We start from the raw sequence: 70,958 nt of genomic DNA, 5'->3' as shown, positions 1-70,958 counted from the left end.
AGAATATCCTTTACGAAAGCCTGCCTGATCATTTGGTTGATTAAAGTCTAACGTTGCCCTGACTCTATTAGCGATTACCTTAGTAAATACTTTGTAGGCAACGTATTTAGTAAGGTAATCGCTAATAGAGTCAGGGCAGCGATGCAGCGATGGCGTAGAGGTAGAGCCGCCACGTAACCGCATACAAACCACGCCACACGCGTAGCGCGCAGTCTGCGCTATTCCAGGGGTTCCTCTCTATGCGCCTTTTTGCTGTTTACAAACAAGCGCGCCTGGCGTTCATTGGCTGCTCCCAGGCAACTTCCGGCGAAGGACTTCCGGTAGGGTTTCACGCAGTATTTTCCAGGCATCCGGCGGCACGGAGAGAAAACACGGCTTGGATACCCACAGAATTCGTGTTTGCTTTCGTTGCGTGCCGTGACGGTACACTTGTAGTACCAAATTATGCCCAGCAGTTACTTTAAGAAGCTTGATGCCGAGGCGCAAGGCCGATATCGGGCGAAGCTTTCTTTTGGAGGCGTGCAGCTGCCCGATCCGCTTGACGACGACGTTGTGCGGTTCGCCTTCACGTCAGGAACAAGGAATCTGCCCCCTGTGACAGCAGGAGATATTTACCGGTACCTCGTGGAAGGAGTGTGCTTTTACACACGGCAACAGTTTAAATGTTATAAAATAGGAGACGCATACAACATGTTCATCAGCGGCAAGGTGAAACAGCTAAAGTCCTTCAAGGGAGGAAAGCGCAGCAGCGGCAGCGTTCTCGTTGCGGCGACGGTAGAGGCCAGCCAAGCACTGTCCAAGCAGTACCAAGCATGGTGCGTCGTGAAGGACGACGGAACTGTCGAAAGTGCTCACTGCACTTGCATGGCCGCGTAAGTCATGCGAAGCGCGACGCCATAGTCCCTACCTGCTATTTTGTGTGTTTGCGCACGCGCGTGTAATCCGATCGTAGTTTCAAAAATTCTGTATAAATCCCGACAGAAACCAGATAAGCGCGACTGCTTGCACAGCCACGCTTGTGTAATAAAACATTTTCGGACTAGTATGTGAATTGTGGGGTTTTAAAGTCCGGAAGCGACTCTGGCTATGCGGGAAGTCGTAGTGGAGGGCGCCGATTAATTAATTCGATTAATTTATACTACCTGAAGTTCTTCAACGAGCACTCAGGTATTTTTGTAGTTCGCCTCAAAAACACAGCCGCCTTGGCCGGGATCAAACCCGCGACCACGGGGTCATCCACCGAACGGCAAAGCAGCCGGTGGGAGCTCGGGGAATTCGTTTTGCAAACGGTCGGATCATTTACTGTCCTTGGCTGCGTGAAAACAGTGCATTCATTCTAAGTGAAGCATGTTGTGGGTAGAAATATCATGGTCGTATGCTGTAATATTCTGTTGTACAAAACTCTTCCACTTATTTTGATTGCCACATTTCTCACCATTGTTTGGGTACTTTATGCTTAAAGCCATTTTGTCCCGCCGCACAGCTGCGATCCAGGCATTTCTGCGCTCCGTGTCCGTAGGGAACCTAAAAGCGCGCACTTCTGACAGGAGGTTGGTGCCAGGCCGCAAGCTGCAGCCTCGTACACAACAACACGGTCCACGTCGCGATGGTGTCACAGGAGACATTTTGGCTGCTGAAAACATGCTGCAACGAGCATGACTGGTACCCGCACGACGCAAGCAACACACGGGCCGAGAAAAACCATCCGCGCGCGCTCGCCTTACGGGGAAACCGGAAGTTTCTCGGGTGCATATCCGGTTTGTGGCGCGTCGGCGCGCTCTGGAAAGCATAGAGAGTTTTAGTTTCACGTACGTAGAGCTCTTACGGGTGACCAGTGCGCATGCGCAGAACGCAAAGGGTCTGCGTGAGACTTACGGACGTACGTGAGATTCGGATTCTTACGTTACGGTCTTTGCGTTGCTTGCGTACGTAGCGTTGACAAACATGGCAGCGCCCTGCCCGCCCGCTTCACAGCGATAACAACTTCGTCGCTAATCCCTCGAGACGATATCGTGTTCTAAACTGCTGCATTCGCCATCGATTTGCCCATTCTTACCCTCGCATAAAGTTTCAAGCGACAAATAGCTTTTGTTTCTCAGATATAAGGGCGATTTCCCAGCTCCTAAGCCTGACGAAGCAGCGCTCCGACGCAGTTCGACTGGCTTGGCTTTGACTCGTCTTGTCTTATGGTGAATTCCAATCGCAGGCCCGGAGCGGTCTGCACGCTCTGTGACAGAGCGCCTAAATCAGGCGCAGAGCGCGCGACTTGAAATTGCCGTTGGAGTACACTTGCTCTGGCCAGAGCATTCAGGCCAGGGCATGTAGGGCGCCTCTAGCGCCGCTGAAAAAGAACGTCACGCAAACTTCCGGCCGGATCCGCCGATTTCGGCGGAGCAGTCCCGACTGCTCCACGGAGCAATCTCGGCGCGGTAACCGCTCCTTGTCTACGATTGGAAGACGCGATCCGTGCCTCAGATCTGCGTTTGGAATACAGTTGCTCCGAAAAGAGCAGGAAACGTTGCTCCAGAAGTGCTCCAACTCTGCGATTGGAAGTCACCATTAGAGTGGCTACAGCAGCGTCTTCATCTGTCAGTAGAAGAACGCGCGGCGTCTGTCGCGTACGTGCAACTAAAAGGGTTTGAAACTACATGCGCGTATGCTACGTAGACTTCTCACGTTTGCGTACGTGAACTCTGTACGTACGTGAAACAAAAACTCTCAAGACGGCGAGGAGTCCCCGAAAAGATCTATACGCCCAGCGCGGCAGCTGCGGCGGAGCAGCCTGTGACGTCACGTGTGAGGCAAGCGCTCTCTGACTGGCTGCGCCGCAGGTGACGTCACGTATGGCGCGCCTCTGATTGCATCCTACGGGCCGCAGCTGTGCTCCTCCACCTATTCTACTCCCCGTGGGCGCGCGCAAAGGTGCAAGTGGCTTCAGGTACGTATACACGTGTGCCTGAAATCGGTAAAGTGCGGCTAGTGCACTAAAAGCGAGCAGCAGATATCTAAATCAGCACCCATGGGACTCGGAGCAGCCTCGAGGAGTGGCCGCCTGGGCGGGGTGAAGTGAAAACAGCGACGAGTATTGGTCAGTTCGGACAGGGAGGCATCGTGTCGTTGTTATGGGACCATAAAGTCCCTAGATCAGCTTAGAAGCTTTATGTGACCAGAGGACGGGCTGTCACTCTGTGGGTTGCGTGCCGCCGCCACGTACGTCCGTCGAGCATCGGCGTTGGCGAAGTGTGCCAAAGCTAAATATAACGCATAAACAGCGTTGGCATACGTGGTATGCCGGCTGAGATCAGGCCCCACGCTTGGTTTCAGAACTCGGTTTCGTTTTGGCTTTTCTCAGCATATCCAAGCACTGACCAAGTTTTCCAGCTTTTCGAAAGGCGCTCGTATGCACAGCATGTGCACGAGAGCAGACGACGGAGCAAGCTGTGCGCCACAACTTCCAGAGTTGCTGCTCTCCCCTGGACCCCTTTAAGCAGCCGCACGGCATGTGTGCGACTACCTTCTGATTTCTGCTTGTCCCGTGCTTTGCTTACTCATGTAAATGTGTAGAATAAACCATATGTATGCTCCTCTCCTCGAGCCCATTTCTCCTTGTCGCGACACAACAGCAGCATTCCAAGCCGGGACCCGGTCGGCCCACCTCTATCAGCGTGCGACATTTTTTTCCGAAAGGCGATATTTTTATCGCTTTTTGTCGGGCGGGTCTGAGAACCCCCCGTGCTAGAATGTAGGGACTGCATGAATCCGAAGCAGGCAACCATTTCTTGCTCTTCTTGTCAGTTGCGGACGGAACATATCTTCTCGATCGTTTCGCAAATTTCGCCGTGATTTTTAGTAAGACTGCTAACATGTTTCCTTAATTCGGGACAGAGAAAAATAAAGAAGTCGGCAGCACTGGAAGAAAAAGCGAAACCCGTGCCCTCGCACCACTAGTCAGTCCGGAGCTGGTCACATCAGCTCCAAGTCCACACAACACGCAGTACCAGCGAGCACACTGGCAGAGCGTGGGTATCCCTTGTTTCAGGCCTATGCCGTAAACTGAGAAAGCAACCAACTTTTTATATGTGAAACAGGCCGTCAACCGCTTTCTCTCTCTCCCTCCTTATTTCCCTCGTCACCTGTCCTCGAAGACCCCCTTCGATGGCGCCAGACTTCGATGGAGGCCAATAACCCGTGCATTACCGTTTCCAGGCGTCCAAGTCTTTCAGCTGGAGAGAGTTTGTGTTCAGAGGTTCGCGAAGTGAAACTAAAAAAGTCGTCTCCTTGTGCCACGGATGCAGGCTGGTTCACCCGAGGGAGTATTTTTGCAGGTCATAAAGGAACAGTCACGTGACACTTCAGTGACGCAGCTTCAAGGTCATGTTCACGTAGTCAGTGCCACCTCGCCGGGGCTGACATGTTTTTAATGCGCAACCATTACTTGTCTCATTACGAGGATAGCCGGCGGCGTGTGCGTGTACTCGCAGACGGTACAAAAAATCCCAGCGATGGCAATAGGGTGGCGTCATGAAGCGGTCCCATGACGCACACAGCAAGCCGAGCACCGCCACTTCAAACAATCCTATGCAAGTCTTTCTTCTATACCTATACTCGCCATTGACCAGCATTTATGTGGCGCCAGTTTTCCCGATCTTACCAAAATTGTGGCGCAACCGTTTGTCACACAGCGTTCCAGGTGGTGTCATACGATTTATCGTTACATATAGCTTACATGTGCTAGTCAAGTTGGAGGCAGCTTGCGACAGGGATTCGAATCGACGACATATGCACCTGCGATTGTATGCCTTCTCTGATTTTCGTATAAAAATTCTGATGCAACCGTTCCTTGTACAGCGTTCCCGGTGGTGTCATGCACGTGTGTGTGTGTGTGGGTGGTGCGTCAACCCCTCACGTAAGCAGGACAGCAGGAGGGGGAAGGAAATGCAGTGCACAGGGCTGGCTGGGTTAGTACCCTCCCCTGCAGTCACTCCAGGCAAGCCATCGCCACAGGCCGTTCAGCGTCATGAGCGTTTGAGGACATGAACGTTTGAGTGCAGTGGGGCCGTGCGGGTGCCCAAGGACCTGCGCGTCCTAAACTCTCCTGTGTCTAATAAAGTTTCCACCACCCCCACCGGGCGCAAGAAAAGAAGCCCCCCTCCCCACACACACACACACACACACACACACACACACACACACACACACACACACACACACACACACCTTTTTTTTTCTCCGTCGTTAGGTGCACGTGTCTTGCGCCCCGAAAAGCGCCCGCTGCCAAGGAACTGAGAGCGGATGACGGTTTTATTTCATTTGGCAATATACCAGACGTTACAGGTAAACGAGTCTCCGATGAGTTTAGTGTTTGCATTGGGCGCGGGATATACGGTAAGCGAATATGCATCTGTTGCGCTCAAGTAGCACCACTGTTGTGTATTTGGATTTCTCGCTCTATCTTTTAGATCTTGAAGAAAAAATGACTCGGACGGTACCTTGCTACGAAAAAGAAGGTAATTTTTAAAAAGCTAGCTAGTCAGTCTAAACTAATTAATCGACTGTGCAGTGCGAAAAAGAAATTCAGGCAGGGTTTAATCATGGTTATACCAGAGGTCGAGCGAAAGCATTTTGGCAATGACCCGGGCCAGATTTGGAGGTCGTCATCGTGTCGGGCACGCTCACTTATGGTTGCTCGCTCAATATGGTTGGACGCTCGTTATGGTTGGTCCAAATCGGCCGAGGTCAAATTTCCGGGCTGGCCCGGGTCAAATTTAGAGACTACCATCGTATCGAGCACATTGAAATTAGCCTGAAAATAGATTTTGGTCAAAATCAATGAAGGTCAAATTTCGGGTGTTGGATGGGCAACATTTCGCCAACGACCCGGGTCTAATTTGGAGACACCATCGCATTGGCCATAGTCAAAATATGCTTGTCATCTGACTTAAAGCTGTTGCTCTGAGAGCAGAAAGTTGGGCTAGTTGGTCGATACGCATACTGAAGAAGTTGGCGCGGAAAAACGATGTCCTCGTTTTTCCGCGCCAACTTCTTCAGTCTGTTGCTCTGAGATCGCCAAGTGCGAAGGTCACTTCAATGTCATATGCGCACACCGGACTCAAACTCAAGTTTTGCCTTGAATAGATACTGCAGAGCAGGTTACACGACCCTCAGCAGTACTGAACCCATTTTACGCGCATAGGGCAGTCTTTCAATTGATAAAAACGTGGTTACATTTAGCTGGACAGCTGTTCTATTTACATGGAGGGAGAGAGAGAGAAACGTAGGGCAAAAATTCATCTTTTTACTCAACAAAACATTGGCTAGTTCGAGCACATACAGTGAACACACAACTGTAAACTACAAGCATTTGCGATAGACATGGTTGTACACACAGATGCATATCAGAATAAAATGCATTTAAGCAGACAGGAATGTCAGCAAAACTATCCGGCATGGAATGTTACTAGCAAGACGGATTTCTCTCTTCCAGACACTCATCGAGTTCTGCTATAGAGAAAAATCTGAAAATATGCATAGTATTAGGCGATACTGGTAAAATATTCTCCAAACTGTTTTGCTAGCATAATTCTCGAACGTTGGTATAAACACCAATCTAGCAAGCCCCGGCAAACCATTCCTGTATTGATAACAGAGTTCATTACCCCCTACATATGCTCGATTTTGTTCATATTGGCCACAATAATGTGACTGCAGTGCGCGCAGCGCTTTAATAGTAGCTTGCTATATTCGCCGAAATATGTTTTGGTGCTGTACGGGTGGTATTTCGCTGTAAAAACTGTGGAGTTGCGCAAAGTTATTCAACTAACTTCAAACTTTTTCCACCGCTTGCGAGATCGCATTGTTTTTTCTGTGATAATAGTCAAGCAAAGCAACGCAAGCAGACGACAGACGACTTTCTCGGCGCGTTCGGCATCTCCTTCGGATCCCGCCGCCGCTGTTTCTTTTTATGCGTTGCATATTGCAGTCACTCAGTTCAGCCCTTGGGCGAGGCCGGGCAGCCACCAAACCACGTGACGTGACGTCACGACAGCCGGAGGAAAAGCTGGGCCCCAACTGGCGCGGTCGCGCGCGGCCGCAGCCATCACCTGACTCCCGCTCCTCCCGCTAAGGGCGCTGCGCTATGATTGACGTCACGGCATATGTATAAAAGAGCTGCGCTCCTTCATCGGGACAGTCTTATACCCCTGTCACACGGGCATTTCGAGGGCCCTCGAACCGATAGTCTATCGACTCAAAGGCGATCGAGCGCTGCTACACGGGCAGTTTCAATGGCGATCGAGTCAATAGCCTATCGAGTCAACGGAGCAGCACGGAACTCCATCGAGATATGCAACGCATTCTTGGCTTAACCAAGCTAAGCCTGGCTATTTTTTTTCTCGCGGGAGAAAAAAAAGGCACTGGCGTACACTCACGTAGGAGAAGCGAGCGCCCGCCACAACGGATTTGCCGGTGGCCGGCGCCTCTTTTGATTAGAACACCACGCCGCGACGTTGCTGCCGCGGTTTTCGGCTCTGTCGCCGCGGGAGATCGCCGCTAGGGGCCCGAGTGAGCGGACGCGTCTCGCATCGACTCCGCCAATTTCTGGCTCCTATGCCCAGCTAAATCTTCCCAATGACCCATCAAGACCCTCAACGGATCCAGGAAGGTACACGGGCCCTAACCGTTATCATCTTTTGGATGTGCCCGATGATTCACAAGAACTGCATGGCAAGTGAAAACGTCTCCGCCTGCTGTGCCGCTGCGCTAAGACTCGCCTCATCGAGGCGAGCCTCGCCGGCGCGCTGCGTTCCTCACTCACCGGCAGCGCACCTACCCCCAGCAGCCATGGAGGTGCAAGCGCAGAGGGAAGACCTTCGTCCCAGTGAGTGGACCCCGATACTCCGCGCTTACAAGGGTGAAATCTCAAGCGCGGAAACGCTGGCCATATCCCATCAAGCAGCGTCTGTTCCATCTACGCCTACGGCGTCCGCGTCCGCTACCCCTGCGACTTTCAAGCCTACATACAGGCCTCAACAGGAACAGCTGCGCGCGACGCACGCAGTCGCACACCGAAGCAAACAACTTGCTTCACTCCCTCCCGGCACTATACGGGTCGTTTACCGACCAAGAGGAGGCCTCGCTTTGAAAGGCACCATGGCGCAGCCACTCCTGCAAGCCCTGCAAGTCAGCGCTGCTGGCCGTGACCTCGGGGATATTCACCTGAGGATCCACCCTACGAATAACACCTTCATGGTCGCTACCCCGCACGAGGCAACCGCCCTTCACCTCGTCCAGCTCAGGGAAGTGGTCCTCCAAGAGACCGCTTAACCTGTTGCAGCCTACATTGCACCGCCGGCGGCTGCTGTGCGTGGAGTCATCTCGCAAGCCTACTGGGAGGAGACGCCGGAGCAGATGCTACGGGACCTCCAGACCCGTAACCCGTACGCTGATATCATTGCAGCCCGCAGAATGGGAAGGACTCATTCTGTACTGATCACCTTTGCGCATGGACCAGTCACCCATACCATACGCTACATGAGTGTAGTGTACAGATGCACGCCGTACAAGGGAAGTCCAGACGCGCGTACGAACTGTCGTCGGCCGGGCCATAGGTATGACGTGTGCCCGCACCCCAAGACTGGTCTCTGCCCGCGGTGCGGAGACAAGCATGAACCGCAAGATATGCCCTCCTGCATCCCGACCTGCATTATCTGCGGAGGCCAGCACCTCACGGGCACCGGCTCGTGCATGGCTAGAAATCGCACCGCCCAACCACGCAGCCCATCGCCCCAGAAGGCAAAGCCCCCTAACAAGGATGACTTTACTCCGCTGCAAACGAACAAGAACGACTTTCCTCCGCTGAAAACGACCCTCCCGTCTACTGCAACATGGGCCTCCAAGGCTGCCGGGACGAACACCAGGACCTCCCAGGACCCGGACGTGAAGGCTCTGCGAGAGGAGGTAAAGCAGCTCAGGGCAGCCCTCTCTACCGCCACCTCTGCTGTATCTCCCCATCCACCAACCCCCTCCCCTTCACCCACCCAACCCGCCCAACCTCCCCCTAAAAAAAGGCCTGATGAGAGCCCAGTCGAACCAATAGACCTAGACGCCAAATTTCAGGCCTTCGCCCAAATCTTGGAAGCCAGGCTCACAGAGCAAATTACTGCGCAGCTGAATACACAGTGCCAGCTTATGATTGAATCTACCATTACCCGTCTAATGGATAATGTCATATGTAGCATCATGACCAAGGTAGAGGAGCGCTTAACTCGCCTCACACCTGGACTCTCAACGGACTATCCTCCCACAGTCCCACTCTCCACACCCCTCCTTCCCCTCACTACCCAACAACATGGCTCCTCTGACGGGCCTTAATTCTTTACAGATTATTCAGTGGAATTGCAGGGGCTTTCGGCGAAAGCGCGATCCTCTGCAGCAAATTATCGCAAGTTCGTCGTCCCCGCCAGACATTATCGCCATTCAGGACGGCAATCTTTGCAGGCAGCTGCCAGGATACGCTTTTATCCCCTCACACTCCACTGATCTTCCTCGGGTGGTCACATATGTCAGTAAACCCTTGCATTACGTGGAACACGTAATTACCTCCCCTATCGCTAACAGCCTTATTGAAGTATTAACGCCCACCCCTGCAAAATCAAGCCTGTTCTTTGTTAGCTGCTACCTTTTCCCACGTCAGCCAATTAACTTACTCCCCTCACTTCTCAAATTCTCAACCCAGTTGGCCGGATCAAACCCCCTACTTATTGCCGGAGATTTTAATTGCGCTCACGTGGACTGGGGCTATCGGCGCACCAACCACAGAGGCACAGTTTTATACAATGAGACGCTGGTGCTCCACCTGACTATCTTTAATGATTTCAGCTTACCTACGCGGATTGGTAACAGTGTTACTACCGATACTTGCCCAGACCTCACGCTTGGTAGAAACTTGGACCACCTGCAGTGGGAAAGAATGCTTTCCACACTAGGCAGCGATCATCACCTGATTCGAATAACGCTAAACTATCGCCGATCTCAGCGCAAATTTACAGTTAAGCACACTAATTGGGACGCGCTCCGCAAATTAAGACAAGCGCAGCCAACACAGGCCCCCTGCGACCTAGAAACCTGGATTATTCAGTTGCAAAAAGACATTCGCCAACACACTCAAACGCTCGACTCTACGCCAGACACCCCTGTTATTGACAGAAAGCTCGCCCACCTCCTCCAAGCACAGGACAACATAACGCAAAGGTGGAAGACTCAGAAGCACAATAGAAGACTAAAACTCAAACTTGCCCAGATTCAATCCCAAATAGAACAATGTAGTGCCACTCTTTGCAAAGCTAACTGGGCCCAGGTTTGTGACGGTCTCCGCGGCAATCTCTCCACAACCCGCGCTTGGCATCTGTTACGGCACATGCTAGGCCCCACGCAATCCAAATCTCAGACGCGCCTTAGCATTCGCCGCCTCGCTCACAACCATCGACAGGACACCGACGCCTTCCTCGCCCAGGGGAAATGCACCTATACAAGTCTCCCTTGCAAGTATCCTGATTATGCAGGCCCATCCCAGCCCGAGCTTGACGCCCTTTATCCAGAATCAGAATTTCAAGCCGCCCTATTGAAATTACGGAATACCGCTCCCGGAGATGATAAATTTACCAATGCAGCTATCAGAAATATTGACGATGCTTCCATGTCTGACTTAGTCAACTACTTTAACGAATGTTGGGAGGCAGGTACTCTCCCTGCCTCGTGGAAGCATGGAAAAATTATTTTTATTCCAAAACCCCACAAGCCTATCACCCTAGACAACATCCGCCCCATTTCTCTTACATCCTGTCTAGGCAAGATCTTCGAGCACATAATTCTTGCTCGGCTAACAACGTACATGGAAGAGTACCACCTTTTCCCCCACAGTATGCTCGGCTTTCTGCGCAGGACGCCCTACTTCAAATTACGCATGACGTGCTTGATGATACCATCCCCCACCACACTCAAGTTATCCTGGCAGTTGACCTCACCAAGGCATTTGACAGAATTCGACACGATGCCATCTTACGGGAACTGCAGGCTCTACAGGTAGGCCCTAAAACCTACAACTACGCTCGCGTGTTTCTCTCGGGCCGCACTGCCACCCTGCACGTAGGTCAGATTACCACATCCCCTTATACACTCGGAGAGCTCGGAACCCCTCAAGGGGCGGTCCTTTCTCCCCTTTTCTTTAACGTTGCTCTCATCCCCCTAGCTCACAAACTGGCTCTTATCCCACACCTAAAGCATACCCTGTACGCTGATGATATTACCACATGGACCACTCATGGCTCTGACGGGGAAATTGAGGAAACTCTCAGTTAGCAGAAGACACCATCCCCTCTCACGCGTCATCCATCGGGCTTGAATGTTCCCCATCTAAGTCCGCGCTCTTCCTAATTAGGCCAAAATCTGGCACTAACTCGCCCATCCAAATTAATTTAAAAGGATCACCTAACCCCATCACACCCGCCCTCCGCATTCTTGGCCTCCACTTGCAGGATTCTGGGCGAAATGAACACACCCTTCAAAGACTCAAGGCCTCCACACAATCCACGTTGCACCTTCTACGCCGAGTGTCCTCCCTTAACAAGGGTTTATACGAAGCGGACAACATGAAAGTAGTGCACGCATTTACGCTTGCCGCATTCTATACGCAACCCCAAATCTCAAATTGAACCGCACAGAAACCGAACGCGTGAACGCAATGATCCGCCTTTCGACTAAGGCAGCCCTAAACCTACCTCGTAGCACTAGCACAGCCAAACTTCTTGCACTAGGCATGCATAACACCATTCAGGAACTAGTTGACGCGCACCTTCAGACACAGTACCTTAGACTTGCCACGAGCGCCACTGGCCGCCATATACTCTCCTCCCTTCGCATCAACATACCCGCTAACCAGACAACCCTTATAGCCATCCCTCGACACATCCATACACCTCTCGTTGTGAAACCCCTTCCTCGAAACGTCCATCCCCAAAATCACATCCCTCGCCGCGTAGCTCGCGCTAATGCCCTCCATAAGTATTATGGGCAAGCCCACAATGCCGTCTGGGTTGACGCCGCATGTACAGCGCATGGAGCGGTAGCAGTTGCCTACAATACAACCCTACCTCACTCCCTAACTCACCGTCTTCCCTCGGACTCTACGCCTGAGGAGGCAGAGGAGACCGCCATCGCCCTAGCCCTTGCACATTAGGACGCACAATATATCTTCAGCGACTCCAAAACGGCTCTGTCCAACTTTGCCAGGGGCAAGATTCACGCCCCTGCCTGGCAATTGTTGAACACCCCTACCCAAAATTTACCGCGCAGGGTAGAGCTTCAGTGAGTGCCGGCTCACTCAGGGAACCCTGGAAACGAGGCTGCCGATAAATTGGCCCGAGGTTTGATTTGACGGGCTCAGGACAGTCTCGATCCAGGATTCTCGAGGGAGCGGGCGCACAACTTTGCGGAGCTCACGCGAATACCCCGTTTGGACCGTCGGACTTACCCTCCTCCTCACCCCTCTCTTACGCACTCCCAACAGATCCTCTTCAGACGCCTCCAGACCCGCTCTCTGCAGGTCATCCCCTCAGCTTTTATCCCACTATTGCGGCACATCTCCTGCATGCTCCCTATGCGGTGACCCCCACGCCACACTCTCATATATCCTTTTCGGCTGCCCTGCTGACCCTCCCCCGCTGGGACAGCACGCCATCTCGAGCTGGGAGAACTGGGAGGTCCTGATTATGTCTGCAGACCCGATATCGCAGCTTGCTGCGGTGACTCGGGCTGCCGACGTCATGTCCCGGTATGACCTACTTGATGCAGTGCGGGACCGCGCAGTGGCCCAGGGACCCAGCTGGGTCTAAAACTCACTTGCTCAATAAAGTTTTTCTGTCTGTCTGTCCGTCGCCGACGCGCCATAGAGGAGGCCGGGTGTGAGAATGTGGCTTTAGATGGGTCATCGACGCGAAAACCCGGCGTCACCTAAACAGAAACGTCACAAAACTCAAGAGTTTTCGGAGCGGTGTGACGTCATCAAAGGCGGGAAAATACGAAGTGTTAACCTGTAATAGTACTTACAATTGCACTAACTAGAAAGGAATAGAATACATCTGGAAGAATCATCGGTGCAAAATGTAAAAAACGGCACAGCTTGAAACAGTGAGACAAGACGAGCGCCGCAACCACCTACGCAGACAGTATATATACTATGGTGGTTGCTGTAGGAGACAAATATACCGGACCCCCTCATTTTGCTCGTTTCAGGCAGCGCGCATTGCGGGATTTGTGAAAATCGGTGAACAGCCTTTTCTCAAGTGAGGCGTTCCTTGGTAAAAAAAATTGCGGGCCACGGAATTGGCGCACAGGTGCGTGGCTGATTGCGTTCGAATGTGGCTTTAAGGCATACCACGAAACGGCTATTTGCAACATGGCAGTCGAACCGTCCGCCAGCACATGCATGGACGTCTATGGGGGCTGGTCGGGGCATCCACGACTGTTTCCATGAGAACGGGTGCGCACTCCTCTATATGTGCGGGCCACGCGCCTTTTGTGGCTGGAGCGTTCCTTTTTGAAACAATGAGAGAAGCACGTTGCAACGGGTTGTTCTCAGCGGGAGCAGCAAACGCGGGAGAGATCGAACGGCGCCTGCAAGCGGGTAAGGGTTGCGCCACTCGGCGCCGCTGAACAGCGCTCGTTTAGTACGATAGTGTGGATGCCGTGTGCGACAAAGTGGCAGTGCTTCGCATTGGAGTAGCTTGAGCGTCGCCCAATTTTTTTTCTATTGATTATGTGAGGGCTCCAAATGCCATCACAGGGAGGGGAAGTGGTACGTTCTGATACTAACACATCGAAAACATAAAGAGTTTTGTTTTACGGCGCAGAGAGCACTTGAAACATCAATAATAAATAATACATAAAAACTAACATAAGAAAAATATTTCAAGAATCGAGAGAAAGCCAGCGCTTAGGGCGCGTCCTCGCAACGCGCGAGAGCTTCGCTGGCGGCGCTTTGTTTTAGAAGTCTGACTTGAGGCCATTTTGAATGGCAGGCGAGAAACAAAGAAGCAAGCGTGCATTGCTGCATCCTGCTTTTCTCGCAGGCTCCCCACAAGCGAGCGCCGAGGGCAGCCGTCGTTGGGAATGAGTTTTGTACGGGATCTGTGGATGCCCGCGGCTTTGTGGGAACCACCCGTCCTTTTGCTGCTGGCCCGGCGCTCTCCTCGCTAATCCCCGTCGGTGCGACGGCAAGGAGCGGGAAAGGCGAGGCAGATGGACAGTGACCCTGTCGAAAGCGCCATACGCCGCCCCCCCCCCCCCCCCTCTTCCTCGTCTTAACAAAGACTGTCTAGGTTTGGACGGTCATCACCGCCTTGCGAGAGGGGTCCGGACGCTCGCGCTTGACCGGGAGTAATTAAGCGTAGCGTACGGTCAGGTGTGGACGCAACTAGGAATTCCACCGCGACTCCGACGCGCCAGGACGGTGTATGCCAAGAGATTTTGGGGGAATGGTCCGCCTTAACGAAACGTAGCCGACCAAAGGGAGTGCTGCCGCACGTTCAAAGGAAGTAACGATATGTTGGCGCCACTTTATAGATTTTGGGGGACGCCTGTGAACAGTCGTCACGAAGACGAGTAGTTTGTTACCTGCGGTGGAGGCGGGTCGGGTGAAATCGATAATTGCCCTAACGCTGGGAACCGCCAGGGTCACGGGCTCCCAGGAAGCCTGCGACACGTGAGGGGGGTGTTTTTGATGCATTTTCGTGTGTTTCTCTTTTACTTTGTAAGGTAGACAGTTTGAGTAATACTGTGGAAGTATGGGGCATGGCACCTAAACCTATATAGTGGGCCAATCATTTTGAGGGTCCATTCCCGCAATGCCATTTTCTTAAAGCAACTTTGATGCTCTTTTCGTGTTGTGTATTTTAGGGAGAGAGTTTTGAACGTTGCAGAACTGACTGGAAGACGTGCCATACAGTTTGTTAATCAATCATGTTAATAGTTTGATATGACTGCACGCTACCGAATGTGGGCCGGGCATTTCTGTTGTTAAAAGCAGGGCCCGGAGCCATGGAAAGTTGTTCTGGGCTACGGTCAGCTCACCTCTTTCATTTCATTTCTTCATTCTGCCTGCTATCCTTTATTTCCGCTGCCCCACCTCAGGTGCTTGAGTATCGATGGCAGATGCTGGGGCTAGCGAAAAACTTTTCCTTCCTTTTTATTATCATTTTAATAAAACAGCTTACTAATACTACGGACAGATTTGCGTAATGCATCTTCGGCTATGCCAAGTAGGGGTCTCCCCAAGTGTTAGCCAGTACCACCTTTCTTTTTTAACCTTTTTGCCGCTCAATTTGTCTCTTGTGCATCAACAAGCTTGAATGATGTAAATTTTTGTATATAAAACTACAAGTCGTACTCCCTTAACACCTGCATCCTAATTCGTTCAAAACCGTCGCTGACGGAGCACCCCTGGTGCGAAGAAAGCCTTCAGTCAGTCGAATCAACCGACCGTCTCTGGCGGTGGGCACCCCTGGTGCAAGGAATATAAACAACGCAAGCGGACCAACAAATTTACTAGTTTCAAACCCGTTTGCTGAACGCGCCCAGACGAAGTAACCCACCCGTCGACATAGCGCGAGGCGCCATTCTTTCATTTTTCCCACGGGTTGGACCGGAGAGAGACCCCTGACTGCGCAGTACCCACCTACCCTCCAAAAAAGAAAAACAACACCCCGCAATACACGTAGGCCTGAATTAACTGCTACGTCACCGAAGTGTCACTTGAGCTCGTTAATGACCTGCAGAAATACCCTCGCCGTTCGCCTTCGATCCACTAGACCTGGCCCGCTCGTGTTTACCCGGCCGGCAACTGTGATTTCGACGATGGTACTCAAACCTTTGTCAACCCTATAAAATGTGCTATTGATTGCCGTTCTGATGATGATTAATTTGTATGGCCAAAGAGCGCCATGGCACACGGTTTTTTTTGTCTCACTCAAGCTTTGACCCACTTTGCCGTTCTGTTAAAAAATAAGACCAGGAGGCAAATCTCTGTGCATCAATCATGACATCGACGCAAGTAAATCGAGTCAGAAGCTGCGTCGAGCCCCACCTGACCGCGCGCGTTTCCACGGCTCACGAGAACGCAGAGCGCCCAGCGATATCTTTACACGGCAAGCAGATTCCGACTTGACAACTGATTTTACGGTTTGCTTATTGTTCACAGTCTGATGCTTCGATAGTGTATCGCTTGCCGTAGCCCACCTGTGCACCATATCGCCATTTCAGGTGAAATGATTTTATTCAGACCACAAGAGTTGCCCAGGAAGCAGATAAAAAGGCACTAATACACGTGTCTGCCCCCGTACACACAGCAGTGAAATGACACAGATTATTCGCGTACCCTTAGTTGGTACAGAGCTCGTGGGGTGCCATGAGGGGCAGCACGCGGAGCAGTTCGTCGACACCCTGCTCGAGGGTGACCGAGGCGCGGAAGCCCAGCTGCCGAATGCGCTCGTGCGACACGCGGTAGTCGCGGCGGTCCTGGTCGCTTCCTGGGCCACCCAGAACCAGTCGGGCGCCGCCGGCCCGCTCGCAGATGAGCCGCGCCAGCTGCTCCTTGGTTGCGTTGAGCGCGTCGTCGCCCACGTTGAAGGCCTGGCCGCGCATCTCGTCGTAGCGCTCCAGCGCCAGCGCGAAGGCACGCGCGGCGTCGCGGACGTGCAGCAGGCTGCGCCAGAAGCCCGGCTCGTACACCTCGAGCGCACCGTCGCGGAGTGCGCGGCGAGACAGGTCGTTGACGAGCAGGTCGACACGCATGCGGGGAGCCACGCCGAACACGGTGGCCAGCCGCAGCGCCACGCCGCGCCTCTCCAGCACCAGGGCCTCGGCCTCGGCCTTGGTGCGACCGTAGACGGAGAGCGGCGAGAGCGGCGTCTCCTCGGTGCAAGCCACCGCGGGCCCCACGGCGCCGTAGCACGAGCCGGTCGAGGCGAACACGAGCTGCTGCTCGGGCGACAGCTGCTCCAACAGCGCCCGCGTACCGCCCACGTTGACGTCTTCGGCGAGCGCTGGGTCGCGGCTGCAGGCCGGGTAGCCCACCACGGCCGCCAGGTGCACCACCGAGTGGACTCCGCGCAGGGCTGCCGCCAGCGCCGCTCCGTCGCGCACGTCGCCGCGCACCAGCCGCACGCGGTCGACCACCGGCAGCAGCGGGCCCAGGCCCCGCGCGAACGTGTCGAACACTGCTACGCGCCAGCCGCGCTCCAGCAGTAGGGGCACCAGGCACGAACCCAGGTAGCCCGCGCCGCCTGTCACCAGCACCTCGGGGAGAGACATGGATGCTGCTTCGAGCGGTCCGTACCTTGCGGAAGTCAGGTCAAGAGTGCGCGCTCGACCGCGCTTATCGCTATCGGCAATTGTTCGCCACCACTATTGTGCACTACGTCAGTGCTGCTGTTGTATTTCCGATAAAAGCCGCGATTCTGCATAATCTCACGTCGGGTCCCCCCCTGACGGGCACCCAAGGACGCCACTCCAGCCCAATCGCGCTGTATAATAGCAACGTTCCTCGACAATAAGCAGGCCCCGGGCGTGTCACAAGCGCTCCTCCGATTCTATCGTCTATTGAACCATCACCGGCTGAGGCTTCTTGATGTCGCGTAGTAGTAGTGGCTATATAGAGAGGTTGGGGGCCAGAAATTAGTCATCGTGATTCGTGAAGCCTGTTTCACGTGCAAGCGAAAACGCTCTTGCGGCCGCGACACAAAAACCAGTTTCGAGCCGTCGCAGTGGCTCGAGCGGCCAGAGCGACGAGGATACAAGTTGAAAAATTTTCGCCGCGGCGGCGCCGCTCAATCGCTCAATTTGCTCAGTCGCTTGCAGATGATCCAACCTTGACTTGTCGATCGCCGTGCTATCTTCGCGCTGTCGGCAAGAATGGGTAAACAAAAAACTTGGCCGTGGTTCAACCCGGCTGAACCTTGTAAGACGAGCGGAAAGCTCGGCTACGCTTTCTCCGTAAAGCGCTTTCTCTCCTCACGTTCACGCACTTTTTGACGAATTTTCTCCATTCTCTGCTGTCGTTCTGCACCCGTCTCTCTATCGTACGCCACACGCTTGCGCTGTAACGCTGCTTGCCTCCGAGCTATATATCAGCTGGGTGACCCGACCGTGCTTGCCTCCGATTGCAAATCGTTTGCCGCGAGGGCACGGCACGCTGTTCAGCCATGGTGTTGTCTAGCGAGGCTTCGCCATACAGCCGCTTTTTATTTTGTCCCTCTCGATTTACTCTGAGCACGTGATTCGGCGAGCGGTGGCACAGGTGTTACTCAAGGCGAGCGAGGCACGTGATCTGACGTCACAGCCACACATCCACCCCTCCTCCTGGTTGAAGGTCATGGTCAAGCGGTTTTGACCTTGAGCTTTGCATATGGAAAGCAGAGCTACACCGCGCTTCGCGCTAGCCGGCGTATGTCGGAGCGCGAGTAACTTCACGCACGGCGCAGGCGGTGGCTGGTGAGTTATGCGCATGCGCGAAAACGAGTGACGTCACGCGCCGCGCAGGTGGTCTCTCCTCGCCGCTGCCGCCGCCGACTCTGTCGCCTGACCTTTCGGCGCAGCCGCGCGCTACTGAACATGTGCGTCATGTGCATGCGCAAGGAGGCGATATAATGGGCTTGCCAGAGAATAGGCGTACGCACTAGACATGGAAGTGAAGGAGAGTGCTGCTGCTGCTAGACTACGCAGAAAAGCTGAGAAACTAAATTCGTCCAATCCAGAAGTACTCGCTTGGGAGTTGGCTGCACAACAAAGAAACCATAGAGACAGCCGCTTGCTACTACTCGGATCACCAGGCTGTCTTTATGGCTGTAGAGAAACTGCAAGACAATGTGTCCAACAATAATCAATAAAGAAGTTTAATACTGTTGCTTCTGTGTCTAACTCGCAAACATATGCCATTGAGTAAACAAGTCTACGCCTATGGACCTCCTTCACCCCGCGACGTCACGAAGATGCGGTGGCGCTGTTGTTAGCAGCGACTTTCGCATGGTAGGCAAAACAGGTTCCGCTTGCCCGTGCCTACCGCAGCTGCCGCAGCTACCGGCGGCTGCTTCAAGCCTGTGCACTGCAGAAGCAGCATGTATTGACCAGCTGCGTCACTGCTGGGTCCGCATAGTAGCATAAAAAATATTAAATTAGCCTCGATAGGTTTCTCGCGCATAAATGCCGCATTCGAAAACTGGCTAACAGGCATTGGGCCACGGTAGTAAAGCGCGAAGTCTGGGAGTCGATAGGCACTACCACTCAATGCACTTAATAGCATGCAAGTTACTGCGTTCATTCACCTGAACTTCAGGATAGTAGGCTGATAATTGCTCAAGGAAAAACAAAGACTTATGCAGCTGCACACGTACTTATCACCTTGAGCCGGAGTGCGCGGGGCGCCGACAGGTTCACTCGCCCCCAAGGAATGCGTTTTTTTGTTAATAGCACACCATGTTTTAATGGCGCATTTTATGACATTTAATATTTACTTGAAACTGTTTCTTGATATGACGACGTAATTATTTCATTCGAGTAGAAAGAAGTCTGGTAAGTTGTGTCAATCTTGCGCGGTCGCGTTGGTGTGCTTAGAATAGCGTACCTTAAGTGTGCTAAACGCCATATGCTTTTTCATTGCATCATGCATGTGTCATGTTTCATGAGGTAGTACATGATCGCGAAGCTTGTTTGGAAAGAAGCAGCCGCAGGCGTGATACTAACAGACACGTGGCGAGACTGAGAGGGGACGCGGCAATGAAAAATGTTTTCGTTATTCATGCATGCGATATGTAACTAAACTTGGTGCAAATATGAAATTCCTACGCTAGTTTCAGTAATTCATTTTATTTATAGCTATACCTGGTGCAGTTCTGGGTAATTATAATTAACACCGTCGTCAAGTCCCCCCAAGGTCTCAAATAATTGAGTAGATAGTGCGCAGTTTTTTTATGCCAGCATGCACATAAAGCCCTGTTCTGTACGATGACGCGATTAGTTCTTTTTCTATATTGTCACGGGTGGTACAGCTCGGTTGGATACGTCAAAGTAGGTGACTGCAGCGGACGTCAGTAGCAGTCCCAAAAGCGGAGCATTCGCAGCCAGACACTTCGGCTTCTTTTTCTAAGGCCAGCTCGCGCGCGCATTCCGCGCTCTCGTGGTTCTAGTAGAACGACGGCGATGAATGGGCGGTGTCATTACTCCCCGGCAAAAAGAAGCATCGTCCCGATGCTGGGAGTGAGTGGAGAGGTCGGAAGGACTGAACGGGGTTAGTGGGCGAGGCTACCGATCGTGATAAGGCTTCAGGCGGACCACGTGAACCACTTCAGGGCACGGGGACCGTCGGGACTTCTGAAATCCATCGGGAATGACCTCGTAGTTGAGGTCGCCCAATGACCTGACCACGCGGTATGGTCCGAAGTAGCGATGGAGGAGTTTTTTGCTCAGTCCTCGTCGCCGAATGGGGAACCACACCCACACACGGTCGCCAGGCGCATAATGGACGTCGTGACGGCGCCGATTGTAGCGTTCTGCATCTCGAAGTTGTTGGTCCTGAATTCAAACTTTGGCCAGTTGGCGAGCAGCTTCGGCGCGTTCCAGGAACGTGTAGGTATCAGTGTGAAGGCTAGAGTCGTCCAGATGTGGTAACATTGCGTCGAGCATCGTCGTCACTGCACGGCCGTAGACGAGTTGGAATGGGGACATCTGCGTTGTTTCTTGCATGGCCGTATTGTAGGCGAAGGTGACATAAGGAAGCACTTCGTCCCACGTTTTGTGTTCAATATCGACGTACATAGAAATCATGTCAGAAAGGGTTCGGTTCAGTCTTTCAGTCAACCCGTTCGTTTGAGGGTGGTACGACGTTGTTCGGCGGTGGTCGGTATGACTGTAAACCAAGATCTCCTGCAGCAGCTCAGCCATGAACGCAGGGCCTCTGTCAGTGATCAGCACTTCAGGTGCCCCATGGCGGAGTACGATCTGATGCACGAAGAACTTAGCGACTTCTAAAGCGGTGCCGCTGGGTAGAGCTGACGTTTCTGCATAGCGGGTAAGGTAGTCCGTCGCGACAATTATCCATTTGTTGCCAGAGTTCGAACGTCGGAACGGACCCAGCATGTCCATTCCTATTCGTTGGAAGGGCCTTGTGGGTGGTCTAATGGGCATCAAGAACCCAGCTCGTTTGGCTGACGGTACCTTGTGACGCTGACAGGCTCGGCACGTTCTGACGTAGTGAGTGACATCAGCACAGAGACGAGGCCAGTAGTAATTCTCTTGGATTCGGGCTAGCGTACGGGCTATGCCCAAATGTCCAGAAGTGGGTTCGTCATGGGAGGCTTGGAGGATTTCATTGCGCAGGCTAGGCGGTACGACGATTAGGTATTGCGTATTGTTTGGAGGGAAATTTTTCTTGACCAGAAGACCATTGCGGATGCATAAAGATGGCAACACGCGCCTGAAAGCGCGTGGGGCGGTCGTGTTGCTGCCGTTGAGAAATTCCATTACGTCTCGAAGTTCGAGGTCGGCGCATTGTTGGTCAGCGAGGCAGGAGGCGCTGAGAGCAGTCAGTAAGATGTCATCATTACAGGCGTCGGTAGAAGGATCTACTGGGGCGCGGGACAGACAATCGGCGTCAGAGTGCTTGCGCCCGGATTTGTACACGACAGTCATGTCGTATTCCTGGAGCCGCAGACTCCATCGGACGAGGCGAGCGGACGGGTCTTTAAGGCTTGCGAGCCAGCATAAGGCATGATGATCGGTCACCACCTTAAAATTTTTGCCGTAAAGGTACGGTCGGAATTTCGAAGTGGCCCATACAATGGCAAGGCATTCTTTCTCGGTAGCGGAATAGTTTGATTCGGCTGGTGACAAACATCGACTTGCGTAAGCGATGACCCGTTCTTGACCTGCATGGATCTGGACCAGGACAGCACATAAGCCGATGTTGCTGGCATCAGTATGGAGCTCCGTGTCGGCGTTTACGTCGAAGTGAGCCAGAACGGGAGGCGCCTGCAGGAGGCTTTGAAGGCTGCGGAATCCATTTTCTTGCGCTGCTTCCCATGTGAAAGGTGTGTCCGACCTTGTTAGGCGCGTGAGCGGCTCGGCAATGCGAGCAAAATCTTTCACGAAGCGACGGTAATACGCGCACAATCCAAGAAAACGGCGGACAGCTTTCAGGTCTTGCGGCGGCGGAAAATGGGCAATAGCTGTTGTTTTTTCAGGATCAGGCTGAACACCGGCTTGATTCACAACGTGCCCTAAGAACTTCAGCTCTGTATACGCAAAGTGGCATTTCTCATTTTTGAGCGTTAGTCCAGAAGGCCTTATTGCTTGTAGGACCAATTCGAGGCGGTGAAGATGCTCCTGGAAAGTCGGGGCGAAGACGACAACATCGTCAAGATAGACGAGACACGTCTGCCATTTTAAATCGGCAAGGACGGTATCCATGAGGCGTTGGAAAGTTGCCGGTGCAGAGCACAGTCCAAAGGGCATGGCCGTAAATTCATACAGGCCATCTGGAGTAATAAAATCTGTTTTTTCACGGTCCCGCTCATCGACCTCAATTTGCCAGTAACCTGACTTGAGGTCCATCGAAGAAAAGTATTTAGCGCTACAAAGGCGATCCAGAGCGTCGTCGATCCGAGGGAGAGGATAGACATCCTTTTTGGTGATTTTGTTTAAGCGACGGTAGTCTACACAGAACCGCAATGTTCCGTCTTTCTTCTTCACAAGGACGACTGGCGCTGCCCAGGGACTCCGGGAAGGACGAATTACGTCGTCGCGGAGCATTTCCTTGACTTGGCGGCCAATAGCTTCGCGTTCAGCGGGAGACACTCGGTAGGGGGACTGTCGGAGAGGGTGCACGTTATCGTCCGTAATAATGCGATGCTTCGCTAGGTGAGTTCGTCCAACACACGATGATACCGAGATGTCGCCGTAGCGCAGAAGAAGATCTTTAACTTGTTGTTGCTGCGTCGGGGAGAGTGCTGGATTGACGTCGAACGTGAAACCAGTGACTGGGCTCTGCTCTTGCGACAACGACATTGTGGAAATACTGGGTGTGCTTCTGACATGGGCGATGGCATCAATGTGAGCCACAACGGTTCCCACGTTCAGATGTTGGTGTGCACCACCGAAATTGGTTATCAGCACTTCTGTTTCTCCGTTGACGAGATTAACGACTCCTCTGGCGACAGCAAGGCTCCTGGCAAAAAGAAAGATCTGGTTGCCTTCCGCGACGCCTCCGAAATTCCGCACAGTCTTGGCGCCGACAGAAACCATAATACTCGAACGAGGTGGGATGGTGACGTGGTCATCCAGGATGCAAAGTGCGGTCGGATGGTCTGGATCTCTGTGTATTGCGTTCTCTGTGGAGAAACACACGGCCTTTGACTGGAGGTCGATGACCGCTCCATTCTCGGTCAAGAAATCCATCCCGAGAACGAAGTCACGTGAACAATGTTCGAGTATAACGAACGTTGCCAGGTAGGTTGCGCCTTGAACTGCTACTCTTGATGTGCAAGTCCCGGTCGGTGTAACTAAGTGACCCCCGGCTGTACGAATCTGTGGGCCCATCCACGGAGTGGTGACCTTTTTCAGAGTGGCGGCGAAATTTCCACTTAGGATAGAGTAATCCGCCCCTGTGTCGACGAGTGCAGTGACGTCTGTTCCGTCGAGGGAAATGCTCAGGTTTGCTGTCGTAGACGGCGTGTGAGCGGTACGGCGCGGTGTTCGGTCACGGCTGCGGTGCGGCGCGGGTTCATTTCGATACGTCAGGTGGCATTCCCGTCGAGTCGGCGTTTCACGGTGTTGGACGGCATTCGGTCGTGGCATCGGGTGGCCACCTAGTTGCGGCGTAGGAGGGTCTGTTACATTTCGTCGGTGAGCAACCTCCCCCTCGAAGGTTGCTGCTTTTAGTTTTCCTGGCGGGGGCTTGGCGACCTTCCCCGAGGAAAGTCACCGTAAGACCGACGACGTGGGGATGACGACCTGCGGGTCCCACCGGCAGATTCGGCCAGATAATCGTTGATTTCTCTGGGTCGCTGCCCAGGCTGCGGACGTGGTGCATCTGCAGGGAACCCCGGCAGGCCCATCTGACGATACCTGCAGTTGCGGTACAGGTGGCCCGGCTCACCGCAGTGATAGCAGAGAGGACGGTAGTTGGGAGTGCGCCAGATGTCACTTTTACGGGGATACGATGGAGCAGGACGAGCAGGTGGTGGCGGCCGAAAAGAGGCCGGGGTTTCCTGAAGACGAGTCGGCGGCGGTTGTGCGCGACGAGCAACAGCGGCGTATGTCATTTGTGGTGGGGCTGTGGACGGCTGAAAGGGAGCTGGTGTTGTAAGCGCCTGTTGCACCTCTTCCCGAATAACCTCGGATAGAGCAGTAACCGTTGGCGCAGGCGGCGTAGCCGGGAACAGCTTCTGGAGCTCCTCGCGAACGATAGCTCGTACGGTTTCGCGAAGCATGTGGGTGTTACTGATGTCCGTGGTTGCCGCAGTCATGGCCAAAGGTTGACGCTCGTATTGCCGCAACCGCATATCGAGTGTCTTTTCCATGGTGGTTGCCTCCGACAGAAACTCTGCGACCGTGCTCGGTGGATTGCGAACCAGTCCGGCAAAGATTTGCCCCTTGACACCTCGCATAAGGTACCGGAGTTTCTTCTGCTCTGTCATGTCCGGGTCAGCTCGACGAAATAACTTTGCCATCTCTTCGAAGTATACCAGTATGCTTTCATTTGGTAGCTGGGTTCGGGACTGAAGGAGCAGATCGGCCCGTTCTCTTCGAATCACCGTGGTGAAATCCTTCAGGAACTGGTCTTTAAATACGTTCCACGTCGTTATGGACGACTCCCGGTTCTCGAACCACGTACGAGCTGCGCCCTCCAGCGAAAAGAACACGTGTTGAAGCTTGGAGTCTTCCGCCCATCTGTTGTACCGGGCCACGCGTTCAAGTTTCTCCAGCCAGGCTTCCGGGTCTTCGCCTGGAGAACCTTGGAAGATCGGTGGCTCCCGAGGCTGCTGCAGCACAACAGAAGGTGAACTAATCGTCGTCTGCATGCCTATTTCAGGCTGGACGGTCGTCGACGATGGCGCTGAACGAACCGCTTGGGTTGAGCTAGACTCTAGAAGCCCAAACTCGGGTTGAAGGCCTTGGAGCCGGCGGCTGCCGTGGTGTACAGGCGTCACCTCGATGGCAGATGACCCTCGAGGACTTGAATCCCTGCTTGCTGGGGGAGTCCGAGGCATGGAATGCGTTACCCAGCGCCCTCCACCAGATGTCACGGGTGGTACAGCTCGGTTGGATACGTCAAAGTAGGTGACTGCAGCGGACGTCAGTAGCAGTCCCAAAGGCGGAGCATTCGCAGCCAGACACTTCGGCTTCTTTTTCTAAGGCCAGCTCGCGCGCGCATTCCGCGCTCTCGTGGTTCTAGTAGAACGACGACGATGAATGGGGCGGTGTCAATATGATCAGTACTTATGCATGCATAGTTAGATGAAAACGTTTCTTACAAGAAATTACTAACACAGTACTGCACGTGTAGGGAAAAAATCGAGATTTATTACGCTCCTCAACGTCTCAGGAATAGTTTGCGACCAATAGAATCATTTGATTTTCATGCGAATTACGAAGGTGAGTGATCCAGTCGCAGAAAATGCGAGAGGTCACAAAACGAACCTTAAAGTTTATTCCCTCGTTTATGGCATCTTCGCTTTCGCTTTGGTCAAAGAAATGCGGCACTGAAATCAAAGAAATGACCTCACAATTTTGGACGACCACACTTCTAAAAAGCGTAATTTAAAAATTTGTACTCAATATTTTGCTATAATTTTTCGTCACGAAACTAGACTTCAGGGCTAGGAAAGAAAATAATTATAGAAATAAAAAATTTTTACCAAATCGACCAGCTTAACAAGAGGACAAGTCGGCCTGGCTGGTGCGTGGTCATGCGGCTAAAAACAGCGCTAAGCGAGACAGGAGATCAGGGACACGACGCTGTCCCCACTTTTCGCACAGCGCGACACGTACGTATGTCAGCAGACGATGAGCGCATGTCTGCTCCGACGAAACAAGGCCAGCACTTCCCCTCACTATTGTCCCGAAGTAAAATCATTCCGGCTAGTGCAGAGTGTCAAAACTTGTTTTATTCAATGCCTAGCGCATAAATAAACGGCAGGAACGCTTTCTACATGTTTACTACTAACCATATATACAATACAGTGGCAAACTATTTCTCTTTATAGGCCGCACGTGGCCAACGCGAGCTCGTGTACTTCAGCAAATTACTAACTTGGAAGCATCGACCATTGCTGTGATTCGCAGAAACTGGAAACGCGCCTACAAGCCTTGAAAACCCGAGCTCAACACCTATCCGCGACGCCACTCCCCGACGTTTTGCCTACCACGAGCTCGCTAGCAACTGCAGCGCCACCTCGTTTGTTTACAAACATGCAGGAGGTCTATAGATAAACAATGTATAAAATACCAGCTAAGCTAAGAAGCATAACCATGACGTCAAACCAAGCATAACAGAAGCTTTTCGCTTGTATATCCAGGCTTAAGCAGAGCTAAGCCGCTGCCTAAATGGAGGGATGCTGTTGAAAGAAGCGGTTGAGATGTGCTTTTGAGAGGTGGTTTGAAAAGAGGGATTTCAGAGATGATACTGAAACAGGATGCTACTGACAGAGGCAAGAAAGTGGAGGAAGTGGATATCCCGCAGTAACTAAAGAAGAAGTAAAGAAAGCGTTAAAACAACGCAAAAAGCAGATCACAACTACAATGTACAGGTGGAAAGCGGCTGGTTAAGATACATTAACTGCAGATCTGTTGAAAGACGGTGGGGAGACTGCTAGTAAAGGTTTGCAATGTATGCCTCACAACATGGAATATACCGTAATCTTGGAAGAACTTTAAGGCGCCATCTTAGATAGATAAAGAGGAGAAGGGAAAGGCAGGGATGTTAACCAGAAAGGGGTTCCGGTTGGCTACCCTGCACTGGGGAAGAGGAATTAGGGGACTAAAAGGAGGAAGAGAGAAAGGGAAAAAGGCATAGCACACGCACAACGCTGTCACAATTTGTCACTCAATCCAGTCGCACTCAAGTAGGCAAAGAGTGCCTTGTATGCCTTGAGGGCAGTCGACTGCTGCGGCCACGGACCAAGGATCTTTTGCTGTGTTAATGGGCGAGGATCGAGGCGGTCCAGGGCACAACACAGTGTATGTCTTGCACTGGCAAATGCAGGGCACTCACAGAGAAGATGAGCGATGGTCTCCTCACAACCACAGCTTTCACAGGCAGGACTGTCGGCCATCCCCATCTGGAAAGCATAGTGGTTGGTAAAAGCAACACCGATTCATAAACGGGATAACAATGTTGCTTCGCGACGTGCGAAGTTACGTGGAAGACGAAGGCGCAGTCCAGGGTCCAGTGCCTTGAGGCGAAGGTTGCAAAACTCTCCCGTGTTCCACGCTGAAAGTGTGAGCTCCAGCGCCAAAGGGCGAAGCCCACACGCAGCGTCAGGTCTTGATATTGGGATCCTCACTGGAAGGCGTCATCTTAATTCATAAGAAAGGGTATGCCAAGTACTTGAAATTCAAGTACAGACCGATGATCTTACTATTACCAACAAGGCAGTCACTAAGGTACTCGCTAATCGAATAAGGTCAACCTTAGACTTCGGTCAACCAAAGGACCTGGTTGGCTTTGGAGAGACACCTCGACAATAGATATATTCACACCATTAATCAGGTGGTAGAGAAATGCTCGGAATATAGCCAACCCCTGTAAGAGTATATAGCCTTCACAGATTACGAGAAGGCATTTGCCTCAGTCTAAACCTCAGCAGTCGTGAACGCGCTGCGGAAGCGGGGTGTAGAGGAGACAAATGTCAAGACAGATAAATTTAATGAAACGAAGGCAAAGAGGTCGGCCAGAAAGACTGATATCTAGCCAGCTAGTCTGCGCAGGGGAAAGAGAGGAGAAGAAGAAAGAGGGTCGTGAAGCCAAATGTCAAGCCACTGGAGAATATCTATAGCGTGCACAGCCACCGTAGTCTTCCAAAAGAAAAGTGAAAAAAATTCCAATCAGGCAGGGTGTCAAGCAGGGAGACAAGATCTTTCCATTACTATTCACTGCGTGTTTTCAGGAGGTATTCATAGAATTGGATTGGGAAGAGTTTGACAAGAAAAATTACAGAATGATTCGCGAATGCGAAATCGAATGACGAGTATTAGCTAAGTTGTTTTCACCTATGATTTCGACTACGCGTTACATTATTATTAATGATGATTATTAACGTGCACCTTCGTTATATCCGAGGCTCAAATTCGTTATATATCCGAATTTCGCTTCCAGGTCTCAAAATTCGGATACCAACGGAGCTGCCGCGGTGGCTCAGTTGTTTCGGCGCTCCGTCGCTGACCCGAAAAACGCGGGTTCGATCCCGGCCGCGGTGGTCGTGGTGGCGAAAAACTTTTTTAATTTTCAAAGAGAGAGTTTGGGAGGCAGAAGACCCCGCTACACGGTCGGTATCCTTAGCCCGGGACACTGCGTGACGAAGCCGAAGGCGTTGGGTGTGCTAAGCTCCTATCAGGAATTGCGGGAAGCCAACCTCGTGAACCAGCCGCGGCAGTCGAATTTTGATGGAGGCGAAATTTTAGAGGCCCGTGTACTGTGCGTTGTTAGTGCACGTTAAAGATCCCCAGGTGGTCGAAATTTCCGGAGCCCTTCACTACGGTGTCCCTCATAGCTTGAGCCGCTTTGGGACGTTAAACCCCCATAAACTAAACCAAACCAAACCAACGTGTACATCACGGAACAACGATTAGTTTCGTACCCCTCGCATCCCTCTGCGACCACTATACCCCGTTTCAAACATCAAGTGGGACGCTGCCAATGCTAGCGCTCTTTTTTGCGCACCCTCTATCCGCGACACAAAATGGTGCGCTGCTAGTGGTGAGCGAAAAATAACAAATGCTTTGCCGGCAGGCTTCGTAGATAATACATTTGTCATAAGCGTGACAAAAATCGCTCTTATTGCGAGCGAATCGATCGAAATCTGTGATTTTGTATTTTGCGTTTGTTGTCTTTTTTAATTTCACGTTTTCGCTGTGTCCGCAACTCTTGGCGCCGTGTTTACTTTTCCGGCTCCCTTTCACTTTTGAGAAAATGGCGCCCAGCCCAGCGGCCCCGGCCACTTCTCCTGTACCATTTTCTCGAAGTTTCTTACATCCAAGCAAGCAATTGCAAATGTGTACTGCAGTACTAGGACCCGTTTTCCGGAGAAGTCTGTTCGGAAAGTACTGAGTGCTGCGAGCGAGGTTACCGGAGTTTCTCCCCGTACCGTTGCCAAAATCAAGGTGGAGTGTCTATGTGACCCACTGGCGTCTCCGAAGAAAAGGCCTCGCAATGTGGAGATTTAAATCTCGCGAACAGTGAAGAATGACAGCTTCACAGTCCACGCCATCCGTCTGAAAGTGCACAGTATGTATGCCAAGAGGGAAGTCCCAACACTGGACAGTGTGCTAAAGCCTGTCAATGAGGACGACGACCTGCCGAACGCCATGAAAACGACGTTGTAGAGGTTGATGAAGGATGTCGCATTGACATTTTAAAAAAAGAAAGCGGAACCATGCGCTGATCGAGCGAAGTGACATCATTGCCTCGCGTCGCAAGGTCCCTGCGGGCGATCAAGGAATTCCGAAGACAGGGCTAGTATGTATACTAGTCGTTCCTTGCTTATTGTAAGAAAGGGCCATTTATTATACACATGTTTCTTCTTTCCGCAAGTGTCGTTCTGTGCAGCGAGCGTGCTTTTGTGCCCACACGTGTGCTTTCTGTACGGGGATCGTCCTTGGTGCCACCCACCGTTCAGCGAACGGACCGATGGTCGCCCGCTTCGTTACCAATTGGTGTGGTCGTTAGGGTCGCGGGCAATGCCCCCGCCACCCGGAGTACGAACTGGAGAGCCGCGCGGCGTCTGCTTTCAAGTGGGCCCGTGCACATGTGCGCGTGAGTGTGTGCGTGTGTGTGCGCTTCCGGTGCATTGTAAGTGCGCGGTAGCCTGCGGCGCTGGGAGGAGACACAGCGAAGAGACGGACGACAAGGAACGAGTGTGTCCCAGAGAGTGTGTGTGTGCGATGCTCGAAGGTGCGGGTGCGCGAGCGGGTGCGAATTCGCGAGTAACTATTTTGGCATGTAAATAAGTTTTTGTAAATATATCCTTTTGCATTTCCTTCACATGAGTGCTTAATCGTCTCATTTCTTCAGCGCGTATTTGCTAACATTAATTTAATCTTAAGGGTCATCTCTAACATTATTTTCTTACGCAGCACGTTTAGACTGGCTTCATATAGAGCTTGATGTTGGCGTTGCACCCTCGTAGTCGTGACAGTGCGCGTTGCTTCAGAATAACACACTTCAAAGAAATCGTCTCAACCACGTTGCTGTTGCCGGCCTTTTGCTTAGAGGTGAAGTTTCACGGCCAGTTTTGCGCTACGTTTGGGCGGGGCACGTGTCTGCATGGGTCAGATTTAATTGTTAAATCCCAATTGGTGCGGCAAGCAAAGACAACAAAACTGCCAAAAATGTCGTAGCACTGCAATGGGTAGTGCCATCTCGTCTTCCCCGTAGGAACGAATGAACACCCACTGTACGCTTCCCTTTGCTCCGGTCGTGCGAGTTACTGGCGCTACTGCTGCGAACGTTGGCAATTTTAACGCGATAGCGTTAAATGCCCCGTGTCACAGAAAAGCCGGTGTCGTCGGCGTCGGCCGTGAGCGAAAAATCTCTCCTCCTCCTCCTCGCAATGTACATACGCCACTGCCCCAACAGATAGCGCGCGACGGCATCGCCTCCCGCTGGTCTTGTTCGGGCGCAGTGGGGCCGTGCGGGCACGAAAGAATCACGCGGTGAGCGGCGAACAACGCAGCGCACATCCAAAGCGCGTTCACCAAGAAGCTTGCGGCTTGCTGCCCATTCGTTCGGCGCGGAAGCTATTCTGGCGTTCGTGGCATCGGATTTGTCGAGAAGGATGTGCCGACGAACTACGACTGCAACTTGAGTCCCGCGCATTTCGGCAAGGCGCCTGGCAGCGCTTCTACGCGGTTTGCTGCTCCGCGCGTCCGTTTCACCGTACGTAGCAGAGCGATTTGTCTAACGGGCAAGGCGTCACGCCGAACGGGCGATGGCGTTCCGTGGACTTCCTGGCAGTGGTGCAACACGCTGTCGCGTTCCTCTCTTAAAGGCGAAGCTTAAGCGTCCTTCAGTTCTTTGTTCGCAGTCGCCGCAAGTGAACAGATTACAAATGTTGCCGAATTAGTCAAGTACTTCTTGCAAACATACAGTGAATATAAACTGGCTACCAAATGCCGCCTCGACGCGAAATATAAGCCCGAGCAAGGGAGCAATAAAGCCGAGATAATTCTTTTTCTCGATTGTCCTTGAGCGGCTGTTTGTGAGACAGTGGTCAGCAGTGTGTTTGTTTCAGTTCGTTGCCTACCTACATGCTGCATTGTGTTTGTTTGCTTACAAGCATTAACTCGTGCGCTCGGTTGTTTCGCATTTAAAGGTGCATCATCTACCTAAATTAAACCTGGGTCAACGCAGGGCACACAAAAGAATACGTATGGCAGGACAAGACTGTGAATTCATCTCAGGATGCCTTCCTGAAAGGTTTAACAACGGAATTGGCTGCGCCTTTGGGCAAATGGGCCCGTTTGATCTTTGTACATGCTGGGAGCAGTGCAACGGGATTCGAGCAAGACGCTGCTGACTTCTTCAGAGAAAAAGAAGGGAAACCACGTTGACTACCACTCTGAGATGGATGGCAACTACTATGACAAGTGGTTCACCGACAAGCTTTTGCCAAACATTCCGGCCGATAGCATTGTCGTCATGGACAATGCTCCAAATCATAGCGTGGCTCTTGAAAAAGTACCTACCAAGTCTACGCGCAAAGCTGATATTCAGGTTTAGCTCACAAAGAAAGGTGTTCCTTGGTCACAGGACATGGTTAGGGCAGAACTGCTGGAGCCTTCTCAAAAGGTAAACACACTCAGCGTTGTGTACCACATCGACGCCCTGGCGGCTACCTATGGCCACGAAGTGCTTCGTTTACCACCGTACCACTGCGAGTTCAATCCCATTGAACTTGTCTGGAGCCAGATGAAGGGATACATCGCAAGTTACAACAAATGTTTCGCTTTGGCTTAAGTGGAAAAGCTCCTGCCGGAAAAACTGGCGTCTGTAAGCCAGGAAAACTGGCAAAACTGTTGTGTTCATGTGGAGCAAGTTGAGGCTGAAGCATGGCAACGTGATATGATTGTTGACGCTGAAATTGAAGCGGTTGTCTTCAGCATTTGTGACTCGTTCAACTCCTCTTCTGATGAGTCGAGCACTCATTTCAGTGATGAAGATTTCAGTGGCATCGAGGAACTTGTTTGAACTCGAATGGATATGTAATATGCATGCTACTGAGAAGAGAGAGATGACTTATCAGTATGCTGTGATCACCTTTGTGCGTGCGTGGGTGGTAACGTGAAAATATGTGTGCATGTGGGTGTGTGTTTGTGTTCATCACTCTACTGAGGAAAGAGAAAGGACTCATCGGCATGCTGTGATCACTCTTGTGTGTACACGTGTGTAAAAGCACATGCTCATTAGCATCAAATTGTATCAGGCAGTAACTTATAGTGTACAGGTTGAGGTGGATATGAAGGACGTGGTGGAGGCGGCGGAGGAGGAGGAGGAGGTGGTGGTAGGGATGGTGGTAGTCGTGTTTATAGTGTCCGTATAGAAGTACAATTTGGAAGAAAGTGTAAATAGTACTTTTTACAATTAGAATATTGTGAGACTGTGGACCAAGCGAGCTCTTTATTCCGGCTGGCAAATATGGCGGCCACTCCTCAAAAGACGAAGATGCGAGATGATGATGAATATTCACAGATGAAGACGAGGGTCACGCACTGTGCTAACACTTTCTCCCCCTATGGGCGAAAGCGACCGTCCCGGCCGCACGTTAGAGGGAAGTAGGGCGACGGGTGAAGGGCTTTAAGCGCGACACATGAACAATCTCTTCACCGCGACAACGCCGGTCATGGGCAGGATGGACAGGAGCAACGCGATAGTTCCCGGGGACGTTTGTTCGAGGACAGTGTACGGACCAATAAAGCGGCTGAGAAATTTTTCGCACAATCCGGGGGTACGCACAGGAGTCCACAGCAACACTTCATCACCAGGGAAGAAACGCACTCCATGGTGGTTGAAGTCATAGGTTGTTTTCCGGGAGGCTTGGCAGGCGTCAGTGTTCAGGCGGGCAATGGTGCGACAGTAGGCAAGACGGGAAGTAAATTCGTCATAGGAAAGGCCGGAAGAGGTTGTGGGGGCAGAGAAAAAAGATGCTTCGAGAGTGAAGGTAGGGGGGCGACCGAACACAAGGAAAAACGGGGAGAAACTGGTTGTTCGTTGCACGGCAGTATTGTAGGCAAAGGTTACAAAGGGGAGCATGGCGTCCCAGTTGGTGTGGGCGGGGTGAATGTACATAGACAGCATATCGGACAGGGTGCGGTGAAACCGTTCGGTGAGCCCATTGGTCTGGGGGTGATAGGATGTTGTTGTTTTATTGGCGGTCCGGGAAGCATGAAGAACTTCGGCAAGGATGCTGGAGAGGAATGACTTGCCGCGGTCACTGATAAGGACACGTGGGGCTCCATGGCGCAGAAGAATGGCGTTGAGGAAGAAATGGGCGATTTCGGAGGCAGAGCCAGACGGAACGGGGGCTGTTTCAGCGTACCGTGTTAAGTGGTCGACGGCTGAGACGATACAGCGGTTGCCCGATGAGGTTAGTGGCAAGGGACCGTGCAGGTCGATACCAACGACTTCGAAGGGTGAGAAAGAACAGGGAAGAGGTTGCAGAAGGCCAGCAGGAGGAGACGTGGAGCGTTTGCGGCATTGGCAAGGGATGCAAGATGCAATATATTTGGCTACAGAGGTGGAGAGACCAGGCCAAAAGAAACGGCGCTTTATGCGGTCATATGTTTTCTGGAATCCTAAGTGGCCGGCCACGGGGTCGTCATGAAGTGCCTGCAAAACCTCACGGCGAAGAGAATGGGGAATGACAGGCACCCAGGCGTGACCCAGGGCGCTATGATTGTGCCAAAGAAGGGTGCCGTCAACCAGCTTGAAACAGTTGAGTTGGCGTCGGAGGCTGGCATTTGGAGGCCGCATAGCACCACTCAGGCGTTCAATGAGAGTCCGGCAGTGAGGATCGGCCCGCTGTGCTGAAGCGAGATCGCCGAGAGCGGGAGCGGGCACCAGATCAATGGCTGCGGCCGTCGAGGCGTGGGTAGCGATGGAAATAGTAGTTGGGAGCGATGAAGCAACAGGAGGAGAGCACAGAGGTTCTGCGGAGGCGAGGGGGCAACGAGAGAGCGCATCGGTGTCTTTGTGTTTTTTTCCCGATTTGTAGGTGACTGTGAAATCATACTCCTGGAGGCGGAGAATCCAGCGGCCGCGGCGCCCAGACAAGTTCTTCTGTGACGACAACTAGCACAGCGCATGATGGTCAGTTACAATGGTGAACTGGCAGTCAGAACAGTCAAGATTTCAAAGTGTTAAGCTTCCGTTTTTGAGCAACTTTTGCTTGCACAAGACTGTCGTTCCTATTTTTACAATAGTTTTTCAGCAGAATGTTTGTTGCAGCGCTAAGAATGTGATGCATGATGAAGTGAGGACTATGACCGCATTCGCATTCGTCGAAACTGTCACCGTCTTCTATCAGGTTGTTAGACAGTGTGAAAAGGGCATTCCTTTGGTTCGCTAGAGAATGGAAAGGCACTGCATACTTTTTACTTCGCATCTTGTCCAGGACGATTTCAGCAGTCATTACAGCATTAACAACGGGAGGGTGGGGAACCTGAGCCCTCCAGGATTCATGTTTGCTATAATTTCAGTATTCTCAATTATGATGTCTTCATCCTCTGCCAAATTGCTCGGCAAGCAGTGCATGCAAGCTTTTAAAGTGCTGCATGGGCGCAGTATCCGGCCACGTGCGTTATAGCTGGCAGATTTTGTGCCTTCATTTCGAAGTTCTTGTCATTTACCTCAATGTTGAACCTCTGTAGAATCGCCTCATCAATGCTGACAGCAGATGCTCCTGAATCCATGTCTGGAAGCGCCAGGGCCACGGTGGAAGATTATTTTTTTCCACCGGGACCAGGGCTCTTTGTAGGCGAAGCTTGCGTTCGGATTCGAACACTTGTCTGATGGACACATGGTACTGCGACCCGGAAAGCTGCCTATACTTGCCAAATCTTTCCTCCAAGCAGTCTGTCTGGAACTTCCCCCAGAAGTACGTAGTCAAATCCAAAGTCTTCATGGCAACAGTTTATTATCTTGACCAAGGCTTCCGTAGTGAGACGCAAGGCACTGTGGGTCTCCCGAGTGAGAATTCCATTGTCAAACTTCAAACTCTCCCAGAGGGCAGCCTCTGCATGATGTTTTGAGGAATTCAACTTGTGGACACAGCTTTTTCTGCAATGAGAGTCTGCAGATCATCACGAAGCCGGCGTCCTTTGCTGGGCAACTTCACATTAACAAACCTCCACCAGGTTTCGACAACCTTTAAAAACTCCGCTGTTCCAGCTGCATGCTGCAGTGCATAGCGCTGACCGCATATTTCTAGAGCAGCTATGGTTGATAGGTTGAACACTTTCAGTGCAAGCTTCACATTTTGCCTTTCCATATTAGATGGATTAAGGGCCTTTACTGACAGTTGATAAGGTGGCCTTCTTCTTTTAGGTGAAGATCACGGAGGGTCTTGAACGAAGCAGTGATAACTTTTGGGTTGGAGTTCAAATTCATAAGTGAAGGAAAAAACATGCATGTTTCATGCTTCTTTTGGTTGATCCAATTGTTCCGAATACATTTCAACAAGTGAACAGGTTCAATAAAGAAAAAAAGAGGACGAGTGGGATGTTATGGGTGAGGATAGGAGCTGCTGACTTTTGATTACAATCCAGAGAGACATTGTTTTGCGATTTTTAGAGTTATCTGTGATGACTGCAATAATGCGAAGCTCAACCTTTTCAAGCTCATATATGACGCTGCGGAGCACAGTGTTCGAGCCTTGATTTGTACAACTGGCAAAATGTGGACACTTTTTTGTGCTGACAGGAGGCTTTGAATAATAGAGACATGAGCTGTCTTTGCTGCATTTGAAGTGTTGCTGGCAGTGCCGACAATCGTGCCACCCTTATAATCAAAATACTCCTGTAGATGGATCTCATCTATCATGAGAACCACGGACTTCTCATGATCCTTCATTGCACTCGCGATTTTCTTCGCATAAAGCAGGAAATAAGCATCCTGCTGCCCAGCTGCTGGAATAACATGTGCATTGCATACACGCCTGATCGTGGACTCATGCGGCAATGCGAGACCTCCGTAGTTACGCAAGTACCTATAAGCATGAGGAGAGATGATAAATAGAAGGCTGGAAAATACCAACAGCTCTGAAGAGTAGCGGGGTGACTTGCTCAAAAGGAGAAAGACATGTTCCTTTAAAAATGTCAAAGCATCTTGCCGATCTACGTCTTGCATTTCTTGATTTGTCGCGTCTTCAAGAAGGGATAGCACGAGATTCAATATGCCACCTGTCTTGTCTTCATGTTTGCGGAAGGCAGGAACCTTATCAGCGCTCTCGACGGCATACAACAGACCTGTCAAGCACCGAATATCATTCACAGTTTTTGGAATGATCTCCACGCCATCAAGTTTGGTGACCTCGACATCATGAAAATACTGCTTTAGAGAGAGGTCCTGGGCGACTTTAGCTAACTTTTTGCTGGGGCACCATCAACAGTCAGATTGAGGAATAGTATAAATTCATGCTGGGAAACCACCGTCCAGAATTTGGAGACTTTGATACATGGTATGCATTTCAACAGCGCATGAAAGTTGTCAATTTTGTTTCTGTCCTCTTCCGCATGGTGTGCTTCAATAGACAAGTTGATGGAATCTTGTAACTCAGCTGCCTCTCGGCGCGTCCTCTTTTCATCTGGGGCCTATCGAGACGTGCTTGCATTTGGGGCAGAAAGATATGCGGGCAGTCTGAAAGTATGCTTGGAACAGCATCAGGTCGTAACCGTACGAGCTTCAGCGCCACTTCAATTACTTTTCCGGTCTTTGTATCCGTGTAGCTTGTTCTCTTTACCATGTCGCACGGTTTAAAGTGGCGCTCGCCGACCTGGGATAAAAAAAACAGACAGTAAAAGCTCCAGAACCTGAAGTTTAAAAATCAGACAGGTGCATGACAGTACGAGAAAAATTTCTATAAATGTCGTGTGAACTGAATGCCAGCAATAATATTCCGCTACGGCTTTACAGACTTACCCGGTCCAAAAGAGACAGCACTACGGAATTATCTCGCAACATGCTGCCCACAGCGTTTTCAATTGCAACTGAGGGAGGGAGTAACAACGACAGTTAAAGGAATGTTTCCTTACCACCGACCGCTTTCCTGGAGTGAATGAAGTCCGCACGGTGGATAGCTCTAATCCATTGAGCTCTTCCTGCTTGGTCCGAAGAGAAGGTGAAAACTCGCACACGCTCACCACCATCATAGTTCCCGCGCACCGCGGTACGCAGCAATGCCCAGGCATTATCACAGCCTGCACACTGGACACATACCTCCCGGCACCGACGTACTTCCTCGTCGTTACCGACGTCGTTACCATACCGGTGCTAACCCTGAAACAGCGTTGAGTTTCGTGACACACACTGCACGAACAAAAAGAAAAGCAGAAATGCGAACACGTGCAACTACATTCACGAAATGAAGGAACCACTGATGTTTACCGCGGTGCGAACGCATTTTCCAGTCGAGCACTCTGTACGAAAACGAAAAAGTATAACGAAACCACGTACAAAAAAACAATGTTACCTTCCAAAATAAGCGGTTCAACAAAAAGTATAAATTTTACAAAATAATTTAATTTGTGCAGCAAAACAGTAATAAAAGCATCAAAATGTTTCCTTAAGTTCGATACTTCGGCTGGTACTGCTCCGCGCACGCGTTGTTGCACTACAGTGAACTAGAAGTATTGGTAGTTGCACCAAGATCACGGAGACCGGTTGGAGAAAGTGGGGGCACGACGGGCGCTCCTCGAAAGCGCCGAGAGCTGGTCCGTCGTAGTGTGATGGCGTAGCCACAAAAGAGAGGATGATATGCAGAGGCCTTAGCTAGTCTAGAGCAGTATGTTATTCTTACCCCATGGTCTAGAGGGTGGTACCTCGCCTCGAGGAGGAGCACATTCCCTTGTAAGTTACCTTAACTAACGACAGAGGGCGCCAGCGTCGCAGCGCGAGAGCCTGCTCGCACGCGGGAGAGGGCAGAAGGTGCTTCGGCTGGGATCGTCGGCGCGAGCGGATGTGTCGCTCGCGGCTCCGGCTCTTCGCCAGCGGAACGAGAAAGCGGCGGAAAGACTGGCTCCCGTATCTCGTCCCGTCCGGCTTCAGAGTATATCCCTTGCCCTTGCGCGGGTGAAAATTCGCTCGGAACCTTGCTGGTGAGTCGGACGACCTTGATTCATTAGCATACCTTGTTGCTAGCTGGCGTTATAGTTGCTGTAGCAATAAATGCCTGTTTGTGTCAGCCAATGTGTCGTTCCCTTGTTCGGTCAGAGCAAGGCCCGCCGTGGTTGGCGTGCGCTCGGTTGCGTACGTGATCACGGGGTGGGGTCCGGGCGGCTTTTAACTGTGTCAGCCGCGATTAAGCGGGGAGAAACTATTTATCCTCCGATTAAAACCCCACAGGATGTAGTTCATTTCAGAACGCGGAATAATATTGAAGCGATTCTGAAAAAAAAACGAGATTTCTCTTTCAAGTCGCACGAAATGCCACTTGCGATGAAAAAAAAATGTGCGAAAAAAGTTTCACCATGCGGCCGACCGCGGCTGCTCCGTTTTTATGGAGGCAAAACGCTAAGGCGCCCGTGTGCTGTGCGATGTCAGTGCACGTTAAAGATCCCCAGGTGGTCGAAGTCATTCCGGAGCCCACCACTACGGCACCTCTTTCTTCGTTTCTTCTTGCACTCCCTCCTTTATCCCTTCCTTTACGGCGCGGTTCAGTAGTCCAACGATATATCAGGAAGATACTGCGTTATTTCCTTTCCTCAAAATCCAGTTATTATTTTTATTATTATTACCATGCGGGATTTGAACCCACGCACCCCCAGTTGCATGCCTACTCTCCGGAGCGACGCGATAGAGCACATGACCACAGAACAGGGCGGAGTGAAACACCTCTCTTTATTTTTTGCAGACGACTTCCGTAGCCTTCACAGCATTGCACTTGATGTTTGAAGCGAGGTATAGTATAGTTGCCCGATACCACAACTTAGCAAGACCGAGCTTAGCGAAGTATAACTACGCATGATCTTCCACTCTCGCTTTGTATACTTAGGTTTAGCCGAGTTAAACCTGTGCTTTTAATTTTGTAGCGAAAGCTACACTAGGCTTGTCAGCAGCGCATTTCAGGCAGTCCGCGCTAGTCACTTCTGCGCATGCGCCATAACCATGGCAACCAGCGGCGCCGAGCCCCAGGTGTTCGCCGCGCGCCGCCGCTTCGCCGGTCTCCGCGCCGCGCGTGACGTTACACTTAGCTATGCGCCTCACTGCGCATGCGCGGTGCTCCGAGCCACGTGCCGTCCTCTCGCAGGTCTCCGCGCAGCACCCGCGCGGGACGTCATCACCTAGCTGTGCGCCTCACTGCGCATGCGCTATGCTCTTAGCGGCCGCGCCGCGGCAGAGGATATAAGTCGCGGAGCGACCGCTGGCCTTGGGAGAAGGTGCAATGGAATAAGACGGGGCTGGTGGCCGCGTGTATAGCAAGCGGTAGCTTCAGTTTACTTTGCTGAGCATAGAACAGTCACTGTGGTCTTGAAAGCGATAAACATTGATGAACTGTAAATAAACGATTGGTTCCCACACATTGACTCATTACTGTTTTGCCATTACGGCTACACCAAAGCAAAACCAAGCTAAACCGTACCTTTCGCTATGTATATCCTGGCCCAGCAGAGCTAGGCCACTGCCAATTTTTTTTTGCCTCGCTTGCAGCGTACGAGCTGAATACATGCAGCTCTTGGGGCTATAGGCGTCGCTTTCTTTATCCTCTACGCCACGTGCGCAGCTCAGCGGGGGCAGGACAAGGGTGAAGCACGCGCTGCTTGCTTTGTCCCGATAAGATAGCATATTTTTACCGGAATAAACGCCCCGGGCACGGCGTAAGCCGACCAAGTGAGCGCTTGTAGCTTTTCAGGGTCGGGACGAATACCATGATGGTTCACGACGTGGCCCAAGTACGTTACTTCCGCGAAACCGAAGAAGCATTTTTTTGGTTTCAAGCGAAGCCCAGCAGAGGTAAGGGCTTCGAGCACAAGTTTGAGGCGTCGCTGGTGTTCGTCGAACGTAGCCGCGTAGACAATGACGTCGTTCAGGTAGACCAACGCCACAGTGCACTTCATTCATGGCGTTGAGAAACATGATGATGAGAATGTGTTGCAGATTGTCACTAAAATTTGAGAGAAGATTGATGAGACAATCAGTGAAAGTGACATTGAATGTTGCCACGGAATTTTTACTAAAAATCCTGACAAGAGCATTCTTGTTGTTCAGTTCAAGTCTCGAGCAAAACGTGATAGCTCTCTGAGGAAAGGGAAAAACGCCCGTCTAACAAATGAGGACATTAGGATTGAAAACTCGGAACCAATATACATTAATGAGCACCTTTGCCCAGCCTTAAAAAAACTCCTGGGTATGGCTGTAAAGAAGAAGTATGCTCCCAACTGGAAGCCAGTATGGACTTTCAATGGGAAAATCTTTGCTAAGCAGTCCGACACATCGGAAGCTATACAAATATCTTGTGAGGTTGACCTTGGAAACATTGAGTGAAATCCGTGATTTTGTTGTTATTGCCTAGATACACTTTAATCAAATTAAAATGGAATATCACAGCTTCGCCCTACCAGAATGCATTCGACCACAGCAACGTTATCTGAAAACAGTGTTACACTTTAATGCTCGTTCTGCTCATGGAAGGCACGACGACATTATGTGTTTATTAAGCCAGTTTTCTTTTAAATTCAGTATAATCGTGACGACTGACACCTGGTATTACGGCGGCTGCGTTATGCTTCATCTTGATGGTATAATAATTTTTTCATTAACCGTGAAGTTCGACGTGGTGGTGGTGGTGCGGTTTATATAGAGATGTGTACAAAGTGTGAACTTCTTCCGGAATTTTGCAAGGTTAGGAAGGAATTTGAGTTTCTCACTGTAAAAAATAACTTGGAAATTATAACTGCTATCTATCGTCCACCAGAGGGAAACTTGTTATCGTTTTTTGAATTCTTTGATCGGCTGCTGGAGTATGTTCGTAGCAATAATCTTCAGTTAACTTGTGGAGGAGACTTAAATATAAATACTTTGCTTAATAATCCAACTGTTGTGAACTTTACAACTCGTATTCATGCTCTTGGTTTCGTAAGTGTGATTAATACACCAACCTGTGTCACTTTATCCTCTTCACCTGCGCTGGACGAATTGGATTGTCAACTCTGAAACCTCGATTCACAGCGCTGGCATAATAACACCTGATATAAGTGATCATTGCCCAATTTTTGTTTTGTGACCCTTTAATGAGAGTTATAAGTTGCTCCGAGGAGATAACTGTCCAGCATATAACTGATGATTCCCTGAGGGCGTTTCAGCATGACATTAGCCAACAAAACTGCTCCTCGGTATATAGTAAAACGAATGCAAGTGAGGCGAGTTTAAGATTTCTTGAAATGATTTCTCAGATCTATTCCGAAAACTCCCCAATAATAACCTTTAAGCTATCAAGAAAGATAAGAAAACTTTGGCCCACAATCATTTAAAAGCTATAAAGCAGAAAAATGCTCTTTTTCACGCATTTATGAAAGCGCGAAGTCCTGATGTGTTAAAAAAATTCAAAACTGCCAGAAATAAATGAAATTCTGACATCCGACGAGCAAAGGTTGTTTATTATGAAAATTTTTTTGTAAACATCTATAGACACCAATCAGATGCAGCGTGTAGAGTAATAAATAGTGCACTAGGAAGAGATAAAAAAGATGCAGTCCCTGATCAACTGATTTATAGAAACCAACCAATTACCGGTCGTGCTCTTGCAGACTTTTTCAATAAACATCTCATTGGACCTTCAGCACACACTCGGAGTTACATAACTAGCGAAGATTTAGGACTCTCACGGGCTGAAAGTATATTTCTTGAACCGACAGATCAGGCAGAAGTCTACAGAACATTTGTGTCCTTGAACAATAGTAAAGCGCTTGATATTAATAATATCCAAATCAAACACATTAAATATGTTTTAGTATAAATAACTGCTCCGCTTATATATATTTTCAAATTATCTATTGAATCGGGAGAATTTCCCACTGCAATGAAAAAGTCTAGGGTGTCAATTGTATATAAAGGAGGCGATGAAAACTTGCCAAAAAATTACCGTCCAATATCAATAATACCCACGTTTGCTAAAGGTTTCGAAAAGATATTGCACTATCGTTCTAACCGATTCATTGACAAGAATTATCTCATTTCTGATGCACAGTTTGGCTTCAGAAAATGACGTCCAACTGAGCTAGCTTTATTGGGGTTGAAGGAACACGTCATGCAAAATATAGAAAAGAAAGTAACCCTTGGCCTCTTTATAGACTTTAGTAAGGCTTTCGATTCCCTTGATCATTGTATTGTATCACAAAATGCATCAAATGATTGATAAGCACATCCATACTATCACCATCACATAAAAATCATCGTCACCGTGGTTTATGTAATACCCTCTTCTGGAGGGCCTTTAGGGGTAACTTGAATAAATAAATAAACTGAAGCGCCTCAACAACAAAAAGAAAAGACTTTTTCGAACCGCCAAACGCCTGAATAGCGCTTGCGCGTAGAAAAGGTATCAGTCTGCAGAAAAAAATATTCGAATATTTAGCAAGCCAAACCAAACGTTCCTTTTATTCATCAGTGTTACCGTCTATGCTACGCACCAATCCTAACAAGTTTTGGAAAACTATTAACCCTACACGCCACAAACCTCTAACATTACACAAAGATGGTAACATTCTCATACCGGAACAAGAAGTCTGTAGCACTCAACTCCTTTTTTCGCTGAGTTTTTACTAAAGAACCTGAAGGCGAATTGCCTTACTTCCCTGTCTGATCACCCTGTTATACCAGACATTCTGTTCGATACCAGCGGAATTATGAAACTAATCGAAGCATTGAAAGTGCCCTCTTCATTTGGTATTGATGACTTAAACTCTAAAGTCCTAAAATATACTAAGAACATTGTTAATGTCACCTTATGCCACCTTTTTCAACAGTCTCTAACATCAGGTGCGCTGCCACAAGACTGGAAAATAGGTAAGATCGTCCCAGTCCCCCAAAAAAGGTTAATCTTTTTCTTGTAAAAACTACCGCCCTATTTCCCTCACAAGCATTTGTTCAAAACTGATGGAACATGTTATTTATTCTCACATCATTAAATTCCTAGTCTCAGTCAACTTTTTTCATCCTAACCAACATGGTTTCTTAAAAGGACTTTCCTGTGATTCCCAACTAGCCCTTTTCATCAATGACCTTAGTTCGCATCTTGACTTAAATATTCCTCTTGACGCGCTGTTCCTTGACTTTGAAAAAGCCTTCGAGAAAGTACCGCACAAAAGATTACTACTAAAGCTCTCGCGTCTAAACCTTAATCATTTAGTGATGAATTGGCTTCAAAATTTTTTCACTAACAGAGAGCAATTCGTCTACGCTAACAAATCGTTGTCCCTTCGTTCTCCGGTTATTTCAGGTGTTTCTCAAGGCACAGTGCTCGGACCCTTGCTTTTTCTCATTTACATTAAAGATCTTCCTTCCAACGTTACTTCTAACATCCGGCTATTTGCAGATGACTGCGTAATTTACCGCCCGATTTCTACAAGCACTGACGCCGACACTCTTCAACAAGATTTAACCCGAACTGAAACTTGGTGCAAGCATTAGTTAATGTCCCTTAATATTGCTAAAACATGTATGATTTCTTCCCATCGCAGGCAATCCCACATTCCCTCTAAATATGTTCTTTTTGGTTCGGAAGTGCGCTCCGTTCTTACCTGTAAGTACTTAGGCATTACTTTAACTCATACCCTAACATGGTCTTCATATATAACGAACATCGCTAATGACGCTAAGCGCACCCTTGGCTTCCTACGTGGAAATCTTCGTTTTGCTACCCCTTCCATTAACTTATTAGCTTACCAAACTTTCGTCCGACCTAAATTAGAATTCGCTTCAGCAGTATGGGACCCTCATCAGTCAAACCTCTCGCTAACACTTGAAAAAAAAATACAAAATAGCGCTATCCGCTTTATTTACTGTGATTATTCATATTATACTAGTGTGTGTTCTCTAAAATCTAGAGCCTCTTTGTCTAGTCTTTAAACAAGAAGAAAAATATCTCGATTATGCTTGTTCCATAAGTTTTATCATTTATCTTTAGGAGCATCAATCATATGAGCAGCACATCGTCTGTCCAGCCGCATCCACCACAGCAAGACAGTGTACCCTCCCCGTGCAAGAACTGCCTCTCATTTCCGATCTTTTTTGTCAAATCATCTCGTGACTGGAACGATCTGCCGCCAGAAGCCATACACCTTACCAACCCCACCAAATTCAAGAAAAAGATTGAGGCCATCATCTTGTAGCCTGTCATGCCCATCGCTCATGTAATGCCCCTTATCCGGGGTCTTTGAGGTAATAAATAAATAAATAAGTATTCTAACTCATAAGCTTTCAGTTTATGGGATTCGTGGCAACCCTTTATTTTTGATAAAATCTTACTTAGCTGGCAGGCAACAGTGTGTGGGCCTTAGAAACCACCAATAATCTCTACTACCTATAATCAGAGGCGTACCTCAGGGAAGTGTACTAGGCCCTCTTTTATTTAATGTCTATATGAACAGCATTGTGAACATTGAAGAAAGTTTAAAATTCGTTATTTACGCTGACGACTGCAAGATTTTGTTCTCTGCTCCTGATGTAAATGAATTAGTCACCAAGTGTAATCAACTTCTTAATTGTCTCCATGAATGGTATGATGTTAATCTACCAAAAATTAATCCTTCAAAAACGAAAGTTATGTTATTTGGTGCAAGAAACATAAATTTTCGCCTAGAAAAACATCACTTGTGGTGGTGAAGAAATTGGAATTGTTCACGAACACACCATACTTGGAATAACATTCCTTCACACCTTACATGGAATTCGCATGTCCAGAAGTTAACCAAAAATCTTTCGTCGGTGACAGGTGAAATTGCTCGTTGCTGCGCATTCCTTCCAGCTAAAATAAAGCTTCAAGTATATAGTGCACTATTTGTGTCGTTAAGTTATTTACCTTCTTCACAAGAAAGCCATACGTCACATTGCCAATCTTGATTACCTAAGCCACACACGGCAAGCTTTTGAAACGTTCAGTGTGTTAAGAATTCAAAGTATGTATGAATTCCGTATATTACTTTCGTTTCATCTGTCGTTATCCTTTAGGTCTATAATAGAAGGCACTAAGGTATTGAAACAGAACGACCACACAGTTAATACTCGCAACATAGACAGTTGGTTAATTCCCCCTTTTTGCACTGACTATAAGTTCCGAGTATTACAGCACAATCTTCCAATAATTTTAAATAGATATTAAGATATAAATAACCCTACTAAGAAAGCATTGCCTGAATTTTTTTCTTCAGAAATAATTCCTGACTTCTTAGCGCCCAAGTACAGCTGTTCCCTTGTATGTTTTTTCAAATTTATTTTTTGCACTTCCGTATTTTCATTAATGGTGATTTTGTGCTTTTGTGATTTTGTGATTTTGTGCCTGTTTTTGTGAGAACTTTAACCTATGTGTTCGCTTTTTTATTTTGTGTGTGTAAAGATTTTCAACTGAATCTGCTCCTTTTTTTTCTGTGCATGTAACGATTTTGAACTGAGTCTGCCCCGGTTCCTTGTAACGACTGCCTGGGCCTCGTAGAGCTGTATACCTACAGCTTTTAGTCCAGGCAGCCAGCCAAAAGTTTCTGGGAAATAAATGGAATTGAATAGAATATGGCCCAAGACGCGGTCCATGAGGCGTCGGAAGCCGCAGAAAGCCGCGACGTCGGTAGCCGCGGAAAGGTCGTGGTAACTTTCGCCAGGCTCCTGCCGGCGAGTACGCAGGCGCTGGCACTGGAGCCGGGGCTGGCCCGACCCATGATGGTCGGCGAGGAAGCTCGCGATGGCATCGTACCGGCCCAGCTCCGTGCGGGGCAGGTTCGGGAGTAGCTCCGCCGCTCGTTCCCGCAGCTTGGAGACGAGCATCACCGCCTTTGTGCTGGCGTCCCAGCCCTGCGCTGCCGCGCTGGTGTCGAGATGGAGCTGGTAAGCCTCCCAAGAGCCAGTGCCATCAAAAGTTGGTAACTCTGCCGCCATCCCCAGCGGGCAGGCCGGACGTGACGCACCTGCGCCGGGCACACCAAGGTCGGCCTGCGAAGCCAGCCCGACGACCACGGGTGCGGATTCCATGGTGTTGATGGAAGGCACCAGCCCACCGCGGTTCGGGCCGGTCGGTACCGCATGCCGGGACCCTTGCTCGACCGCCTTCATCCACGCCTCTAGTCAGTCCAACCGCCGATTGAGGCGCTCAAGGGCGGCCTCGAGCGCCGGGGAAAGGGGCAGGCCGCTGGAACGCCCGAGATCGGCGGAACCGTCCACCGCACCGTGTGCCGCGTCAGCTGGAGATGGCCCACCGTCCTAGGCCGCCTCCGCAGCCTGTTTCCGAGCGCATGTGGACGCGATCCCACAGCTGCCAGCAAAATGAAACGGGGCGGCGGTCCCGCCCAAAGAGAAACACGCCTGGTCGGAGAGAGCTGTTGTTGTTCTTGTTCCCCTCACAAAATGGCACATACCCACAAGGGGAATTGGCCATAACCAGGCGGTGACTATTTAAATTGCAGATTGCATATGGCAAGCGTGGGATGACCTAACAAAAACTGTGCAACTCTGATTCCGTAGCAGAGGAGGTTGCAGGAGGTTAGGGCGACCTAACAAACTGAAAATTAGGTAAGGGAATCAGTAAAGAAAAATGAGAGATTGAGAGTGAGAGTAGGAATTGCAAAAAGTAGTTACCCAAATACGAAAGCTTATGATGGTATGGGCAGTACGAAAGCTTATGAAGGGTGACGTTTTGGTTCTAGGAGATAATTTTGAACGACAGAGCAAACATTACCATTGGTATGGCCAAGCATAGAAGCGCCAAGGGACAGAACAACCGCAGAAGACAGACGCAAATTGAGATTCTGCATTGGGTCCTCTAATAGTCGCCTTCGGATCGATGAGTAGCGACGACAAAAGAGAAGAAAGTGCTCTATTGTTTCCGGCTCAGCACAATACTGACGCAATGGGGGGATCGCCAGACCAGGCCTGTAGAGGTAAAAATTTAGTTGCGGCACCCGGCAACGAAGCCGCGGGAAGGAAACTTGAAGTTTGCGCGATCGCCATGCTGGGCTTCTCGAAGGGAACAGGAGGCGTTGGAAGTCATCCGATGAAGTAAGCGCTGATGCGCCAAATTCTTTCATTACAGTGTACCTTCGAAATCGTACCGCCGTGATGTAAGGAGTTGTTGGAAGGGGGTCAAAAATCGGTCCACTCAGGGCTGCCTTCTCTAGAGCATCAGCTGATTCATTTAATAGAAGACCCCTGTGCCCAGGAACCCAAATAAATCGAATTGATTTGATATGATGAGGGATCAGGAATTTTATTATCCGAAAGAGCTGCGATTCAGTGCACGCAGACAGGGAAGTGCGTAAGGATAACGAGTCCGTAACTATTATTACCGCTGATACAGAGATGGGTACCTTGCGCAGAGCCAGAACCACTGCTAGAAACTCAGCCAGATAGATAGGTGTAAAATCTTGAGGACGGAGAGAAAAAGACCAGTCAAGGCCTACACCTGCCTTTTCGTCACACACCGAGCCATCAGTCGCAATAGCAACATGTGTGCAGAAGGTCGACTAGTAATCCTGCAACATACCATTTAACAAAGAGAAAGGCAGTAATTTGGCATTACGTGGGTAAATATCGTCGAAGATGATGGTCACAGTTGAGGGAATGGACCACACCAGAATAATTTCAGGTATTCGCACATTTAGTTTGCCCAGCAAGGATTCAACGAAACAGATTTGGGGAGTTTGATGCCGAGACCAACCGACACCCAAGAACTCCACTCGCTGCCCTAGGAAGATGAAATGGGATGCATGCTGCTCCGAGTCGCAAAATTTTAAAAACGTCTGTACCGTCAACAGGCGAAACCTTGCAGTATGAGGCGGCACCCGCGCTTCGAGATACAAAATATTGTTTGCCACGTATTTAGGGAGACCCAAACAGAGGCGCAAAGCTTCTCGCTCTAAGAGCAGAAGTGAGCGTAGTTTATATGCAGCCGTTCCAGAAAACAGAACGCAGCCAAATTCCAAGATAGGCCGGATAACATTTTGTAAATCATCAGAAGAGCATGTCGGCGCATACCACAGCGTGGGCTACTCGGCCTTCGCAGAAGACCGACTGCCCGAACCCCTTTCGCAGCAACCTGATCTATATGTGACCGCCAAGAGAGAGAGGTGTCATTAGTTGCCCCGAGATACTTTAGAGAACAAACCTGAGGAATCACGTGATGACGATAAACGAGTGAAATGTTTACCTGTTGAGAAATCGGAAAAAGTAACAAAGCGCACTTGTTTACATTAAGACTTAAGGGGATTTCAGATAACCATCGGTCAAGTGAATTTAAATACGACTGTAACACCATATAAACGAATGTAAATCACTCGCAGCAGCAAAGAAAGCTATATCGTCTGCATACACGTATGTAGTCACGTCAGGAGAGGTCGGAATCGAACTGAGTAAGAGATTGAAAAGAACAGGGGAGAGAACTGCACCTTGAGGCACTCCTCTAGATTGACGAAATTTCCGTGTAGAAATCCCGCGTTGACAACAATAAAATTCCCTGTCAGCCAGGAAAGCTGACACCCATGCCACAAAAGAATTTGGCAAGCCCAGAGCCCGTAGTCTATGGATCAGAGACCCGTGCTCTACACTGTCATACGCTTTCGAGATGTCAAGAGTTACAAATGCAGCATATTGGCGATGCCGGCGAGCTAGTCTGACACGGCTTTCTAGGTCAGTATGCGCACATCATATGGAGCATCCAGGCTTGAAACCAATCTGACAGGGGTTAAGCAGACCCTTTTCAGTAATGATGGCCGTGATTCGTCCATACAGCACGCGTTCAACCAGCTTCACCAGACTCGATGTCAAAGAAATTGGTCGAATGTTGTCTAGGATCAACCCTTCGCCTTGCTTTTTAAGTACCGGGATAACTTTTGAAACACGCCATACATCCGGGATCCATGGGGTTCTTATAGAGTAATTCACCAGCTACAATAGATCATTGGGGGATTCGTCAAACAGAATTTTAATCATCGCCGAGGTGACGCGGTCAGGACTAGGAGCTGCAGGAGGTAACCGATTTATAACTTGGGAGAGCTCATAAACAGAGGCATCATAGTGATTCCCCAGCTTATGTGGGCGAGAGAGCACAGCCGAAAAACGGTGTTCCAGGCCTCTGTCAATTTCTTCTAATGTCCTGGCAAGCTCTACTGGAGTCAGCACATTAGAGGAAATGTTGTGAGCCGGTGGGAGCCTGTTCCTTGACCTCAGGAAGCGAAACAAGGCGTGTCTGTTATTCGATTTTGATAGATGTTCATAATTCTCCTCATCATATTTTTCCTTTGCCCGAGCGACTGTGCGCTTAAAGGTAGCTGCGAGAAATTTATAATCGATCCAAATCCTGGGGCATTGATTACGAATTAGTCTCTTCCAGGCTGCCTTGCGCCGCCTATAATCCTTTGAACATTCTGCGTTCCACCAAGGGCTCGGCGAACTCCCATACTATCGCGCACTATAAATTCTGATTGCCTCCGTACCTGATCTAATGCAGAGAATAATCCTAACACCCTGCTCTCCTGAGACAAATTCGGCAAAGATTGTAGTTTTGAACTTAGTGAACTTTTGAACTTGTTATAATCGACTAAGGTGCAACTGAATCCGCCGATAGAAGTCATCGGACACAAAATTTCAATAGTTATTGGAAAATGGTCACTGTTTGTTGCAGAGTCAACAGGAGTCCAGGAGGAAACTGTGACCCCTGGGGTTGAAAACGTTAAATTTAATGCTGATCTTTATTGGCCACGGAGAAAGGTCGGAAAGCCCGAGTTTTTACAGTGTAGGTTATTCACACAGGCCCAATTCCATAAACGCAAACCGCAGTGGTCTGTTCGAAAATCCAAAGTGAAGTGATGCGAATTGAAATCCCTGACCAGCAACACATGCGATCTGCTCACAGAGAGTAAGGAATCCAATGGACATGTGTCATGAACCCCAGATGAAAAATATGCATTTGCGACTGTGATAGGATGAAAACCAGGAATTGAAAGATCCACTGCCTGAACTTCGCAATGAGCGTCCACACGCTGAAACACCAGTCCTGCCCTGTGACAAAATCTGGATGAAACCAACAGAAGCAACCCCCCCCCCCCCCTTGATGGGCGGTCAATTATAAAAACTCAATAATTTTTCATATGAAATGAAAACTCTTTAGAGAACCAGGTTTCTTGAAGTGCAATAATGTGGGGAAAATCGATTTGAAAGACTTACTAAATAAGTGTAGGCTGACTGAATTAAACGACAGTTCCACTGCAGCACTCTCAGAGACCCTATTGTGCTGAGAGATCTGCAGCAGCAACTGCCTTTTCCAAAATGCTGTGGTTACCAGATATTTCTGAATTACTCTTTTTTGTTTTGGATTGAGGGGGGCTAGACGGCCCAGCAACGGCCAAAGGAGACCGGCTACGTTTTTGAGCTCGAGCATCGAGCTCCATCAACTCAATAACACCCATCAATGGCTCCGGTCGTGACTTCAGGTAAATGAGTTGGAGACGTGCGCTCTTTTTGCGGCTTCTTTGAAACAAGAGAAGGCTTCTCCGCACTCTGTGCAGGATCTAGAGCAGCATCCACTGATAACATCATCGCAGTATTGGAGTTCAGAATTAAAGAGGACATTTGCGACACCATGACTTGCGAGATGCACTCTGTTACTGAAACCACTAAACGATCCATGACCTTTGCCATAGCCATTTCAACCGCAGTACCAATTGCAACTGACAGGCTTGAATCCACCACTGCAGTCGTCTGCCGTGCTGCCACACTTGAGTAACCGTACGTCCTCTCCTTAACAATAGCCATGGCCTCGCGCCTTGAGCACCGGCGCTTTCCCAGCACCTCCAACACCTTAACCTCCTCAGCCCTCGCAGGACAGTTAGAATATGTTTCAGGGTGGCTACCGCTGCACAAACAACACATCTCATCTTTTGAGCAACTTCCTTCGCGATCATGATTTCCTCCGCACGCACTACACCGTGAGCTGGATTTACAGGCGTTCGCGCTGTGGCCAAGCCTCCAGCAGTTGCGGCATTGAAGTGGCCTTGCGGTATACTGGTTCACCCTGAAAACCAGGGGCCACACCTTCAGCTCAGAAGGACAAGAGGTACCAGCAAAAGTGGCAATTACCTTTCCGTTGGAATCTCCGTTCCCTGAACTACCCGTGTGCAACGATGTACAGAAATAACCCCTGTGGGGGAGAGTTTCTCCAGCGTCTCCATAGGACTAAGTCGCGAGTCAACACCTCGCACCAGACCTTTATAGCACGCCAAGTGCGGCGGGATAAATGCGCTTACCGACTGACTTCCAAAAGAGGTGCACTTTAGCAAATCCATGATGAAGGCCTGGTCTGCCGACCTGCACAACACGCCTCCTCTGCCGTACTGCCGGGCGTCACAGATTTTTAAAACGAGAGGTGAAATCGCCTGTAGCGCAGACTGGACCGCATCTGGGTTGTTGAGCCTAATGGCGCCTCCATCCAAAGGTACCAGAGCCACGGGAATAGTGCTGACGCCACTGCGAAAGAAGGCGTCCAGGGGGAGTTGGTTAGGGGGGAGGCTGGCCGACCAGGGGGAGTTCCCCTGGCCAGGAGAGGAAGTCGACATTGGCGGCCCTAACGACCTGCAAGCGTCATGTAAAAGTGAAAAACAATCAGTCAGAAGCTGGTAAGACAGTCACCGCCCAGTGAGACCGCTCGCGCCTCGTGGTTAGGCTGAAACCGCTGGGCGGAAACCGCACAGTGGGACAAAACAGTTAGCCAGCCGTCAGCGTCAAATTTTAGTGAACCGGGAAGGAAGGAAGGCCTCAGACGTTGCTGGCACATACCCACTACGGTGGAGTGGCCAAGACACAGGCGGTTAACTGCTGGATACAGGAAATTTTTGACATGAAAAGGAGTGGTAATAGGATGTAGTCTGATAGATTGAAAGACGGAAGGACAGGGGTCCTGTTCACTTGGAGATCGAAGACGGGGCAATGGCTTAATGTGCATAATAGTATACAATGCCTGTAATGTTTCAATGTCGTACTGACTGAGAGCGGGAAGAAGAAATCAGAATGGGAGGCGCTGCGTTTCTTGAAGAAAATTTTGCACAGCAGAGCGCACACTCTTGTCGCTTCGTCCAAGCAAAGAAGCGCCAATGGAAAGAACAACCGCGGAGGACACAGGCAAGCCCAGTGCGAAAAAGATGTGCTGCTGTAACGTCTTCTTCATCTTTCCAGGAACACCGCCCGGCGGCCCCGAATCATCTTCCTCTCTGCGCGCGCTCGCTCCTCCGCGAGCTCTCCGCAACTCCTCCTCTTCCGCCCAGGGCACTTGGTCGGCTTACGCCATGCCCGGGGCGTTTATTCCCGTAACAATAGCATACCCTTCTCGACGAGAAACAGGCGCCCCATAAAGGGTTTCTTCTCTTCCTTGCATTTGCTTTTTGGTTTAGACATACCGTGTGATGTTGGAATATGAACGAGTATACTGAAATCTAAAGGCCATTCCCCCGATAAATGGTTTACTTCATATTCATAAGAGGAGCCGATATAGGCAGGCCACTATTGCACACAAAATAAAATAAACCATTAGAAGAGGAAAAAAATTAATGCCAGCAGATATCGGCGTAGTCAAAGCTTGAACATTAAAGAACAAAAATTGGTGCAGGGTTCACAGTCAACCACCCGGGGACCTTTAACGTGCACTGACATCGCACAGAACAGGGACGTCTTAATTAGCGTTTCGCCTCAATCGAAACGCAGGGGTAGTCGAAATTATTCCGGAGCCTTCCACTACGGCACCTCTTTCTTCCTTCTCCTCTCACTCCCTCCTTTATCCCTCATTATATCGGTGTCCGCCGATATGTGAGACAGATACTGCGCTATTTCCTTTCCCCAAAAACCAATTTTCACTGAAATTTTTTTCATAGTCACAAAAAATAGCATTTACGGAATGCGTCCACTGCGTTCCCTGTAAATTTAGGGTGACCACCCACGGAAATGATCTCCCATATCCTCGTTGACCTAAAATTGCAGAGAGTGATGATATATTCGCGATCAGCTTGAAGGACTTCCCACTCTCTACGAATGGCACTCCACAGCGCGTCCGCTGTTGCCCTGGAAAGTTTCGTCTGTACAGGTAACGAGGTGAGCTGCCCTGTCTAGAGCGCGCAGGCAGTGCTCTGCGGGGCAAGTCAGTGCCGTCTAACATTACGCTAAGGAGAAGGAGTTACGCGGCCCGTACGCATGTGCGGCCGATTAAAGCGGTGCCTGCTCGTGGGTTCTCGGCCTCACTTCCGCTCAGTGCTTGCGGTTCACGCCGCTATGGCCGTGCTGAGTGATAAGTAACAACGGCAGGATAACCAACGCGTATCGCGTTGGTTTCACGGTTTCGCGGCTAGGCAAACAAGTGCAAGCGATATCGGGTGATCGCGCGTTTCAAATATGGACCAGGTTAACACTGAAAACTAGGCCCAGTTGGTTTTGTGGTGCCTGTTTTCGTCTTGTCTCGATAAGGCAACTAAAACGTTGCTATAAGGTAAGCTACACTTGCAGCGGCATAATAAGCCCCAGAGGCTGCCATGTTGGGTGGCCTGGACAGATGCGAAATGCGCCATCTGTCGTACCTAGATACTCAGCGCAGATACACGCCGAAATGCATTATGGCCGTGGCGAGTAATGCGTATGCAGAGACGCGCGATCATTCGCTATTACTCGCGCTTGCTTTAACGGCTGTCTCGTTACACTCGTGAAACACTTCGGTATATATGGCGACGCCCTGGCCGCCATCACAGCGTCACAAATGCAGGCAGCACGGCCCTGGTGGCACGAGACGAACTCGCAAGGCGATGGTTGACAAGGAAGCGATGAACAGGCATTCCTACGTTTTTGTCACGCATGCGCACGGGACGCATAACTCAAACCTAGAGCCTAACCGTATAGATGGCGCTGACTTGCTCCGCAGAGCACCGTCGGCGCGCTCTAGACAGGGCTGCTCACCACCGCGCAACTTCATGCGCCCTCGCAAATTTTCGACGGGATTTGTGTCCGCTGCATTTGGAGGCCACTGCAACGTGGGCACGCCAAAATATTGAAGAAGGGTGGTCACCTGACGTGCCATGTGCATAGGGCCTGTCAACTGCTGGAGGAGGAGGCAGCCGTATGGGAAGGGTTCATTCAGCACATAGGGAGCATGGTGTCTTGTAGCACAGAACTGTTACAGGAAGCTGTGCGCTTTCCGCATGGGAGTGTTAGCATTTGTGTACCTTCGCTGTCTTGTAGGAAACACGCAAAATACCTTCATAATACCGCAGATAAAAAGCACGATGTAAACCATGCAGACTAAGAGCTCACCTCGCGCAACATACGCACACACGTAAAACAAATCTGCAAACGGCTCCACGTCGTAAACACAGGTCGCACCTACAAACAAAGAAATGGAAAGCCATGAAAACGTGCTAAATGGTGTTCATCGTTAAAAAGCGCACTGTTAACAAATGTTCCAAAACAACGTCACCGAAATGGTCGTCTGGAATGATCTCCTTTCAATATTTTTTTTGCTCAGAACATAAATATTTTTTTGCTCACATTAATTATGCTCACTTAGTTTGGGGGAGTACTACTGCTACAAATTTAAGAAAAGTCCTTACATTGCAGAAACAAATGCTGCGACATATTTTTAATGTTCCACTGAATCACCCAAGTTCGCCTTTATATGAAAAATAAGGGATTATAAAAATTACTCAACTTTACCTTTACCGCCTGTGCTTAACTTACAGAAAGATGTAAAACAAAACATAAACTTTCTTTTTTTCTTAGCTTTCTTATCAAAGAGAATACCTTCGCATGATACACGTTGTCCGGAAATTTGGAACATAAACTACGGAAAGCAAATGATTAAACAAAAACGGCCAGAATTATTGAATATTTGTTATAGACACAACATACATCCCAAAAAAGCATCAATGAAAGGCCTAAAATTGTTTTTTTTTCGGGATGAAATCTATTTTGCTGAAGACAAATTACCTTTATCCTACTATACCTGAATTGATTTTTTTTTGGATGCCTTTACAATGTTTTCCGTACTCTTCTTGTATGTAATGGCGTGAAATATACTCCTTTCTACGTGTAAATATGCATTTGTAGTCTTTGTGTATGTCTAGAGCCATGTGAATGCGACATATCTTCAATAGCACAATTGTCTCAGTATGTACAAATAGGCCTCACTATTGATACTACGTTGTTTCTTTTTGTTTCATGATAACTTGTTTTATTACGTGTTATTTTCATTTCTCATGATCGTTATGACTGCGTTAGTTTTGAAATATGTTCTGTCGTCCACTTAGCTCTGCCTTTGTGGAAGCAATTGTGTATTTTATATGGGGGGTGGGGTTGGAACCAGTCAATCTGTCCAGCTTTTTCGAGCAGCTGTTGAGGAGTGGAATTACCCTCACGCACTCATTCGATAGGCTTAAGCTGGATATAGACAGAGTTGGATTGTCACGTCGTCTCCCACATGATGAATGTATTAATGACACGTTGATGCCACATCACATAACTGAAAGCTCCAGTGATTGGGCAGCATTCACGGATTGAAGGTATGTTTCTGAGTTATATGAGCTTTAAAGTCCCAAAGCTGTGCTATCAGCAACGAAAAGAAGAAAACTCAGGTGGCAACACAAATAAAACCAACATAGTACCTTCCGGAGAGGAAATACAAGCGAGCTTGATTAAGACTTCAGCAAAAAGTCTTCGCGCCTTAGAAATTAATTACAGAAGCCAGTATTGACTTTCCCTGGCGAACAGCTTCTTACAGTGCTGTTTGTGGCTCAGTTCTCTTGTGTGCGTTTCATTTCTTGCCGATAGTACATGGGCTGTACGAGGGACAATGTAGTGGAGGGCTCCATAAATTTGGGCACCCTGAGGTTCTTTAACGTGGCCCCAAGTCGCACAGCACACGGTTTACAGCGAGAGCTGTCGGTAAGTAGTCCAGCAAAAAAAATGGCTTCGTGCGCCGTACACACCGTTCAGCACTGCGAAAGAAAGAGAGGCACACCACTTTCCGCGCTCGGTGAGGCTGGTGAGACGCGCTTTGAAAGTTTGCGGGAGAGGAGAAACGGCGCGTTAAGAACAAGCACTTCAGAAGAAAGGAGCGAGGAGGAGAGCGCTGTCGCCACTACACGGGAGTGCAACAGACAGGACACATTTGCAATCATTACAGCGACGGCAGAGGTGTGCTGTTCGTCGCGGACGAACCGGTTTTAATTTGACACGAGGTAACAGCACGGTTCTGTCGACAGCGCATTCAAAGCAGCTGTGGGGGTGCAAAAACACTTCAAGACAAATGAAGAAGTCATGCACACGTTGACTTGTACTAGGTACACACACCATTTCATTTAAAAAAATGCCGTTTTTGCTGAGCTGCGAAAATTTGGACACCTAATTATTATATGCTGTTACAATGCGAGAACATAAGAACCTCACTGTGAGGTGCCATGCACGACTTTGCACCTGCCAGCCGTGGCATATGACAAGGTTCTTCCCACAGCGGCCACCTTGCTGACTTTGTCTCCTCTCCCCTGGAAGAGAAGAGGATGATGCTCATTTCTGCACTGCCGTCTGCCAACAGTGGCAGGTCGCAGCTATCTCTTCCATGTTCTTGGCAGGTGGCTCTAGCATATGCTAAGGTGCCACTTTTTACATTGCTGGTCGCAAGGTGTGACACGACTGGTGAGTGCGGGGACATGGGATTCTTATACTATCCATAAAAACGCTAAACGCAGCGGTAGCTAAACTTTGCACATGACCAGTAAAACCACACGGAAGCACCACATGCGCGAAACGCGGCTAACAGCTGCCACAGAGTTCAGCGTTTCTCACCTTCATTTAAATGCGGTCGACGCGGCTGGGATTCAAGATTGCAACCTTGGGCTCAGCAGCCGAGGCCAAAGTGAGTGAGCCGTCGGACGGGTACGCCTTCCGGGTTTGTGGTGTTTACGCCTGCTAGGCAGTTAATGGTCGACGAGTAACGCGCAGGTGCTGTTCGCACTGGACCGGCCCATCAAGAGGCTATCGGCGAACCTCAGCCTGCCTGAGTCAGCGTCGTCGTCAACGACCGCCGCGTCCCGGAGGACTGCTGCTACGGCGAGCACCTAGATGATTCCGGTTAGTCCTAGAGGGCACATGACAATCGCTGGGTTCAGCGACCGCGAGAAGCGTCCACTCTGCGCAGGGATTCATTTGACTGCATAAGGCCTCGCTTACTTCGTAGGCCCAGATTGAATGAATGCTACGTTGATGTAAAATATACGTTTTACATTCAAGCCAAGACTCATGTTGGTCTTTGTAGTATGCTGGCGTGTTTAAATGTATCCAGAGACGATTCATACAGCGAAAGCTGTCTGAGCAGATGAACAAAGAGATTTTACACCCCGCGCACTACAGTATTGTGCGTTTTTATCGCTGACACTCAAAAATCTCCCCGCCTCAACCGCTGGCTCGTTTGCGGTGAAACTGCACACAGAGCTTGCGTATGATGGTAACTTTTGTATCGTAGGAAGTTTGACAACGGTACTTACTTAGTTGAGCCGTGCATGATGCGAAAACATAATCGTCTACGTAGAGATCGGCAACCAAAACCCGCAGACGACGCTTTTTCGCTGAAGGGCGGCAGTGGCGCCATCTGGTTGCGGTAGCGCAAAGCGTCACGACAAGGCCGTCGAGGAGAGCGTTGCAAGGAGCGCGGGCCGTTTGAATATGCCGTTCCTGTCGTTTCGTCTGCTTCTACTGAAGCGCTTACAACATTTTCGACTAATTAAGCGGAAAAATATCAGACCAAATGATTTAACGAGGATTTACCTTTTAAAGAATATTGTTTGCAATGCTCGCCTCGGCGGCCTTGTTGGGACGGTTTCCACTGCCCAAAACAGATGGCGCCACTGCCGCCCTTCAGCGAAAAAGCGTCGTCTGCGGGTTTTGGCTCGCCGATCTCTCGTAGACGCTTACGTTTTCACATCATGTGCGTCTGAACTAAGTAAGTACAATTGTCAAACTTGCAACGATACAAAAGTTACCATAATACGCAAGCTCTGTGTGCAGTTTCACCGCAAACGAGCCCGCGGTTGAGGCGGGGAAATTTTTGAAAGTGTCAGCGATAAAAACGCACAATACTGTATAATAAAGAGGACTTTTCTTCACTGACGGCAGACGAGAAGGGTCTGCTAGCAGATGGGGGAAGGCTACTGGCCACTGCCTTTTTATGTACCCAAAATAGACAGTCGGTTGTGAGGCAGCTCTATTGGTGTACTCAAGACTGTTTTTGACCAGGTGTGGTTTTGCAGTGTGCACGGAAATATAACAACACCGGTGCTTTAAACGCGATAGCTTTAGGGCGTTCATGTGCAGAACATTCGACGTCGGCATCGGCCACATTAGGCGAAAAATCCCCAGAGAAGCAACCTAGAAGGTCGGTGGGCCAGCTAAGTCATGTAACCTTGTGGTGGCATCACAACGTGCGCACAGGACTGTGCGCAAACTGCCCACCGGTGCAGTCATATTAATAATTGGCCGAGAGAGGTTGCTGAGAAGAGCAACCTGGATCGAACATGTCCCTCCAGTGGCTGCATCGGCCATCACAGGTTAGTGACTCATTGCGTAACCGCTTCACCACTGCGCCGGGAGTGGTATGAGGACTCCCAGGGTTCTATGAATGCTAAGTACATGATGCCCAGTTCTGTATATATGGGGCATTGACTCATTAGCTTGCGCATTATACCCTTAACGCGAGGCTTGAGTGCCCCTCCCAGTTTTTGAACTTATTTTTGCCTGATTTGAAATATCGTTATTGGAGCTGGGATATAACTCTCGAACTCTGCTGCACTGGTCAGATACTACAGGAACCAAAACCCATGATCATACATGGGAACCTTCAACAGTATTTATTATACTTGCAACAGAAGTTGCCATTGATACTCTGATGGCAGTATCATGTGCAGGTTGGTTTGCATCAGCCTTGTTACAGCATGTTGCATCGCTTAGCATTTGCGCCCACCAAGCAGGAATGTGCAGGAGCGCTATACGCACTGTTGATATGCGCAGTGCCCAAAGTAGACACTGCACCAAGCACCATGTTCATGTTCCGAAATGAGACACTGTAAACAAGACATTTTTTTCAAGCTTAATATTTCACAAATTCTGGTAAAGTCGCAATACCGGAATATTCCGCGATTGCTAAATTTTGGGAAGGATAAGTGACAAGCTCTTTAGTGCTCCTTTTTACCACATTATTCACGGGAGCAATTTTTTGCAATGTGCTGTTTATGTGATTCGCGACAAAACGAGAAAATTAGGCCTTCACAGAAATTAAAGGTGCACTATAGAGGATTCTGAGCTCGTCTTTTTACCGCGCGAACTCTATCAACACATCCCGGGCATTCTTAGAAACTTAGATCGGAATAAGCGTCCAGGCTCCCCCCTTTTTTTGAAGTGAACGCGCTAGGTAGGCGGAGTCAACCAATGCGTAGAGTGCCTTTGATTGAGTCCAGTGGCAGCTCGCTTTCGCTTTTAATTAGTTTATGTTTCTGTGAATAAACAGTTTAAGTCACACACAATATAGCCGCAAATTAGGACCACGGAAATAAAAACACACTTGGAATCTGATTTATGTATCACTCCGCCGATGGCAGCGAGGCATGCCGCCGCGGGACTCGCTGACGCGTTGGTTGACTCCTCCTCCCTACCGCGTTGAGTTAAAAAAGATACGGGAGCCAGTACGTTTAATCCGATTTAATTGGAGTAATCAGCAGCACAGGACAATAAATCGAAGTTTCTAAGAATGCCCGGAAAGTGTGTAGATAGAGTTCCCGCGGTAGAAAGATAAGTTCAGATTCCTCTTCAGTGTAACTTAAAGTCGTTTTACAGCATAACAAAGGCGAATGGGGCAACTTGTCCCTAATGGTGCTAAGTAATCTCTGCTCTTTATGTGTATACTCACAAATAAAGCTTGAGTGTGCCCACCCACTCTCTCAGCACAGACAAGAGCCAGAACTATTGCAAAATATTTTTATTCCCAATGCATGGAGAATGGCTGAACAGGCTTAAGCAACGACAGACTGTGAGAGATGCCCACGGGGGTCAAACCATCCTCCACACCACCGTTATCTTTGGTCAGCGCAGATTCATAACGGTCTCTTCAGGGAACAGCCATACTCTTAACTGAACAAACCATCAAATCCACTATAAGAACTAAGGGGCCAACATTTTACATAACGAACGCATGTTTCATGACTAACAAAAATATCGGTGTGCTCATAAAGTCTATAAAATATGACTAACACAACACAAAATGTTTGTTTGGAGCCCATTTAGCTCATGTTCATGTCAGTGACATGCAGCGTAAGAGGAAAGCTGTCGCCACTCGTGTATGTGACATTCGTAGTTGCATACGAGAGCCATAAGGTACCCCATCAGTAAAAGCTTCATAGCTCACTCTTTCAAAACTCCTTGCAAGGCTGGAAACCTTCCTCACAACCAATTCTTTCCCTGTCCCCCATTCCCCAAGCCTGTGTTACCACAGCTCGGACTCCTTGTCTGCTGAATGCACTTCGAGCACGCGTGGAGAGTCCGTCAGCCTTGCTACCCGCTGCTCTTCAACCACATCCCCTATGATCTACGCTGGGTATCCCTCCTGCTGCTCAATTTATTTGCAATATGCTTCCGCATTCTCATTTGGAAGGCACACCAGCAGTCCACTCGAGAAAGGGAAAATGCAACTCACTAACGCCATACATTTTAAAAGTATAAACTCACTGCAACCTGTGAAATAAACTTGAAAGGAAATTGCCGCTGTTTTGCCGCAGTTCATGTGTTTTGATTATAAATATATTATTAATGCACTCCACTCTTTCTCTAATGCCCCCAGGGGCCTTGAAGGTATTGAAATAAATAAATAAATAACATAAATAAATAAATTTTATAGGCTAATATATTGGCAAGAGAATATGAGGAAACACCCAAAATGATGCTTTAACATGTTCATTGCATCTTGGGTGACCGATGGGTGATCCCAGATACTGAATCGCGCGATGAATCCATCGCTATGCTCTGATTTATGAAAGAGCCTGTGGAAAGCACACACGCCATGTCGCTGTAGCCATTTATTGGCCTTTGCAGGAAGTTGGCATTGCCAAGTAAAAAAGAATTGCTGCTATAGTACTACGGGCAGCGTTATCTGTGTGAAGACAAGAAAGTTTCTCTATGTGAAGCCTCGAGAAGTGCCAAAGACCTCCTTACTCCACCCACCATAAGAAACAGGCATCCGTCACCAACCCACCTGCCTCCACACACCAGAAGCCCATGCAGCAGCAGAGCAAGAAGGCAACAGTAAAATCAAATCCAAACAAACAGTGGGAAAGTCAGCTGCCCTCCAGAAGCATCCCCAGCCGGCCACAGCCTCACCATGCCCCCTAGCCAGGGGGCTGCCAACGAAGACACCTTCCAGAAAAATTGTGTTGCCTGTGCAAAGCCTCGGCTTAAAGAAAAAAATTAAAGTAAAAGCATCAGGGTAATCACTATAGTGTTCCGGCGTAGGCGTTCTTCTTCCGCTCGAACGCGAGCAAGAGCACCTCCCGGAAAGACGGGTAGACGACGATCTCCTTGAGGCGCTCCAGTGCCCAGCGGCTCCCAGTGACCATAAGCTGGAGAAACCACTCGTCCATGCGGTCCGTCTTGAGGTCGCACTGGATGTCCTGAATGCCGGACCAGTCCATCATGATCTCCGTGAGGATGTCTTCGTAGCGCCGCAGGATTTCGAAGAGTTCTTCGTCTTCTCGGTTGATGTAAATCCTGGGGGACAGACAACAGGTTGGCAGAATACAATTAACGTATTTCGGGATACTGCGGTGAATACAAATATCGATGCACTGCGGGACAGGGTGCTTTAGAAAAACTGTAAATTCGCAGGTTGGATTTGAGAAACATGCAGCGGCTGTTTTTGTTAACTTCTTCAATAAATGGCACTGAGACGGCGTATGCTGATTTTATGGCACTTCTTCAAGTATGCAGATAACGTACAAAGGTAACAAATGGCAGTGGAACAAACTGCCAATTCCGGTTCATGGCACGGTTCATTAGCATTTTGTTGGAAAACACCTCAAGCAAAGCCTTAAAGCAAGGCATTGAGGAGGGTAATGGATATGTGACGATTATCGCCGATTGATGCAATATCTGATGACTGTGCGGTGTAATACTACGCAACTAGGCCTCAACAATTGGCCTACATCTTTGCTCTCCTTAGACTCCTTGTGAACTGCAGAATCATGCAGCGGTGCGCACGGAAAAATGTTCACAGACTCACGGACGTCTTTCCTGTGTGATTGATGTTCTACGCTAATGTTACGTAGAACATGAGCACAACGTAAGCCCGCAACAAGGCGACGCGAATGTCTAACGATCAATTGCGGGTTTGAGTCAATAGGAGAGAGGAGCATTACTGGTACAGAATTCCCAGCGGTATCCTTGCTCAAAAGAGACATCGATGCCTCCTCTGCTGCCTGCAAATCTTTAGAAGCTGTCTGCTGCGCATTTTGATTGTTTTGCCCTTTAATGGGTAACAGAAAAAATTTTGTGTCAGTTTCTTTGCCCTGAAAGAGGTCCACGGGATTAGTAATCCTGACAATGAGCTCGAGACACCGGTGCGAAGGGTCAATAATTATTTGCAAACGATTGTGTACAGGCAGTTTCGGTCTCCGTCTGAGGCTTAAGTGCACCTCGCTGTGAGGATTGCCCGGCTAACCCGGACATACGCATTCCTGATGATGTCGGCGACGCCGGCAAGCACCAAACACAGATTGTTCACAGGTTTCACAGGAGAGTTCGGTAACGAAACAGCGTTAGGGGCAAATGCACCTTGACGTCACTGGATTCATTCAGTTCTTCAAGCGACGTCACTCCAGTTTAGAAGAAAGGTGTGAAATATACCTGATCAGCTCTGTGGAGGGGCATCCCTCGGGTGCCCTGCGCAGGTAGGCCAGGTTGCCGGACATGGACAGCCGGTTGAGCGTGATAAGGGCCAGGTGTCCCAGCCGGTAGCGGCGCGGACACTCCTTGGAGATGATCTCTCCGTCGCTTCCGCCCTGGAAGATCTTGAGGTACCATGCGCACGCTAAGCGCAGGCACATGATCACCAGCTTGTGCGGCGGCATGTCCCTCGAGAGGGAGCGGGACACCTGCGATGGGAGGTGAATAGTGAGCCTCCGCCCATAACTCCCTCACGCTGAGGATGGCACCGAATATTTAAGTGCATTTATCTATGAATACGTTTTTCTGGGTAGAGCGATGACATTCGCTTACTGTGTTAATACATAGAGTCGCCTTCACTTAGCACTGGGAGCGTGCGAAATGTCTTGAAGGAGCTTGTAAATACCCTCTCAACCTACTTAAGCTTTCGGGACTTTCACAAAATAACCCTCAATCCCGTTTAAGTGCCCGATCGTGCGCATTTCCTGTTTGTTTGAAAAAAAAGCCGAACATAAGGCAGGAGAAAACGTCAGTGTAGCATGAGTGTTCGTTATTGCTCAGTTATGACTGCGGAGACGTACTATCCGAGTCGTGATCGTACCAGCCGGTTGTCTAATGCAGGTGCGTCTACTTTACCGCTGGCCAAGTGCAGCTTATCCAGTACATGCGCAGTACGTAGGCGCTATGTTAAAACTTTGTATTCATACCATACAATCAACACAAATTGTTGACTATGGCGAGTTACAAGGTCATCGTCATACTGGTAGACCGTCGACGCAGCTGTGAGGTCAGAACACAAGAAAAAACGCCAGCACTTCGCAAGTTTGCCATACAACAGCGCATGGCACCTCCTTTCAAAGCTGCCACATGTAGCTGTATGCTACGTTTCTGTTTAAAAAACCGACTAAGTTTTGTTCGAGCAGGCGAACCACATTGCTGCCTTCATTCCGCTTCTAACGGCCGTTGGATGGCGAACTCTAGCCAGCAAAGGGCGATGCAGAGAAGAGCCTTATGCACGAAGCACATAAAGGAGCCCAACCCTCTAGCTTGTAGGTCTACTCTTTGGTCTCGTAGCCCAGGAAATCCACCCAACGTAGCTCTTTTGCTGGCGCCACGCACCTTGACGCAGGCCTCGCGCATGATATTCTTGTAGAGCCTCAACTCCTCTGCGTCCTTGACGAAGAGGAACTCGCGACTGGAGTCGATCCAGTCGTACATGAGCCTGAGCAGGTTGGTTAGCACCTGCGTGTCGCCGTGCTGTGCGCCGCCCTGGTCGCCGCCACCAGGGTGCGGCACGCCAAGCAGCAGCGCCTCGAGTCGTTGGCTGAAGCTGTTGCGCGATGCCGGCACGGGGAGGCAAGAGGACGTGTTGACCACGATGCGCATGAGCACATCGGACTCCACCCAGGTGAAGCTCTGGCTACCACCTTCGGAGGACTGAAGCTCCTACGTCACCTGCTCCCCGACCCCGCATATTACTTTTTACAATTTGTCTTCCACAAGGTGTTAGCCTTAAACTAGTCGCCGTAAGGTGTTGAGTGTGCAGTCGCGTCGCACGAAACACGCCGAAGCGAGACCATGGACCTTTGGCAAAACATACATCGCAGCGAAATGTCTTCAGCAGACGCTGAAAATTTTGCGGAGACACAGAACCTCCACCTTTAAGGGCGTGACGTGAAAGCAGCTTTTTTGCACACGCAGACACGCACACTGAACCGCAAATGAAGGTTAATTTGTAATACAGATCTATAGCCTCCTATCTCGCATTGTGACGCCGCCCGCAAGCTTAACACGATTTATCGAGCGTGTCGCTTCGAGTGACATCAGCACCGTTAACGACGATAGAAACGGCAGGCCATCCTATGGCCACCCATTATCGTCAGCCGCCGCAAACACACGGTGCTACATGGTCTCAGACAGAATGGCCAACGCTCCGTGGCACTGGGTCAGTCCTCCAAGCTACCCGCTTCACCATCCGCGTTAAATCTGCGGTTGCTGGTATTCCTCCCTGAGATGTTATTTCGGCCATTAAGTTCTACATACGGCTAACTAACAAAGCGAAGGACAAAGAAAGTGACACGATTACAACACTGTTATCAAGATAATACAGCGGCAGCCTTTATCGCTGCTTTCACGAGCCATATCTGTTTTCGGCTCGTTTGTTCGAACGACCAGCTTCCCTCAACATGCACTGACGACAGAACAGCTGAATAGCTGATTGAAAGCGCTGTACGCCTCACCTGGTACCAGGCGGAGGTCTTAAGGTTCTAGTGAGCCTCGTCGAGCTGGTCAGAGAAAAACTCCTCGCGCGTTCGGTGCACCACATGCTCGACCTGGCTCTCGAGCACCATGGCCATGTCCGTAGGGTCGTTCTCCTTCATATATTTGCTGAGCTTGGACACAGCCCCGGAGAGGGCCTCGCTTTCGCTTTCGATGCGGCACGACTTCAGCAGTGCCCGAATCTTCTCAGCGTACCTGGAGCAACAGAAAAGGATGAAGTACTGTCACTGAACTGTGATTGGTGACTGTAAACGGGGACGAAGAAGTTTGCTTGGCTGATGTCTTTTTCTGGCAGCTGCTGTTCTCTGGTTCTCCTGGTGATTCCTGCTTCTTCATCATTGGTGAGCCCGTACTACGTTGGGGGGTTTTGGCCAAGGCGTAGGTTAAGGCGGAGTTCATGTGAACCTGACGGCGCGTTTCGCTGAGAGATGTCGTTGACCTCCCCAGGTGAAGGGTTGGCAGCTTGGTTTGCCAGCTTGCCAGCCGAAAGCCTACCGCTTGAGTCTTTCCATAAAAATGGCATTGATGCAATTCTCGTGGCTCTTGTCCCAATCGGTTAGGGTGCAAACAAAATGAAAACCCCCAAACTAAGTCAACAGGAGCTAAGATCAATGGCAGCCCATTATCTGAAGATCTCTGAAATGCGTCTATTTAGCCGTTGAGGCATTGTGTGCAAGTCCTCAGGCATCGCTTGTGTTGCTGACTTGCTTCAGTGAAAAATTTTCAGCTTATTGCTGGTGAAAGCATTCATTCTCGAACAGCTTGCATGTGTCAAGGGTATCGTACATGGTGTCGACCCAGCACCATCCCAGCAAGAAAGCCTAGAAGAATTTCAGGATGAAGGACTTGGGGTCCTTTCAGTCTACCGCTGTAGTAGAGGTAAATGGCCCGAGTGTTGCTGCTTAGTCTGTAATAGCTCTTCCCGCCCTGCTGAACTAAAAATCTGGCCGATTGTTTACCTTGTGGACCCTCTAGAACCCCGCACTCTTCAATGCACCAACTGCTGTCGGTTCGGGCATAGCGGCAAAGCATGCAAGTCGAGACCCCCTGCCGTTTATGTGGAGAAGGTCATTCTACTGATAACTGCACCTGAGAGCAGCCTCATTTTTGCCTCTGCAGCAACATTCACTTAGCTGATGATGCCGACTGCGCAAAACGTAGTGAAGAGCGTAGCTTGGACATTATCAAAGAGAAGCGGTGCTCAAGAGCCGATGTTTACGCTGCTCTTAACAGGAAAAAAGACATACGCTAGTCGTGTGCGCGCTTCTGTTGGGGACATTGAGTCCAACTTGATTGCCTCAGCTGTGACTGCAGTGGAAAAAGCCCTTAATAATGGGGTTGAGCGAATGCTGAACACTTTTTCTGAGGCGTTGGCTCAGATTGTTGCAGTCCAATTTGTGTCACCATCAACATCCGTCCTGCCAGCAAAGTCTGCATCTGTTTCCGCTTGTGCAGCTAGTGCTGGCCGCTCAACGTCACCTCCTGATGCTCCGCAGGTCCCACCTAACATCTCTGTTCCTAGCAGTGCATGTCGCACTGACATCTGCAAACAGATGCCGAAATGTCGTGCCCTACGCACAAGCGCCGTCTAATTCTAGTTCCCCGCAGATGAAAGCTAAAAAAGGACCACCCAAACTTCTTCCCCATGTTGATATCCTTAAAGAGGCGGTTTCTGCCTTTTCAATTGGTCAGTAATCATGGCAGGTATCAAAGTGTTACAATGAAATTGCTCATCCGTAGTGTCTTCTATTACTGATCTAGAAATACTTATTCACAAACATAAAGCTGATATGGTGCTTTTACAAGAAACTTAATTATCACCTTGTAAATCATTTCAATGAGAAACTTTCGAATTTTCAGGTCAGATAGAAATGTTGGCAGGGGAGAGGGATTGGTAACCATGCTCTCTAAGCATTCATGTCATCAGGCATCTATCTCTAAGAAAATTCTTCTCCCTGACTGAGCTTTTAGCAATCAAAATTTCATTTCCGCATTTATTTATTTCCTTCTTTATAGATACTGCGATCTAGTACAGATAATAGCACGGTGGGAAAAAACAAACAAAATACAAGCATATAAACACTCAAATTCATTACATATGCAGGCACTTTTGAAACATTACTAAAGAATTATGATTAACAGTCTCGCTATTAAGTTTGTCCCATTCAGTAATTGCTAGCGTCTATTTTCCTTTAGGTGCACACAGGACAGACTTTAGACAGCTTGGTGACTGGCACAAGCAGTGCGGTCATCGCAGGAGATTTTAATTCTCACCATAGTGACTGGGAAGTCGTACTGATTCCTTTGGCAATCTTCTCTGGTTGTGGCTGTTTGCAAATTCTGTACGCTGCTGCAATTCTAGAGAGATAATCTTTATGCGAGGGGTTGCTCGCTCAGCCATTGACTTAACATTATCAGCAGGTAGGCTAGAGGTGACTGACTGGTCGAGAGAGGATTCGGGTACATCTAGTGATCACCTTCCTATAGCATTCACTATCTGGGTATCTCCGCTGAAAGCTAATTTTTTAACCCATAAATTTGTCACCCACCATATTTATAAAAATCTGATGTCCGCCTCATTTGCCTCTATAGTTAGTACAAGCCGGGAAGACAGAGCTCAGCCGACGGTTTCATTTTTGCAAAATGCAGTAGACCCCTCAATATCCGCTGTACCCGCAGCAGTCTCTAATAAACAGCCGTCTTCTTGAAGGACAGAAGAATGTGAGAAGGCCTATCGCCACTGAAAAGCGGCCTGGAAGAGGCTATCTTGCAACCAGAGTCCAGCTAACTGGTTAAATTACAAATTATCTGCATCGTTAAAAACAACAACTGCAAAAGCCAAGGAGGAGTATAACCAAAATTTAAACATATTTTTCAAATCTTCGAAATCGGAAGGCCCTGTATAAATTCATGGCTCATAACAAAAGTTCTGCAGTCTCTCTCCTCGCTATTTCAACAGCGTTATCACCACAAAAGGCCCAGGAAACCCTGGAGCGTATTGCTCAGAGATTGGCGTTACGCTTCCAGATGCAGAGAAACGTCATTTGGTGCACAATCTCACCCTCTTCGGATTTTACCGAGGTTGATGCATCAGAGCTCGTCTCAGTCCTGGCAATGTTGCATCCTGCAGCTCCTGGACCAGATGGTGTCACTGTTGGTACGATTAAAATTTTAGCCAAAGATTTTACAAGCGACCTCTTAGATATAGTCAATGCTTCGTTGGAAAATGCATGAATTCCAAGCATTTGGAAGACAGCGAAAATTATTTTATTGATCAAACATGCAGGAAAAGGTTACGTCTTAGATAATATTTGGCCAATTGAGCTGACTTCAAATTCAGTTAAAATAATAGGAAGAACAGCGCACAGTCGCTTCACAAAACATGTTCATGACGTCAACGGTCTCTGCTCAGCCCAGATTGGCTTTCGCCGCGGATGCTCTATATGGTCCGCACATGTGGATCTAGAGAGCAGAATTCGGCTTTTGCTACGCAGAAGAAAAGTTTCAGCTTGGGTCACTCTTGATGTAGCAAAAATCTATGACAGTGTACAACATACTTTTTTGCTTAACAGACTTGCTCAGTAACATCCTCCAACCTACATTTATGCGTGGATATCTGAATTTCACAAGGACAGATACTTTTATAGCACTGAGGGAATACATATTATCAATGAATAGGTGTGCCGCAAGGATCGGTGCTATCCACGCTACTTTTTAATATTTTGCTCAGTGGCATCCCCATTCTTCCTGATATGACAGTTTTAGTGTATGCAGATCACATAGCTTTTTATGCCTTGTCCAGGGATATCCATTCCTTTTATCAGACTCTGCAGGGATGTTTGGATGCTCTTGGACTACGGTTGCAGAGTAATAAGTGTAGACAAATGCAGCGTTTTGGTATTTCCTCCAGACACGCCTTTGCACATTTTATTAGTTCATCGCTCTAACCAGATGCCACAAGTGGAATCCGTAAAGTATCTAGGTTTTACTTATCACCCAGCATTAGACTGGAGCCTCCATATAAAGAGCATTGCGTTTAAATGAGAACGCGCTCCAGGCCGGCTGACAAGAATCGCCAATAAAAAGTTTGGGATGTGCCGCGACACATTATTGTTACTATACAAAACCTACGTAAGACCTATACTTGAATATGGTTGCATTCTGTTCTCTGGTAGCGCAAAGTACAAGATTCAACCCTTAATCTTACTGGAAAGGCGAGCTCTACGTCTCTGCCTTGGTCTCCCAAAATCAGTTTCAAACGCCCTGCTTTATCTGGAAGCTCCTATCCCTGATCTAAATTCCCGCTTTCAAATATTCACGCTGCGAACCTTCCTCAAGTCGATGGACCCGGTGACTAATGTCAGCACTTCTATTTTCGTGTCTCAGTCGGCCTTATTCTTTTCTCATCATTGGCCACGGTATCAAATGCCACAAATTATGTTAGCACAGAACCTTTTAACACCGATTGCTGTTGATCTCTGTCCTTTGCAGTGGGTTGATGACACGCCGGCAGCAGTGGAATTCCATTTTGATCACATCTTCCCATCTCATGCGAAACACATGCCCACAAACATTTTAAACGGTCTTCTCTCTGATCACATAGAGGAGTACTCCTATCATACGGTGCTCCCGACGCCTCCGTCAACTGCCAAAAAGCTGCAGTTGCCATCTTTTCACAGGATTTGGCATGGAGCTATTCTGTCCGCATCCCAGATTATATTCCTATATTCTTTGCGGAATTTTTGGCTAGCCTGCACAAAATTCCATGTCATGTGTCTCACGTTATTATCCTCGCTGATTGTCAGTTTGTGTCCCTTGAAACTTCAAAAAAGATTTTTTGAGCCGTTTCCTGCGATTTTTGTCCCATGCACTTTGAAGGATGTTCGTTTTGTCTGGGTCCCTGGCCATGCAGGTATTCATTCAAATGAGGTGGCTGATTACGTAGCAAGGTCGGCTCCTGACGGCTCATTGACATTTATACGTCCCGAATGTCAGCCTGCTGGCG

The 70,958-nt window shown here is 49.4% G+C and overlaps 4 protein-coding genes across 12 annotated transcripts in view; all 4 read right to left on the bottom strand.

The window, feature by feature from the left end:
- Positions 1-16,305: 16,305 nt before the first annotated feature.
- On the bottom strand, positions 16,306-17,427 carry LOC144112491 (GDP-D-glycero-alpha-D-manno-heptose dehydrogenase-like). Its single transcript, XM_077645318.1, has one exon. The coding sequence runs from the start codon at positions 17,359-17,361 to the stop codon at positions 16,429-16,431; it is 933 nt and encodes a 310-aa protein (XP_077501444.1). The 5' UTR covers positions 17,362-17,427; the 3' UTR covers positions 16,306-16,428.
- Positions 17,428-32,952: 15,525 nt separating this feature from the next.
- On the bottom strand, positions 32,953-58,486 carry LOC144112457 (uncharacterized). Of its 9 annotated transcripts, none has more exons than XR_013310265.1 (5): positions 58,237-58,486; positions 55,013-55,081; positions 51,973-52,192; positions 37,567-37,810; positions 32,953-37,307 (listed from the first exon to the last, which is right to left on the bottom strand). XR_013310265.1 is itself a non-coding variant. In XM_077645290.1 (4 exons), the coding sequence occupies exons 1-4, from the start codon at positions 58,338-58,340 to the stop codon at positions 46,914-46,916; spliced, it is 468 nt and encodes a 155-aa protein (XP_077501416.1). In that variant the 5' UTR covers positions 58,341-58,486; the 3' UTR covers positions 42,172-46,913. The 9 variants fall into 9 exon arrangements, 2 of the variants coding, with proteins under 2 accessions (XP_077501416.1, XP_077501424.1); XR_013310269.1 differs by lacking the exon at positions 58,237-58,486 and adding an exon at positions 57,539-57,656; XR_013310272.1 differs by lacking the exon at positions 58,237-58,486 and adding an exon at positions 57,143-57,236.
- A 3,740-nt stretch (positions 58,487-62,226) lies between these two features.
- Positions 62,227-63,699, bottom strand: LOC144125483 (uncharacterized). Its single transcript, XM_077658930.1, has 2 exons — positions 63,635-63,699; positions 62,227-62,500 (listed from the first exon to the last, which is right to left on the bottom strand). The coding sequence occupies exons 1-2, from the start codon at positions 63,697-63,699 to the stop codon at positions 62,227-62,229; spliced, it is 339 nt and encodes a 112-aa protein (XP_077515056.1).
- Positions 63,700-65,940: 2,241 nt separating this feature from the next.
- The window catches only part of LOC144125406 (uncharacterized), a 12,667-nt gene continuing 7,649 nt past the window's right edge, over positions 65,941-70,958 (bottom strand). Inside the window, exon 7 of the mRNA XM_077658800.1 lies at positions 65,941-66,148. Within this exon, the coding sequence (XP_077514926.1) occupies positions 65,941-66,148 (208 nt within the window). The remainder of the gene's footprint in view (positions 66,149-70,958) is intronic.

The sequence above is a fragment of the Amblyomma americanum genome, chromosome 1 (genome assembly GCF_052857255.1).
Source record: "Amblyomma americanum isolate KBUSLIRL-KWMA chromosome 1, ASM5285725v1, whole genome shotgun sequence".
NCBI classification, from domain to species: Eukaryota; Metazoa; Arthropoda; class Arachnida; order Ixodida; family Ixodidae; genus Amblyomma; species Amblyomma americanum.
Note: the sequence above shows the minus strand (reverse complement) of the source record. Positions and strands in the feature narration are given on the sequence as shown.

Excerpts from the sequence above, each read along its gene's own strand:
- LOC144125483 (XM_077658930.1), bottom strand. The coding sequence starts at position 63,699 with ATGTCCGGCAACCTGGCCTACCTGCGCAGGGCACCCGAGGGATGCCCC. Across the intron at positions 62,501-63,634 it reads CCCTCCACAGAGCTGATCAG|GATTTACATCAACCGAGAAG; the intron begins GTATATTTCACA and ends TCTGTCCCCCAG.
- LOC144112491 (XM_077645318.1), bottom strand. The coding sequence starts at position 17,361 with ATGTCTCTCCCCGAGGTGCTGGTGACAGGCGGCGCGGGCTACCTGGGT.
- LOC144112457 (XM_077645290.1), bottom strand. The coding sequence starts at position 58,340 with ATGGCGCCACTGCCGCCCTTCAGCGAAAAAGCGTCGTCTGCGGGTTTT. Across the intron at positions 55,082-58,236 it reads ATCATGCACGGCTCAACTAA|GTGCGACCTGTGTTTACGAC; the intron begins GTAAGTACCGTT and ends CTTTGTTTGTAG. Across the intron at positions 46,989-51,972 it reads CCTCTTTTGGAAGTCAGTCG|CTGTGGGATCGCGTCCACAT; the intron begins GTAAGCGCATTT and ends TTTTGCTGGCAG.